The sequence below is a fragment of the Ochotona curzoniae genome, unplaced genomic scaffold, assembly GCF_017591425.1.
Source record: "Ochotona curzoniae isolate NIBS_2020 unplaced genomic scaffold, NIBS_Ocur_1.0 scaffold_3171, whole genome shotgun sequence".
Taxonomy (NCBI): Eukaryota; Metazoa; Chordata; class Mammalia; order Lagomorpha; family Ochotonidae; genus Ochotona; species Ochotona curzoniae.
Window position 1 is genome coordinate 3,832,650 of NW_024467104.1, and position 68,921 is coordinate 3,901,570.

Consider the following 68,921-nt stretch of genomic DNA (forward strand, 5'->3'; position numbering starts at 1 on the left):
TCAGATTTTCAATAGGTTGCCTGAGGTGCATCCACATTGAGAAGGACAACCTGGCTTAATCAGATGGCTGACTGAAATACTATTCTCACCAGACACACAGAGATACAGCCAGAATAATGTTTAATCAAATATTTAAACAAATGAATATACAAAGTTAATCATATACAGTTTATGTTTCTTATGTCAGGGTCATGGTCTGAGAAGGCCCTTTATTGAAATCACTTATGTGGGCCCTGCGGCGTGGCCTAGCGGCTAAAGTCCTCACCTTGAGTGCCCCAGGAACCCATATGGGCACCAGTTCTAATCCCGGCAGCTCCACTTCCCATCCAGCTCCCTGCTTGTGGCCTGGGAAATTAGCAAAGGATGGCCCAAAGCTTTGGGACCCTGCACCTCCATGGGAGACCCGGAAGAGGTTCCTGGTTCCGGGCCTCATCTTGGCTCAGCACCGGCCATTGCGGTCACTTGAGGAGTGAATCATCAGATGGAAGATCTTCCACTCTGTCTCTCCTCCTCTCTGTATATCTGACTTTGTAATAAAATAAATAAATCGTTATAAAAAAAAAGAAATCACTTATGTAGATCGTTTGGTAAAATACAGGTAAAAACCAGTAAATCTTCACTGAGATAACGCTAATAAGGACAAAAACGTTCATGTTCAAAAGATGGTGTTGATGGTATTGGGATCCTCTCTGAGAGATCACTGTGTCAATGAAACCCTTCTCATGTGCTTGTAATACTTAAAGGCATGCAGTTACATCACATTACTAATATGTTTATCTTACTAGTGGCAAATCACAGAAGGATGGAGTCCTGAGAAGGGTGTGGGTCTCTTCTCATCCGTTAGATCTTCCACCAAGTCATGATGTCTCCTTGGGGCGTTTGGCGACACACATGCTTATCTTTCTTTAGCTGTGGTTACTATGCCAGTTTTTAATCCTTTGAATCCTAACGGATACATACGTAGAATTGCTTATCACAGACAAGTATTTTAATGCCCTACTGGAAGTGAAATTAAGTACTCAAGGCAAAATAATGACGTATCAGCTACGTTGATGGGAGCAGAAGCTAAATCGGCAGGATTACAATTTTGATTCAGTGGTATCACCAACTGGACTTCACTGGAAAAGCTTCTAACAATCTCCAGGCCCACATCAGTTTCCTCATCTACAGAACAGAGTTTTTGTGAAAACTAGATAATGACTGCACAGATGGTATTTAAAAGAATATCTGGCAAAGTAGGAACAGGCTGACAGCACAGCGGCACATGGAGACCAATGGACACAGGAAAGCAATGGAGAAAGTGGTGTGATGTTACAGTGACCAGACACCCCAGTGGGAGTCAGTGAGTGGTGACCTCAACTCCACCAGAGGCCAGAACTACACCAGCAACCAGGTGGGAAGGGGAGTTCACCAGGAGCTCAGCAGGTGAACCCAGAAAAAGAACTGCCCATCCTGCTGGTTTGCTTGAAATGACCAGGATTAGAGAGCAGCAAAACCCAAACAGGCAGTGTGGGAACAGCTGACCTCTCACAGGAAACTCTACAGGCCAGAACAGAATGTAGCAACACATTCCAGATTGTAAAAGCAAAAATTGTCATAAAAAGAATAACTTACCCAGCAAAACTTTCCTTTGTCTTTGGAAAGGAAATAAAATTCTTTCACAGCAAAGAAACACTAAAAAGAATATGTCTCTTACAGACCTGTCCTACAAATGGTACTTAAAGATGTTCTCTTGACAGAGAAAAGGAATAGCATCCACCTAAGCCAAAGACAAATGTGAAGAACATCCCAGTAAAATGGCAACAGAAGACTAAATCAATGAACAACCCACTGCTAAAATGACAGGAACAAATTACCATGTATTTATATTATTCAAAGTATTCATTGTTGGCTTAAATTCATCAATGAAATTTCATAGGTTAGTGGACTGGATTTAAAAACAAAACCCATCTATTTGTTGCCTACAGGAGACACATATCACCAACAAAGATCAGTGGTAACTATATCTCTTGGATTTTTCATGCTTTTGTTTTTATTTTCATTCCTTCAAACATTTTTTTTCCTCATTAAATTTGTCACAGACTCATAGGTCATACAGTAGCACTGTTTTCTTCAAGAAGGTTCTAATTTTCCTTTTCTTCAGTGACATATTGTAGTATGTGCGTACTTTCAGGTCAAAATGGACTCCCAATGAAAATGTTAAATATATCTTAATAATAGGATGCTGGATTCTCTGCCATTGTCGATGCCTGCTATGATGGACTTACGACAGTTTATGAAGAACTATACTATTGTAATAATATAGAGGACCTCTTTGAGGAGGAGGAGATTTGGGAAGGGGGTAAGGGAAATGCCAGAGCCAATAGAATTGTATCATGAAATAATAACAACAAAAGGAAAAATTAAATTAAAAAATGAAACAAGAACAATTTCAGAGAAAAAAAAATTGTCAAAACTAACAAGCGACCAGAGACCGTTATCATAGCGTGTTCCAGACTAGCGGTCATGTCCTCTCTTCTCCAGTATGGGCCTTTGACTTATTAACCTTCAGGATTTTGATTCCCCTGGGGAATTCTATGACTCTGTGACTCTATGGTTCTGTAATTCCAAGGCAAAGCACAAAAATCGCCAACATTCCAGAGAGCCTTGGGACAGGAAAACAACATGGTCTAGACTGAAGAATTCATTTCCCTCCATTTCAGAATACCAACTACACCACCATGGCGTCAAGAGAGACACACAGTCCTGTGTTTCTGGTATTTCCTCCAGAGATCAATGTCCCGGATTATCAGCCAACAGGCATGACTGCTACATCTTATGAATCCCAAAGCACTCTGGAGAAACTACTAGTTGCAAAAATGAAAGTCTCAGGGGTAAGAATGACCACACTTGTGTCCTACCAAGAGAGAAAAGGATAGAAAAGAAATACATGATGACAGAAGTGTTTAAGGTAGTGAGGAATTCCAATTTCGATTCCCAGGCTATTCAAAGAGTACGGATTATGTTTCTATTCTAACTATGAATTAGCCAAGATTTACAAGCTCCTTCAAGTCATTCTCCCAAGAGATTATGACATTTTTCTAGATAGTTTCCAAGAAAAAAAGGAAAATGAAAACATAGTTGACAACAGTAAGTCATATACTAATATCCTGGGTTATTGTACATTATAATTTCTTATTCAAAAATAATTCACAGATTGACTATTTGTCAAATATGTTTATATTTACACATGGTCTTTTGCAGAGGCTCTTAAAATAGCATAAATATCCATCTTTTCATTCATTTATCTATTTACTCACATGTGCACAACAACTCAGATGATTTCATAGACCACTGTATACCAGATACAGGAATTCAGAAAGGGCTCAGGAGCACTGCTCCTTTCCTTATTTACAAAAAAAAGGGATTAACTGCCTTTTATCCAAAGTATCTTCTAAATGGAAGAAAAGCTACAATTTTGCTTCTGCCTCACCGTGACTTCTTCCTTTCTTTACAGACTCTCCAGATCCTGTTTGGAATTATGATCTTTTCATTTGGGATGATTTTCCATTTCTCCTTTGTAAATCCATATCCAAGGTTTCCCTTTATATTTATTTCAGGATATCCAGTCTGGGGTCCTATTTTTGTGAGTATAATGATTCAAGTTGAATTTGAAGCCAATGGGGATGTTATGACATAAGCTGGTTCACTTATATGAAATTCTTTGAAGAGGAGGAGGGATGTGGAATAAGCCCAAACATTACCACTTAATTCACCAGTTCTTTACATATTATCCCTGACCCTTGAAGTTCCTCCAGGATTATTCCTTCATGCCTTTAAGCTGTTGCTCTGTTCACCCACTCAGAATTGGTTACTATCTATGATAAGCCAGACATGGAAAGGAAGGCAACCAGAATCCAAAAGTTAACACAAGAGGCTTTCCTTCAGTGGGCTCCCATTTGAGCAAGGAAAGAAAAAAAAAGTGCAAATGCAGTGTGATAAACAACTGTCATGTATACACACTGAATGCGTGTGTAAGTAAAGCAAAAAATTCTTAGTCAGCGGGCCTCTCAAGCATACATTTTGATTTGCACAACGGGCATTTAGTTTAGAATATTTAATATCATTCAGTGAACATTAATTTAGCACCCAATTTAGTGCCAAAGAATAGGCAGGCTGTGGAGATTCATAAAAGGGCAGTCCTTCATCTTTCCACCACATGAGATGAGTAACAACAGACACAGAGACTTCCCTCTGCAGGAAAAGCATCTGCACAGAAAGGATGCTGATCAGAAGCATTTTCACTTTGACTGAGTTCTGAAGGGTGAGTCACCATAAGTCACCGGTGAGGACACACACAAAGGATGGGAGCAGGGAACTCTGGGTGTCAAAGATGAGGCTGCCAAAGGAGAATCGAGAACCATGAGTGAAAGAATGAAAGTATGGGAAAGTGTTTTCTTACTCAGCAAGCTATAAGGACTCAACACAAAGAGTAAGAGTAGGAGCGATGAGGTAGAGAAATATTACCACATTTAAACAGGGGTTACTGTAACTACATTTGAAGTTTCCACTGTGTAAGATGCTCCTGCATTTGCTCTACTTCCATTTGCCTTTCAGAATTACCAGCACATCAGTTCCACCTCCCCCTTATGTTCCTATCCACTAAGGACACATTATGTTATAAGACAGAATCAATCTTACTGACTATGAACTAATTGGACATCTTTCTGACACTGTCAGGGCTGAGTCAACAACAGCTGTTAAGAGGAAAATGGATAAGAGAACTAAAACTTAGTGGAGTTTTAAAACTTTACATGTTCAAATGAGTCATTTGATCTACAAATGATTTCTAATCCAATATTCTGTCCACTAATCATTTGTGAACAGTCATATCGTCTCACCGCCCTGAGAACCGTGAACTCAGGAGAAGGACACAGAAAGAAAATGTGTGGGGATCTATTCTGTAAACACTCTGTCACTTCAGCTAAAGATGTTCATCACTAAAATATTTGTTCTTTTTAACAGTTCATTAGTTCTGGAGCGTTGCTAATTTCACTAAAGAGAAAAATGACAAGACCTTTGGTGAGTTATATTTGTTAAAACTGCATGAATTTGAAATAATTTGCTCTAGCTTTGAAAATGAATCTGGAAAATCACTGGACCACTAGCAATCCTACAAGGTGCCAATGATATGCACCGATGGCATTTTCTTTCTATCTCGTTGTGTCAGAAAAACATTTGCTAAGTCATCCAGCTTAGAGGAACTCAGTGACTTATCCAGGTTTCCCAATCAATTAACAATAGAGTAGGGATGATTATTCTAAGAAGTCAATCATCAATTCTTAAAGTATTTGTGCTACCTAGTGCATACCAGACACTTTAATAGGCACTAGTTTGTCTTATATGAAAGACACACTATAGACAACCTAAGCATAATCAGGAAAGGATACATTGCCAGGTGGGCATTTGGCCTAGTAGTAGAGATGTCAGTGTCCCCCATGAGAGTACCTGGGTTGGTTACCTGGTTCTGGCTCCTGGCTCCATTGTTCTACCAGTGCAGACTCAGGGGCAGCAGTGATGGGTGACATAATTGGGCTCCTCTTCTCACCTGTGAGACCTGGACTGCACTCAAGTAGCATATGTTTATTTTCTCTCTCTGAAATAAAAGCATTAAATTTTTACAGGGTTAAACTTTAAATGAGTGTAAAATTGCAACTTGTACATAAATTACAATTATCTTTAATGATTAAAGGAGATCAATGTCAATAAATGATCTTTGGTAAAGAACATCTTCTGTAAGTTAAACGATAAACATAACAGGTCTTAAAACTGTAGATGGGTCATGAATTTTACCAGCGTATCAAAATATTATGCAATACAGCCACCCAATTAACTCCTTTGTTTTGTGTGATCCCATATATCCAACTAGTAGGAATTAATTTAGATATAGAATGGGAGTCCCGGAGGCATTGTTCAAGTTCACTGGATCCCCTTGTTCTGTGGACAAAGGTCTGAAGTTCAATGAAATGGAATGGATTGCGTATAATCACCCAGCTGGTCTGTGGCATGGCAAAGCGCGTAAATCCTGCGCTCCAGGCTCTCCGTTCACTGCTTCGTCTATAGTGAGTCACCGTGTTGTGCTCTTATTCTTTTTCAGATAAAGGCCGGCCAAATACTGAATTCTCTTAGTGCCCTGGGAGCAGCATCTGGAATCGTTCTCCTCATATTTGGCTTTCTTATAGACCAAAACTACATCTGTGGCTATGTTGCAAAAAACGATGAATGTGATGGTACTACTGTGCTATTCATTGTAAGTTTATCGTGTTTCTAGACCAAATAGCCGATGATATCTTCATATTTATTTGCACCACCTAAATCATGTTGTAGATGCACATGTATTTTTAAATTCATCACAATACGTGGAGTCTTTAATACTTGATAAATATTACACTAGGCATTGTGAAATTTTAAAAAGCCTACCTTGAGAATTCACATGTCAGCAAAAAGCATTAATTCATGGCACCTATTTTAAGTCAAAGAGGTAGTTGGTAATTCCCATGATTATCATTAAAAGGATAGTTTTGCAATATTGTACTCTAATTAAAAGAGATTGCCATAGTGAATTTTTCAATTGTGTTCTTTTTACAAGAGACATTTATACTAATAATAAGAAAGTAGACATGGAACAAATAGAATTACCACACATAGGACATAGGACTTTTATCGTGATAAAAGGGTCAGTTGACAAAAGAGAAAAAATTACCACAACTGATACAAAACAAGTTTTCTTCACACCATACTATAAGAACTGCACTGAATGACAACAAAAATAGCTTTTAAAATATCAAATTGAAGAAGGTGAGATAGAAATCCAAAATAGATCAAGGATAAAATAACAAAAACATTCATACCAACTAAATACAAATATTGAAAAAGATGGAAGACTAAAAATTAACTAAATATTGAATTTCAGAAATTATAAATTGAAATTAAATGAAAAGGAAATTGACAATAAGAAACATTAGAATTAAATCAAACAATATACAATATAAGACACACAATACAGACAATCAATAAAGCTAAAAGGTTAAGGTTTAAAATGAGTGATAAATTGCTAAAACCCTGGCAATTGATCAAGAAAAAGGCAGATTAACCAAATCAGAATCTAACAAAGGTGAATCACCGTAAACATTTTAGCTGTTCACATTAAAGGGATATTTTGGACAGTCTTACAAAAATAACGTGACACTTTAGGTGAAATTGACAAAAATTCCTTATAAAATTCATCTTTCAAAACTACGTCAATCCCCCTGCCAGAATATAGCGTAAAATAGAACGCTAATTACCCTTATGTGGAATAAGATGTAACATTTGTAATTTTTGAAGCTTTGCAAAAAGAAAGAAGCAGCCTAGACGCAGCTTAGTTCTTCAATATTGAGAAAAAATACCAAATTTAGTTTCAGAAAATTTTCAAAAATAACATTCTCAGTTCACCTTTGTGTGTGAAACTGTCACAGTGCTGATTCTAAAATATGATAAGCACATTATTAGAAAAATCGTAGCTAATTACAGCTTGTAAACTTTGTGTAGAAGTCTGGAAAAAAACAGTAGGAAATCAAATTTGACAGTATATAAGAGAATATATCATTACCAAATCAGCTGTTGTTGGAGGTTTAAAAACTGGAAAAGCGCTTTTAATGCAGACGACACAAAATTTCATGTTTCTATTCAGAGAATGCATATGACCAATAACAAATGGCACAATTTATAAAAAAAATAGTATGAGGAAGTAACTTAAAATGAAAAAAAAAAAAAAAAGCAAATCCAAATGCCAAACTTGGAAATACACACATTCATAGCAGGCAAATGTCAGTTAACAATAGACTAATAGTTACAATCACTTAACTGGCATAAAAAATTGAAAACTTTCAGACTTACCAACGTCAGGAACACGATGAAAAGAATGTGAAGAGGGTGTTATTATATTTGTACATATCAGTGGTAGAAATACAAAATGATATTTATATTTTAGAAAGCTGGCAGATTCAGAATTAAGTGAAAAACAAGCGTGCCTTCTAAACCAGGTTATATCTCCATAGAAACTAAATCATCCGAATACTAAATACATATGTATAATAATGATACTATCCAGAGTGGTCTGACAAACAAACAAGAAAACTCAAAAAGAGAAGGAGAAAGAAATAAATTAGTTTCTGTCACTGAAGAATCAATGAACGATGGCAAATCACCTCACCAATGTAACCATGAAGAACCATTTGGCTCTCAAATGAGCGCTTATTTAATCTGTGATTACACGATAGAAAACAATGACTATAGACAGAATGTTAATTATACTAACCCCTGCAATTTGATATAGAAAATATAAAATTTAAGACTCAGGATATTGGTGTTATGGTAAGGCTGGTGCCAGGTTTAGTCCCTGTTGTTCCACTTCTGACCCGCTCCCATCTAATGGGCATGAAAAGCATCAACACTCAGCCAAAATACTTGGGCCACTGCCACCCAAGTGAGAGCCAAAGAATCCCGGGCTTGTGGCTTCAGTCTGGCCTGGCACTAACCACTGAGAGCATTTGGAAAATGAACCAGGAGGAAGGAAGATAGCCCTCTGTACCTCTCCCTCCTTTGTAACTCTGTCGTTCCAATTAAATAAATAAACAAAACTTCTGAAAATTATCCCCCAGAATATTTTAAGACTTAACCAGCCTAGCACTAGTACACATTTTCTGGACTACTGACCGCAAGATGATAAAATACAAAATACTTCAAACCTCTTTGAAAATTACATATATATATAACATATATATATATATATATATATATATATATATATATATACAAGATGCTACCTGTAGCGCAGTTTTCTTTTCATGTCTTTCTTTCTGCATGTTCCTTTGTTGCTAGGCCTGTATAAACTTTCTTTTTTTTTCCTTTCTGTTTCTTTACTGTTCTGCTTTTGCCTCTTTTTCCATCACCTTCTTTTTCACACACCACTCTTTTCACATACATCACTTTGCATTATTTCTTTATTTATAAAATGAAAGTTCTCTTATACTGAATTTAGAAAATGTATCTTTATGTGACTTTTTATAAGAAAATAACACAATTTTCTGTGCCAGGCGAGGCCAGATTATACTGTCCTCCATTAATTTTACTCCTGAGCATCAGAAAAACTTGACAGACTTGCAGATTTTCCTTTGCCAATCTCATGACTCTTTGTATCTTTTATTCTCGTGTTATAGGGAATCTTGATTATGTTGATGATCTTCACCATTATTGAATTCTTCATTTCTCTGTCCTTCTCAATTTTGGTGTACCACCCAGATGATGAGTGTGACGAAACTTGTTGAACAGCATCGTGAGAATAAAGATGTGTTATAATCTTATTTAAAGGAACACAGAATCCTAAGGATGGCAACTCCCTGAGTAAAGGGGAGTAACTAAGACAGGCAGATCTGGGGACATTTTAGCTGATAAAACATGCTCTGTCATCTGGCTGCACCGTCTCCCCTCGTTCCCAGATGGAATCGTCCACTTGGTGTCATTGCTTCTGTTCGTAATGCCTCCTCACAGAGCGGCAATGTGGTGATCGTTCCTTACCAAGATCAACCCAAGGTCACGCGCACCTAATTTCTCTGGCTTACGGAATTACTGCTGACCTCCGATAAGAGACTAAATACAGGCCATAGCTGTGTCTATACTGTGTGGAGGCGTGAGTTTCTTGGGGGAAAATTTAGCTTACAGCTTTTATGTCATTGCTGTAAGATAACCAGGTCAACCAGAAGCACAACAATCATGAAAGCGAGGTGGTATTGGTGTGTTTCAGGCATCGCATTGAGTGTTGCATATGCTAATCATTTAGCCTTACAAAAATGCTAAGACATAAACTGCAGTCTTCTATCCACCTTACAGACAAGGAAGCGGAAGCACAGAGAAGGTTATTTGGACTCAAAGTTTGCAATGACAAGGGCATTGTGGTAATTGACCATCTGGCTCTGAAGACCAAGCTCTTAATCCCACTGCCAGCATTTCTTAAACCATTTTGTTCTTTGAATCCTTTCATGTCTTCGAAATTATTAGGACTCGTCATATGTTAATACGAACAACATTTTACTGAAATAATCATATTTTAGAAAAAATATTTAGTGTAGAGAATGGCATTGATTTGTATTTCCACAAATCTCTTAAATGCACTAGTTCCTAAAAATGACAGCATATGCAAATCATCTGAAGAAATTTTGCAAACCCCAGTGTAACACTGATTAAATCAGAATATAATGAGAGGCACGCTTTGGTAGTTTTTCAGAACTTTCCGATGATCCCAAAACTAACTTTGGGAGCCACTGGTTTACTCTAGCTTAATGGTAGACAACTGGGTTCTTTTGCGGTCTTTTGCTTTAAATCTTTTGTGCTATCTCCTGACCTGAAGTCTATGGAGTATACCCCTGTCACCTTGTAAAAAAAAAAAAAAAAAAAAAAAAGAGGAATGTACAGGAAAAGTATTACTGTGGGGAAAATAAAGTTCAAGTACTACAGGAAATCCATCCCTAAAAAGTTCAAGTACTACAGGAAATTCCCAGACCTGTAGTAATTTTAGCAAGTGCTGTCTTAGTTTGTCCTCCACTGACCGAGTTTCTGCTAGTTGTTAGAGATGTTACCGGTACCATCTCATTGACACCTCACCCTCTACAGGTCAAGGCTGCCTTTTTGTCACAGACAAGAATGCTGAACTTCAAAGTATGTAACTTTCTTGAGCCTACAAAGGAAGATGGAGCTAGAACCAAGAGATTAGGCAGAATTCGAATCAAGATCCCTAACTCCAAATCCCATGGCATGTTTCTGCTTTTAACTGAAAGAAATAAACTAATGCATTCAAAGAAGCAGACAGGTTTTCATCTCTGTAACAAGCTAGGAGGAGCTTGAGTCAGCACATGTGCCAATGTGAGCGAGAGCAGAAGAAAAACATGTGGATTCTTTATTTCTAACGAAGTAAGCTTCAGATGAAAAATATCTAGCAACTTACTAATGTTAAGATGTGTGAATTTTGAGATATTACTTAAGAGTTTGAATCTGTGATGTACAATTGTAAGGGGTTTTAAGGCATGCCTAGTAGGTTTAATCATCAAAGCTTTTAAGTAGCTGTAATTTATAATTATCATACATACATGAGCTTTTCTTTCTAAACATCACTTGCTTTGTCACTTATTAGCTGTGCAATTTGAGGTAAGCTTTCCCCGTTGCCTGAACTTAATTTACGCAATTAAAAAAATAGAATCAATGCTACATGTATTGCAATGTATTGCAAAGTTTTTACACAGAGCTTGACATACATAAAGGTAGATATTCAACAAATATTACTATCTTCACCTTTAAAAATCAGACAGATGAACTCAATTGTGTAATTCCTAAATACCTATGTTTGCATTTTCTTTCTTAGTGTTATGTATTTCTAAGTTTAAGTTGGGATCCTGTGATCAGTAACAAAATTTTATTTGCCCATTAGATACTCACTTTGACTCTGCATCTCCTTGCACAGTCTCTGAAATGAAAACCCTTCAACAGCAAATAATTCTGGGTGTCAGGGCCCTGCTGAGCTGTTGAAAACATGCCATAATATTATTTCCTAGTACAGACTAAGCTGGTGGTGATTACTCTGATGGGAGAAAGAACTAAAGTAGAATCATTATTTTTCATAACATAGTTGGCACAGAAATCTGAAAAGCCAGTCCTGATATCAAGTGGCACAGAGGCTGCCAAAGGCAGAATTTCGTGTGGACTTTTAAAATAGAGACTATCTTCTGCAAGCCAAATGACCACTACAGGCTAAGAGGCTTAATTTAAAGAGAAGTATTTCAAGTGTGCAATAGAGTTCATCAAATACTACTCAACTCATTAGGGGGAGGGGAAGGAATGATGGATCACAAGGTGCTATTGACAAATCTGATGTAATGACAGTTTCAACATGGTCAAGCACTGCAAGGACATCAGCCCAAGTCAACAAAGGCAACAAAAAAGTTGACTTGTCCATATTGATGGAACTCAGCTTTATTTACAAAAAAATTACAAATTGAGACATCTAGGTGATTTCATCAGCCACAAACACCAAAGCAGCCAACAGCCCATTACTAACTGGGGGGAAACGGGATAAAAGTAGTGGAAAAGAAGGAAAATATCAGGTTATGTAAGTCCCTGTCAGAGTCTCTTTGAGGCTACACAAGTGCCAAGTTCTGACTTTGCTCCCACACTCACTAGCAAGGACACACAGATCTGTAAAGCCTCAGCAGCCTGGATGCAAACAAGGCCTGACAATCAGATCTTGGGTGCTATGTAATCCTCAGTGCAGGAGTGTTGAAACGTAGGACCTTTAAGAGGTGATTGTGCATGGAGTGTTTAAAAGCTGTTACAGGAATAAGCCACTTACTCTAAGAGTGAATTCCCGATAAAAATACGAGTCCTGGTCCCTTCCCCAGTGTCTATAATACACACACATGCACGCAAATATCTTCCCTTCCCTTCCCAGCTTCCACCATGGATGGCACAGCTGGAAGGCCCTCTCCAGACACAGGAGCCCCTGGTTAAAGAGTTCGCAGCCTCCAGAACCCTTGTTATCAGCTACCTTTCTCATGTATTCTGTAGTAACACAAAAGGAGTAAATATACTACATGGAATGAAAGTCCCTGTCACGAATTATCCAGGCATTTTATCAGATATGAGTAGACCCACACTGAGAATCTTGAATGGATAATGGATCTAATGGCTTTATTTCCTTTCTCTTCGGAATTTCTAAGAAATAACTGCTTGGTTTTAACGCAGAATTCTTGAGGACAAAAGTTCATAGTAATGGGTAATGGCATATTTATGTTGTGTACAAATCAGTCTCCTCATTACTATGTCTGCTCACTAGGCCAAGTCCCATTGCTCCAAACCAGCATCAAGTGGCAGAGGTTAGCGAGAGAAAGCTATCTCCAATTAACAATGCTATCCTCATGTAATATTCCTGATTAAGTAGTAAAGATAGTAAAGCTGCCATATCTCAATCCTTTAGATTAAATACCGTCCAACAATAGACCTGTGTAAAGTAATGGACAAGGAATCTAAAAACTAAAAATGGATTTAAAATTTCTACATATGGACCAAAAGGTGTTGCCGATGGAAGGAGATGATGATGACAATATCTTTGGGCAATGTTTCTTTTACCTCCTTTATATTATCCTGGTGCCACCAACTCCTTCAATTTCCCAAATTTGGCTTAGCATTGTGTTTGATGGCCATGCAGTTCTAGCCTAGGCTGATTTAAAAAAAAAGAAAAACAGTAAAGGAACTAGACAACAGAAGAGGTTATTATTAGAAAAATGTGATTTCAGTTTATTTGGAGGATAACGCTTGCATTGAACTTCCGGGCACACATCAGGGGACATCAAAGTGCATTTGTAAATCTCTCCTGCTAAACCTGACACAGTCCATACAAGGCCCAAAAGAACCAAAGCATGAAAAAATTAAGATCATATTTAGGGATGGATAATCATGGCACTTTCAGGTGTACGGGCTCAGTGATGCTTGAGTCACTGCATGGATGCCTCGTGCCCACCTACTCACTCCTAAAAGTGAGGCAAGAAGAGAAAAGTCCGTCCTATCTCTGGAGAGTTTCTAGAGGTCCTTAGGGACCCACCATCCACACCTGCTTGCAGGGTGGGGGCTACAAAAGTTCTTCTAATTAAGGTAGCATGAAGGGCACCAGGCAGTCCCCTGGGATCTTTTAAAAGAAGTGAAACCGCCTGGTAAGACAGAAACTTTTTTGTATCTCCTTCGCTATGGTAAGATTACATCAAACCAAAGTAATTGGAGCAAAGACCACAGTAGCAGAAGCTACGATTTCCTGTCACCTGGTATCTAATCAGAAATCCCAGCTTCACACCTTACCTATCTCACTCACCCGCTCAGTGTGGTTGAGAAACCTGCAGCATTGAACGGAGCTCAACAGCCAGCACAGCAACGAAATCAACCTTTGAGATTGGAGACTCAGGTAAGAAATGATTTGCTTTCTTTTTGGTGGTTTTAAAAGTGTGATAAATAAGCTTAAGATGATCTTGAACACTGGAGGGTCTCGGTTTTAATTACAGGGCTTCCCCAGTCAGACTTTCCGATGCTGTCATGATTTGAAAAGGTGCAAGATCAAGGCTTCTTGCTTATCCACCCCCTTAACCACTCTTCCTCTCAAGAGCTACCCTTGGCAATCAATATTCAAGAAGGTTAGTAGATTGCAGCATGTAACTTAGAACATGGCTTCTAACTCACTGGATTCAAATTGGACCTGTGGCGTTGACAAGCCGTATGACTGGGCAAGTAACTAAACCTCAGTGAGCCTCAGATTGCTCACCTATAAAATGAGAGAAATAGTAGTAGCATCCCCATTGCAAAGACTAAATGAACTAAAATCTTGAAAGCCTTAGGACTTCTTTGTACCAAGTAAGAAAATAGTTACAGCCATAATGAAAATAACTCCATTCCTTGTGTTTTAAATATTCTTCTCTCTCCAAAGATGCTCTTGAATGTGTCTGTGTGTGCATATATAACTAGATAGCAGATTGAGCACAGAACCTGCCTCAGCACCAAAATGTAAGAAACAGTAAGAGTAGGCACTGGCAACATGAATGTTCTCACAAAGGCGACATAGATTACGTTTTAACCATGGAATATATTTTTCCTGAAACTTTCATGTATTTGTGTGTCATTCTCGTGTGTGTTGTGTGTGTGTGTGTGTGATTCCCTCTCAGCATTTCTCATAAAATGGATTAATCTCACTAATTAGGAGGTAAGCTGAAATGATCATCATTTAGGCTGGCATTCTGGGCATTTGTAAACTTGCTTTGAGGACGTAACAATTTAATATTCCCCTTAAGGCTTACAATTTGTGGGAAACAGGTTCCCAATATGACCTCATTGGGAATTGACACTTGGAACTGTTTGCACTGCATTTTAACCTGGAAAGTGGTTAGTGGCAAATGAGGAAGGTAAAGACATGAGATTTTGAGCAGAACACTCAGTGGTCAGGCAAGGAGAGTCAGACCAGCCCCAGGTGACGTAAGCGTCTAGCAATGAGTTTGAAAATGAGGAGCAAGGAAGAAACAGCATTTCAAAGCTAACAGGACTCAAAGTAGAAGGCAGAAGCTAAGTTCAGACCAGTGGTGCTAGAAGGGGACAGTAGGACACGAACTTTGAAAGTCCTGTCACCCAGACTTTCTCGTTCTCCAGGAGGCAATGACAGAGTAAGAGCTTACGCCTGGGAAGAGTATGAACTGAACAGAGATTTAGGGAATCTGGGTCAGCAGCCTTGTGGATGAGAGATTAGGGAGAGACAGATTGTGGGGTGGATACTAAGGATTTTTGTCCTACTAATCCAGGAAATGAACCCCATATTCACAGGGTAACACCAGATAGAAGAAAGATGTTCAAGAGGGAAACACAGCACAGAGGAAGGGGAGTATTCGGCCAGATGGATAGAAATGTGCCTTCAATTCTTAACGTAGAGGTGATTGAAATAAAGCTCCCTGAGGCATGATGCCTGAGGAAAAGCCCAGTCTCCACATAGTGTTTCCAGTTGAATGATTCTGACAGGAACTAATTGCAAAGTAGTGAGGACTGAGTGCATGTTGAGGAAGTGGGGGGAGAGCACAGAAGCCGTGAAGAAGCCGGGTAAAGGAACAGGGCTTCCGGGCAGTGGTTGAGGACATGGCCAGGTTAAGCAAAGTAGATTCTGGGACTGGGACACAGTGCGCATGAGCAAACAAACAAAAAAAAAAGTGGAACAGGGGGCAGTAATAATATCATCAATTATCTGATATTGTCAAAACAAGTTGCTGTGGGTGATGTAGATAACATCCCACCTTATACAGAGACCCAAGAGTAGCAACGCAACGGAACTGGGACGAATTCTCTCTGCTACCTAATAACACACACACGGAATAAAAGGCAGTAGATGCGAGGAGAGCCTGTTGGCAAGATCTAACATCTTCATATAAGGACATGGGCTGAAGAGCAGAGGGTGAGCGGAAGTGCGTTCTTCCTCAGAGAAAAGTGCGCAGGAGCAGGAAAGCATAAAAATGCAAAGCTTTTTAATCAGCAAAGGAGGAAGTTCACAACAGTCAAGAGTGTCTAAACTGCTCATTAGATGATGGGATTTTGGGGGCTTAAAAGTCATTATTCAAGCCAAAAATCAAAGTTATGAGCTCTTCCTCAGAGGATGGACACAGAACCGGCTGTGCCTTTAGAAGTCAAAATTCATTTACAGAAGTTGCTGTGTGCAATAAAATGGAGTGATGTGTGCTAAGCTGAAATAAAAATCCCATTATCATATCTTGAGTAAAACAGTAAATAACCTCGACCAATCTGCCAAGTGTTTTTTGAGTATAACTGTGTTACATAGTTTTAAGTCATTGAAAAAAAATTTTTTGATAACTGAGAAGGTAGGGCTTCAGAGACCTTTAATATTCATTTTTTGAAATATTTCCATGGGGTGAAGATATTTTTTATTACACAGTCAGCCTATAGTGACCTGGCATAAAAATCTACATATGCGCACTTTAGAAAAAAATGAAGAGTCATATAGAAACACATGGCTATACACTACTGTCTTATAGTAATATCCATTGTTGAAGAGTTCACTAAAATATAGTTGCCACTGTTGGGCATCTCTCACCACTGCCACCAACACCACGAACAGGATTATCATTGCCCTTGGTGACTACAGAAACAGCCAGAGTAGAATTCACTTGCATAAAAGCAATAATAATGCAGACAAAACCCAGATCAAGAAGTTGATAAGGGAGAAATTAAAACAACGATACTCCAATAATTTCTTTCCAGTATCACAACTAATGACCTTCGTGCTCTATCTTCAGTAAAATTACTACTCCGGAGAGTAGCTTCTAGAACATTCCATATTTGCCATTAGACACTGGTAAAACTAATTAGTCTCTTCTAACCTGATTTCCATATCATCCCAGAGGAAATGAAATGCCTGCTTAGTGAGAAAGCTGTTCAGAAAGTTTGAAAAATGACAGTGTCCCTGGAATACAGTGGGTGCTCAACTATACACCTTTCTCTGATCTCGACTAGCTGTGATGCAGAAAGACCATCAACATTCCAAATGTTGAAGACCGTCAAGCAGTTTGGCTCTGTTCCTAACTGTGAGGATTTTACCAAGCCATCTCCCCTACCCAAGTGTGGCTTCCACATTTGTGAAGTGAACGGCATGGTTTTTGAGGGTTTAGCAGCTCTAAAATTTCTTCCTGGTGACCAGGTCAATTTACAAGCTCCTTAGTGAGCTAAACGAATGCATTCTTATTGTCAGTGGTCTTTGGGAGGTTGTTTTGTGGCACAGAGAAATCACTAAGACTATTAAACAGGACAGCTGGTAATCTAGGGCAGCGGAAAAAGTCGAATGAGAAACACTTAGCCTCATCTCTTCCCTCTGGTCCATGTCCCAGACAGATGACCTGTTTTCGGTTGATTTGTGTTCATTTAAAAAATGAGATCTATTTGAAGAAGAGAGTTATTATGGGAAAGGCTGGATACATCTTCCCCATAGAAGACGCAAAGCACCCTGATACCATGGATAGTTCATTTGGTAGACCCAGTGCCTCATTCAACATCTTTAATAATGATGTAACTTTGATACATTCAGATATGATATAGCACACTGATTTCCTCCAAGAGAGTGTTATTATGGTTTTTACTCTATAGACTAACAAAATTGAAATGAATGCTCTGGCAAGAAAAAAACAAGAACAACAACATAATAAAATAATATTTAGACAGACGATTGGTTTGATTTTCTTCAATAATGCTTATTACAAAGTTACTTAGCCATTATTTTACATACTAAGAAAAATCACAAAAATCTCTGCTTTGGTGGAATTATCTGTGGAAACAGACAGAAGCAAACAAGTAAATAAGACAACTTCCCATAGTGGCAAGTGTCATGAAGCAAATATTCTCCTTAAGGACATTATGAGAGAAAATACAGCTGATATTTGAGCTACCCCTAAATGAAGTTATACCAGCCATGTGCAGACCATCGGCTCATTATATCCTGTAGTATTCTATACGATGCAAACTATTATTCCTTTACAGTTGAAGAATTTAAGGCACAGAGATTTTTAAAGCACTTACCCAAAGTCTCAGAGAAAACAGAAGACTCCCTGGTTAAACCCCAGGGCCCTAAGGGCCCATGGGCTCACATGACGTCAGAGAGCCTCCTCCACATGACTTGCAGCATTGGAGCAGGTAGAAGTCCAGAGCTCCTCCTTATGTGGAGGACAGTCCTTACCAAACTCTCCTGCTGCCACCTCAACAGTCAAGGACAAATCAGAAAAATATGTCCTCCAAAAAAGCATCAGGGACGAAAATCAACCAAAGCATGTGGACATATATGCACACATTATTTGTTTCACTTTTAGGATTGAGAGTGAAATGACAACACCCAGAAATTCAGTGAGTGCAAAGTGCCCATCGGGATCCATGAAGGGCCCAATTGGCCTGCAGCCTGTTCCAAAAGTATCCTTCAGGAAGTCGTCTCCAGTGGTGGGCCCCACACAAAGCTGCTTCTTGCGGGAATCGAAGGCTTTGGGGGTAAGTCACTTCCCTGTATTCCACAGCCTGGGGAGTCTGCAGCCTCCAAAGCTGATGGTATAAAGCTGTGTGCAGAATTCTATCCCTGATCCAGTGGGACAGCACAGGGAGGTATCAGAAAAGTTATCACCGGATTCATCTCACAAGGTGATTTTTTTAAAAGATTTATTTATTTGAGATACAGATTTCCAGAGAGTAGGAAAGGGCGAGGAGGCAGAGAGAGAGAGAGAGAGAGAGAGAACTGGTTCACTCCCCAAATGACCACAAAAACTAATTTGGCTGATTTGAAGCTAGGAGAGAGGAGCCAGGAGCTTTTTCCTATCTCCAATGTGGCCCAAGGTCTTGGGCCATCTTCTACTGCTTTTCTAGGCATATAAGCAAAGATTGGATCAGAAGGGAACAGCTGGATCTCAAATCGAGCCCATATGGTATGTCAGCATTGCAGCAGCAGCTTTACTTGCTATGCCGCAGTACCAGCCCCATTTTCTACAACATCGAACTTACTGGTTCCATAGCTTTATGCGAGTCTGTGAATCCTCAGAATTCAGCATATATAAAATCTTCTCACCTGAAAATACAATTTTACTGTCTCTCTTCTATTTTTAAAATATTTATTATCTATTTGTTTATTTGAAAGTCGGAATGAAAGAGGGAGGAAGGAGTGATTGCGCAAAGGAAGGAATGAGGGAGGTGGGAAGAAGTGAGGGAGAGAGCGAGAGAGAGACATCCATCTGTCTGTTCACTCCCTAAATGCTCACAATTCCTGGGACTTGATTAAGCTGAACTCAATCCAGGTTTCCTGCAATGGTGGTAAGGTCCCTGATAGCCAGGCCACATAGGCAGACAGCTGTATCGCAAGTGGAGCAGCAGAGATACACACGTGCTAATATATAATCCTGCACGACAGATGGCAGCTTTACCCACGACACCACAGCACCAACTGCTCACGGGGACCTTACCTTATAAAACATCTTTGGTTTGAAGGCTTGTATTTTTGGCATCTCTTAGTCCATTGTTAAAATCCTAGGCTTGCCTGTTCCTTGATAATGCCCTCAAGTGGTGGGATATGCAGAATTGTGTAACAAAAGAGCAAAATTCAGTTTAGCACCTTGTCTTCTTTCTTTACCCATTCTGAACAGACCCACATCAGCAGCCAGGGCTACCAGTCTTACCTTCACCTGCCATCAGTGGTTTCAGATCATCCATCAGCACCTGTGTTCTTTCCCCAGGCTGTCCAGATCATGAATGGACTCTTCCACATTGCCCTGGGGGGCCTCCTGATGATCCCCATCGGGGGTCTTCATGTACCCATCAGTGTGGCTGTGTGGTATCCTCTCTGGGGAGGCATTATGGTGAGTGGAAATGAAATAATTTTGGAATTCTTATGGTAACTAATTTAAAGCACAAATTATTTCTGCATTCAAGAAAATAGGTGGGTTGGAAGTCAGTTATCCAGTTGAAATAACTAGGTGGGAAGAAAGGCTGACTATAATTGTGAATCCCATGGTTGGCCATTGATGATCATGCTTTGTGTAAATTCAGAGCAGAGTGTCCGACGAGGATCTACCAAGAAAAGTAAGACTGCTCGAAGCAGGACCTTTCCGCCACAAACCTTGACGGGAAAGGCAGTGAACATCTGCACCATCCAGCACAGTGTTTGCGAAAGTGAAACAGAATAGATGTAGCACATCATTTCCCCCACCCCGATCTTTTCATTCCCTGCCATTCTTCTGCTGCTGTATCACCTGGTGAAATTAGCCTTATCCCAAATAAATCTTCCTTTGACTATCCACAGAGCAGCACCCACTTTTACTTGTTTCACGGGCATGTTCTCCTGCTTTGTTACTCTGCCCAGACATGGTATGGCTGAAGTATGTTTATCTCCAGCTGACTTTTCATGGCTTCCACTCTGAAAATGAATCCAGTTTCAAAATTTTTAGAATGAATATCCTCTGTGAACATTAAGGAAGAAGATGACAAATAACCATCATTTCCTAAAGCAGCCAACAGCTTAGTAGAGACTATCACATTCAGGCCAACTCCCTTCTGCTATACTGATTCATTCTTCATTGGTGTCAACATGACTTGAAGTGTCATGATCTCCAGAGATCATCTCCATAAATAAAGGGAAAAATTAAAGATAAAACTTTTAAATTGTGACTATGAATTGAGAGGGTGTGATTTCTGTCTTTGTTGTCTTATGTTCCTAGTACTGGATCCCCTAGATGATTGGATGACAGGGATTGGACATGGTTAAGGCTAAATAAAGAAAAGACACAACTGCTGTGAAGTGACTGGCCCTGATAGTGATGGAGTATTGTTTACTGAAAGGGGTAGAAGCACAGATAACTTCTTTACAATCAATTCTTAATATAAAAATGTAATCTGCCTCTGTCTCCACCTTTTCTCCTTCTCCCACCTTCCCCTGCTTCTCTTTTTACAGTATATTACTTCTGGATCACTCCTGGTGGCAGCAGAGAAAAGCCCCTGGAAGAGTCTGGCAAGTAATCCTATGTCTTTTTTTCCCACACATCAGAGAAATACCCATTCTCTCAGTTGAAAATAGGACCCTTAAGAAGCTTCAGAATCACAGATCCTCACTCCTTCAAAAAAAAAAAACCCACAAAAAATCAAAGGACCCTCTATAGTGGCCTGTGATTTTATTTATTTAAAACTTGGAAGAGAGATCCACCTGAACTACATCTGTGGAACCAGAACTAAAGGCAAAACAATGAAGCCTGCATTTACAGTACCATGAATGTTATATGCTGTGTGGAATTAATAGACCTTTTTAAGAGCTGTGTCATTCCTTCAAGACCACGAGTTAGGAAAATATTCAATGTAATTGATTCAAGGTCTAGTTAGAGCCTTAATTGGTAGCCTTGAGCATGCCAGGCTACTCCTGTGCACTTCTGAATTTTCACCTGTAAGATGGAGGTAAGAGTCCTTGCTGCCAGAGAAAATCAGCACGAGGATGAGAGAGTGATGTGTGTTTGACTCTAAAGAGCTGTGGGTGGTATCAGTCATGTAATTCCTGGGGACTTACTATATCCAGGAAGAGGATGTCAGCAAGTTTTCCCCCCAAGAAAAGCCTTTCCCATAACTCTTAGGTTTACTAAACTGTATTAGTTTTAAAGCCAGTGAGGGACTGAGTGTATTGAGATGGTTCTTTTAAGGAAGTGATCTAACAAACTTGGTGTTGGGTGGGAAAACTGCTCAGTAAAATCAAATTATTCAAATAGTTAAGACCTACTGTCTTCCCATCTGTAGAACACACGACTAGGCATGAAATAGGTGTCATAAAATGGTTATTAGCTCAAAACCCTTATAAGTACTTATCACAAGTATTTTTTCAACATTTTACCAGCACTGCAATGTAGAATATTCACTCCGACAGTCTCTGTGCTACCCAGAAACTTCAGTCCTTAGTGCACTTTGAAAGAGTGTAGAATGGAACTAATCATGACCAATGTATCTTCATGGAATGCAGGTGGTGGCATTGTTGCTGCTTTTTCCTCCAGTGTGATGGTACACATTTTCCCAATCTATTTTCATAGTACTATTCCACTAAGTAGAACGTAGAAACCCTTTTCTCTACTTTTTATATAGACAATAATTAAGTATTATTTATCTTAATTTATATAAGAAATATTTGATGAATACAATAGTGACCATGAATGATGTGTAAGAATACAAGATATAATTATTAAGGATGGCTACTAGAATTTTGGCTTGGCAAATGAATGGATGGTGGTTAGAATAGATGGGGGAGACAGGGAAGGAGAAAGGGACGCAAAAATTATGTATCCACACAAAGAGACTAAAAACCAAGGAAAGAACTCTAATACAGTTTAGGCTCAGTGACTATGACTGAGGCAATGGCATCTAGAATTTTCTCCTATCATATATTTTCCTAGTGGAAAATGAAACCTAACGAACAAATCATGTGTCTTAATTTCAGGTCAAAGGAAAAGTGATAATGAACTCACTGAGCCTCTTCACGGCAATTTCTGGAATAATTCTTTTGATAATGGACATAGTTAATATTAAAATCTCCCATTTTTTAAAAATGGAGAGTCTGAATCTTATTAGAACCCCCACACCACTTATTAACATATACAACTGTGAACCAGTGATCCCCTCTGAGAAAAACCCCCCATCCACACAGTACTGTTACAGCGTACAGTCTGTCTTCTTGGTAAGTGGGAATTTGTTTTCTCTAGGGAGGAATTGGGGAATTGTTACCGTGAGCATCAACTCTGGGTCCATTCTTACTCATTCTGCTCCTTTTGGCCTGTGTAGCTTTGGCTTGTGATTTAACCGCACTCTGCTCTAATTCATTCAGCTGTTAAATAGGTACGGCAACACTAATTATAGAGCTGGTTTCACAGATTGATGAATTTATATGTACAAAACACCAAGAACAGTGCCTGCTGCAGATGAAGTGCTATGTGCTTGCTTTAGTGTTACTTATTATTAATCAATAATCATGTTAATATTCATTGATTATCCTCAATGACTAAGATAAACATGAAATAAATGCCTAACAAATGCTTTTTCCCTCAAGAGTGTTTAGTATAGAGTTTGAGAGGCATGACATCACATCACCTATAGCTGGAAACAGTGTAATTTTTGATTTAGTAGCAACCATGTACTTTATGCTACTGCTGCATTTTTACCTTTATTCTTCATTTTTGTTTTTTTTCCAGGGCATTTTCTCTGTGATGCTGATCTTTGCCTTCTTCCAGCAACTTGTGACCGCTGGGATTGTTGAAAATGAGTGGAAAAGAATGTGCTCCAGACCCAAAGCTGTGAGTAGCAGTCACTATGTCTCTAACCCCTCCTCCAGAAAGTTCAGATCCACAAAGAAGAACATTTATGGGATAGTATCTCATGAGACTTAGAAGGCAGGAATTTCAGGATAAATGATCTTGGCATGTTTCTGGAAAAGCAGAAAATGCCAACAGTAAAGAAAAATGTCTCGAAATTGTAATTCCATAGTTAGATAGTGAGGAGGGTTACAGGTTTTATGCACTCTCTTAGTAATCATTTCTGCCATTCTGCTGCCATAATTCTGTTTTTAATGTGTAAAAGCGGAATGTTTGACGGTTGAATGAAGGCAGATCGCAGTCATCACTTCTATCATGTTATACCCGAGAAACATGTAATGGTTTTGAAATCCACTTAATTTTTCTTCTGTTCATGTCAACAACTTCTGTCCTCAGAGATATTTCCCAGGTTGTTAGGAGCATTCTTAATTCAGTAGTCCATGGCAGCACTTATGTTCATAAGTAACAGCTCTTGCTGCTTTAAATATTAATATGGAATGAAACTGACAGCCATTATATCTTGTCTAAAAAATTAACCTCTCCATGTCCGAGGGACCTGTTGCTACTTACACAACCATGGTTAAAATATCACATTGTTTCTTATGATTGAAATTAAAGATTATTTAAATAAATTTACATCTCTTGGATGGCAAAATATTTTACTTCACTGAATATTTGAAGTAGGCTTAATATACCTCAAAACCTACCAAACTTACAAAGCAGTGTTTTAGTTCTTTATCTATTTAGAGATTTCATGGATTTTGCCTATATAATTTTAAGCCCAAAATTAAACTTCTAACTTTCACTCCCTTTTTCTTCCTTTTTTCCCTTTTATTTTTATGATAACATCCTTTCAAGTTACTTTACACTGCCATGGTTAATCTTCCACTAAATAGAAGATTAAGCCAGAAGCAAATAAAAGTAACATTGTTTCACAGAGTGTAGGCAAGAACTATACACAGAAAGGGAACAAAGACACAACTGATTGGTCACATAATAATTATGTGTATATCCATGTGAACATGAGCACATGTAGTTCTAAATGAGAGTGTTAAACTGGAATGACTGGACACATATTAAATACCTTAGGTGCCTAAGGTACAGAGTAGAATGGGATTATGGACAAAGAACTTAAGAGAAATTAAGAGTTTGCAAGGGCTTATACAAAGTATCTCATTATGAAATGTGATTCCTTCACTTTTTTGCATATTTTATGTCAAAACGCAAACCCCTTATGCAGGGATGAGTGAAATTATTTTATATGTGACTGTATTGGAACATTGAAGATACTCTCATGTTTGAAAATAATAATAAAGCATTCTCCTGAGTCGTTTGCCCTGTAGGAACAGAAACTCCCTTTCCAAGAGTTATATCCACTGGGAAAATCACAACTAGTACCAAACCCCTCTGTAACTGCAATTTTCTTATCTCATTGTTGCATGTTCATTCCAGAAAAAAGTGGCAATGATCTGGAGCCCTTCAAGATTTACTCAGACTTGAGTTTGGATAAATGGGTTATCTGATCAGGACTTGAGCACTTGGGAATTCAGTCTCGATATGTGAAAGTAGTCAGTAAGTAACCAAGACAACAGATTAGCTAGGAAGAGTCTGATGAATATGCACAGGTTGTTGAGAAAGGTAGCAATGGCAAAAGTCAAGAAAGGTTTCATTTTGTGTTCTAGAATGTGGTTCTCCTGTCAGCTGAAGAAAAAAAGGAACAAACAATTCAGATGAAAGAAGAGGTAGAGCTCACTGAAGTATCTATCCAACCGAAGAATGAAGAAGACATTGAAATTATTCCTGTGCAAGAAGAGGAGGAGGAACCAGAAGTAACCTTAGCAGAACCTCTCCAGGATGAGGAATTCGCTCCAGTAGAAAATGATGATTCACCTTGAACCATTTCTTCTGCTTTCTGTTATTTTTCTTAGGTATCAGTGCTCAAGCTTCCATCAGATATAGTTGTCCACACTTTTTGAAGTACCCTGCACATCTGCTTCACATTTATAGCTGGTTCTTGCAAGGAGTGACTAATTTTCCTTTCTCTCACACTCAGAGAACATAACGATTATGGCAGACTGTGTTGTCATGTTTCGTGTTTGGGACGATGTTCTTATATTCAGAAAAGGAGTGATTACTGTGGAATGTGATCTCACACTAGCCTTTGCATTGCTTTCATTTTTCAGCAGCAGTAGTGGTAATATTATGTTTTTCATCACTTCTGTCAGCAACAGACTCCAAGCCTGATGGAAAAAATCAATAATTGCTTCATGCTGCTCCTAAACTACCTTCAGTTCCTTCCACATTTGTAGTTTTGTGGGGTCGTTTATGCATCACTGTTTTAAGAAAAATAAAAGGCGTGATAATGAGAAACAGTACGGAATCTACTCCACATATATTACTGTGGGGCAGACCCCAGCATATTCTTAGAGACTCCATAATCTGTTAGAAAGCCTTAAGCAGCCCTACCCAACCCTTTCTGTGCACCAACAGCATAATTAGGCATGTTTCATCTGCTTTAACCTTTCCAAATTCATGCTCTACGCTCATGGCCACATTGTCTTGAGGCAGAAGAATGACTTTTTAAAAGGCTATAATGAACACCCAAATCTCAAGTAATAATTGACACATTTACAGAATATTTCCAAGTGACAAAGTATTTTATGAAATAGTTTTATCTGCTCTTCTCAAAGCAAGAAAGAGCATTATTTTACAAGTGATTCGGAGAATGTATAAATAAAAGGTAACTTTTCAAAAGTTTCAAATTTCATAGTTATGAGAGACTTTTTCACACCCAAATCACCTTCTTCAAATCTTGTGATCTTTGAAATAATCAACTGTCCACCCAACACCTGCATAACCTACTAAGTTACAGTTAGCAGGTTTTATGATGGAATCACTTTCTGGGTCAGCGCTAAACGGGTATGAAGAGAAACGTAGATTCAAAAACCACAGTTTATCTTTTGGGAATAAAAAAAAAAGAGGCATTCAGAGTACTTGAAAACTCATGTCAGTTAGCTAGCAGACCGTATAAACAAAACACAACGTGCTGCAGATAGTCTCCGAAGGAAAGTCATGCTTGGCGATAACATCATTAAAATGCCAAGGCTAAGTCCACAGCCATCCTGTTTGTTTTGGTTCTTGTTCCTATTTATAGATACTAGCACCTTACCTACAAAGACCATTATCCTAGGAAGACATCATTAATAAACATTCCACCATCTGTGACCATCTGCTATACGTGTTGAGTGCTACAAAACAGGGGCAGGTGTAGAGAAAGTGCCGTACCCATTTTGACAGGGATGCTCAATGGAGGATATTCCATATAATTAGGGGGAAAGAGTTCTCCTGTAATTGGAGAAAAAAATCTTTTTCATCTATAAAATTCTAAAATTCAGCTCTAAAAAAATAAAACTTGGGCCCAGCAGCGTGGCCTAGTGGCTAAGGTCCTCGCCTTGAACGTGCCGGGATCCCATATGTTCGCTGGTTCTAATCCCGGCAGCTTCACTTCCTCTCTATCTCTCCTCCTCTCTGTATATCTGACTTTGTAATAAAAATAAAATAAATCTTTTTAAAAAAAACTATATGATTTCTAATCTGCAAAAAAATGAATTCATTCGTATTTTCGCATTTGTCTTTAGATTTTTAACATCAGATCATTGAAGGTTCCTCTAGCCTTGGGCTCATAGTCATAGAACCCTGATCTGGATGTGAGCTTGAGATGCCAGATCACTGAATAATAATTTCAGTGTGTTCTTACACATTCTCAAGGAGTGTCTTAGAGGAGTAGGCTATTGACAGCGTATTTCCCACTCTCAGGGCTCCAGAATGTAACTGAAATAGACAGCAAATGTTTCTGCCTTGAACTAGAGATGAAGAAAAGAGACTATGGCAATCGCAGTTGTAAGAGGAACAATTCAGAAACCCTTTAAAAACATTTTGTAATTTTCATTTCTGAACTTATACATAGACGATGTAATATATGCTCATTTCACATTTCGGGTGCATAACTAAAGCACCCACTGGAGGTAGGGATTCAAATACAAAACCTTCCCAGATCACATCTGCAGTCCTTAAAGAGCCTGCCTTCACTTCAGGCTTGGAGGGGTCCTAAGACAGACAACTAAGAAACAGGAAAGGAACATGGAAGAACTATATGGTGGCAAAAGAAAGGATTCTGCCACCCAGCCATCCTCTGATGACTTCATCTCTTCTCTACCAAAAGAGCAAAATCCCGAAGGAAAAACACAATCATTGAACAAAATCACTAGTTCACTCACCCCAGATATTTCTGTGTCCCAGTCTACTCTGAGTGCAAAGTGGGTGAACAAAAACTGGCAGACTGCCTCCTCTTGCATACTACTGTTTGGTCAGAGAAAGAGATTAGCAATAATGTTCAGGCATTCACAGGAGTAATGCTACCATTAAAAGCAGAAATACATATATATATATTATAAATATATATATTATAAATATAAATATACACACACACGTTTCACTGAAGGTGACCCAAAAAATAGTAATAATATATATTTTTAAAGATTAATTTATTTTTATTGGAAAGACAGATACATATAGCGAACAAAAGAGATAGAGAGAAACATCTCTGGTCCGATGATTCATTCCCCAAGTGACCACAACGGCCGGTGCTGAGCCGAGATGAAGCCAGGAGCCAGAAGTTCTTCTGGGTCCCCCACGACAGTGCAGGATCCCAAGGCTTTGGGCCGACCTCGACTGCTTTCCCAAGCCACGAGCAGGGAGCTGGATAGGAAGTGGGGCTGCCGGGATTAGAACCGGTAGCCATATAGGATCCCAGGTCATTCAAGGTAAGGACTTTAGCCACTAGGCCACAACACCGGGCCCTAATAATACATATTAAAAGATAACCAGTGAGTGTAAAAAACTGTCAATGGGAAAACATTCATTTCAGCAAATGAATGTAGGACAAACTGGATAACTACATATATATCCACTCACACAATATATTAAAAAGGAACTCAAAGTGGATCACAGGCCTTTTTACAGCAGGATAACACTATAAAACCCTTGAAACACAGATAAAAGCTGTGAGACTCTGGATTAGGCAATGATTTCTTGAATATAGAGCTAAAAGTATATGCAACTAAAGGGAAAATTTTCCATCATCAAAATGCAAATACAATCCTCGGAATGTGGGATCTATTTGCAAATCACGTATCTGTGAAGATTCAGTGTCCTGAATGTATACATTTAAAAGTTAACCTGATATGGGCCCGGCGCGATAGTGTAGTGGTTAAAGTCCTCGCCTTGCACACGCTGGGATCCCATATGGGCGCTGGTTCTAATCCCAGCAGCTCTGCTTCCCATCCAGCTCCCTGCCCGTGGCCTGGGAAAGCAGTTGAGGATGGCCCAAAGCCTTGGGACCCTGCACCCGTGAGGGACATTGCAGCCGCCTGGGGAATGAACCATTGGATAGAAGATCTTCCTCTCTGTATATCCACCTATCCAATAAAAATAAATAAATCTTTTTTTAAAAAAGTTAACCTAATATGAATATTTGCAAAGGATTTGAATATGTATTGATCCAAAGAAAATGCACAAATGGGCTGGCATTGTGACAAGGAGTGTTGAGCCACTGCTTGCAAGATCTACATCCTACTTTAGAGTGCTGGCTCAAGTCCTATCTGCTAACTTCTAATACAACTCCCTCCCAATGTGTCCGGTGAGACACCAGAAAATGGTCCACGTCCCTGGACCCCTGTCAACCCACACTGGAGATCCTGGATGGAGTTCCATCTTCCTGAGTCTTTGGTTTAACCTGGCCATTGGTATTGTGTCCATTTGGAGATTCTTCACACCATACCACCCCAACCACCAACACCATCAGTCCCTGTTTCATTTCTCTCTCTCAAATTATTTTTAAAGTAACAGATGCTGATGGGAATTTGGAAAAATTAGAACCCCCATTTAATTAAAGAAGGAATGTAATGTGATATAACTTCTCTGAACAATTGTCTGACAATTTCCCAAATGTGCGTTTACTACTGTTTGACCCAGAAAGTCCACTGCTCAGGATACACCCCAGAGTAGTGAAAACAAAGCAGCTCACAAGTGAATGTTCACAGTCATAATAAGAAAAAAAAAGTGCAAACTCAAGGACTCATCAGCTGATGAGTCAATATAGAAAAGAAAATGACACATCCATATAATGAAACATTTTCATCCATCAAAGGAGTAGAAAGCAGGTACATGTTGAAACACGAATGGACCTTGACAATATCAGGTTAAGTGCAAGAATCCAGGCATTAAAGGCCATATATATTCTTTGATTGTTTTTAATAAAATGTCCAAAATGGACAAATCCGTGGAGAAGAAGTAGAGCAGCAGTTCCCAGATGTTAGGGGTCCAGGAGGAGAGTGAGGATTTGAACTCATGCATTCAGGTCTCTTTGGGGAAGCGATCAAAATGCTTTGAAATTATTAGTGATGGTTGCACAGTTTTGTGAAGCTATCAACACTTCATGGGTTTGAATCACATCTTAATTTTTAAAAATTCTAAAACATAACCCATGACATACAAGAGAGAAAAGCAAACATATGTGAGAGAGAGATGCACTAGCCCTTGGCCCATAATAAATGCTTAATAACACAGGATAAGACAGAGTAAAGTCAATGAGGTTAGAATATCATGTACATTTAAAAAATGATGGAAAAGAAAAGTTTTGAGTTCCCTGTTGGTAACAGGGAGAAATTACATGGAGGGGAAAAAAGGATGAGTGTCCCAGGTAAGAGAAGCAATATCTACTCAGGATAAAAACAGAAGGTAGAACGCTGCACTTAGGGATGCTGATTGAATAACTAGGCTGACCTGTGACCAAATTACAGCATAGTCAGAATTCAAACAGTAGAGAAAAACTGCAGCTAGACCATTCAGGGTCTCAATGTTAAGAATTTTTATGTTTTTGTTCTTTTTGCTTATTCTAAATTTTCTAATCCTAACTACTAAAAGTCTTAAAATTTTCATGAAGTACCCAGAATATCTGGACTATGGCTAGTAATTATTTAAGAATCATTTGATGTGTCTGAGTATTTTGGAAAGTAACAAATCTCAAATAGCAGTCTAGAAAATAAATGAGACAGCAAGCGCAAGCAGACAATAGACTAAGCAAAGTGTAGATTTCAGGGATATTTAACACAAGTTTTAAATAACCTGGAGGAATCCATTAGATATGAAGGAGTGGAAGAGGAAGACATTCTCTCAACTGTGAATTGTGTGTAGGGGAAGGACAGAAAGAGGGTCAGACTGGTGATGACGCTGGTAAAGAAAAATGGAGAGTTGAAAAGGGAAGTGAATCGTGAGCTCAGATCGGACTGAGCTATTGGTTCTATCTATAGTTTTTCATTGTAGATGAGAGATTCATTATGAAAAACTGTGAATACTTAGATAATCAGGCTTTGAAATCAGATCAAGAACAAGACTGAAAAGGAAATTACATGAATTAGTCACTTAAAATTAATGGACTACTATAAAACTAGAGTTCCCTGGGGAAAGGTGACACTGCAACAGAAGTTCACATTTAGCTGTCAGACGAAGTCACACTAGAGAAGGTATAACTAAGGGTTTCAGGGACGGTCGGAGAGGGCCTTCAAAGGGTCTCTTGGAAGCCACCGAAGAGAGGCAGGAGAGCAGTGCTACAAACACTGAGAATTACATGAAGCTTACGGAACTGGCCATCGTGAGGTCGTTTGTCAGCACTCGGGGCAAAAATTTCAGGAAAGTGTTAAGCAGAGAAAACAGATGTGGTGTGATAGCATCCAGAGGGTGAGGACACATTCTGCTTTGGAGACATTTGGGTGCACGGAAAAGGGTAAGATGAGTACGTGGATGGCAAAGAATCAGGGCAATGGAAGGTAGACTAAATCCTGCAGACACAGATACAGATGAAATTATATCCACTTATTAAATTCAATCCCTACCTATTAAGCACCTGTCATGTGCTTGGTATACAGTGCTGGAGGTAGAGAAAAAAGTCCCTATCCTGATGCAGTTTACAGAATTCAGATGCATTAACCTGCATGGGACAACTGTGCAGTCAAGAGGATGGTACAATGTTTGGACATCGCTATGCATTTAGTGCTAAGGTATGACCACATCATGTACAACCGGATATTCTAATAAATGATAACTGCAGATTACCTTTCCAATGCTCTTGATTTTTTAAAATAATTTTTAATTTTTATTTGAAAACCAGATTTACAGAGGGAAGAAGGAAGAGAAAAAGGGAGGGGAAAAGAGAGAGCGAGAGAGAAAAGGAAGGAAGGAAGAAAGGAAGGAAGGTAATGAGGGAACCATCTGCTGGTTCACTTCCCAAATGGAAGCAAAGGCCAGGGTTGAGCCAATCCAAAGCCAGGAGCCAGGAACCAGGAGCTTCCTCCAGGTATCCAATGTGGCTACAAGTGCTCAAGAACTTGAGTCAGCCTCCTTTGCTTTTCTAGGCCATTGGCAGGGAGCTGAATCAGAAGTGGAACAGCCAGCCAGGACATGAACCAGCACCCATGTGGGATGCAGGTGTGCAGGCATAGGATTAGCCTGAAAAGCCCTCTCTCTCACACACACACACACACACACACTGTTCTTGATCTTAAAATCAACATTTCCTTGGCTTTAATAATAGAACCACGGCAATCAACTCAAGGGAAACAAGTTTGTGAGTGACAGCACCAATGAAAAGAAGACACCGTGGGCCTGGGAGGATCAAGGAAAAGAGCAGGTCCCAGGAAGCTCTGAGTCTGAAATTTCTCTGGCAACATTTTTTTTTCCTGTGGCTTTTATAGTAAGAGCTGCCCAGAGCAACTCTGGGCTCTTATCTTTATAGGAAATGAAACTTATTAAGTCTGCTTTTGCCTTTTGCAGGAAACAGATGCTACAGTGAATCTACGTTTATTACAGGAACAACATGTGCAACTGGATGACAAAAAAAAATTATTAAAATATACTAAATCAGGGACACAAATTTTTTTCTTTTGAATAAACTTGAGTTATTGTCAAATTGATAAGCAGAGCTCTACGATGTATGAAAAGGGCCTTTGTTTGCCAATGAGAAATCCTTTTAAACATTTTCTTTCTTGAGTCCTGTTAAAAATTTTTGTAAGCTAGGGAAGACTCTTAGACAAATTTAAAGGTTTTCATTGAATAGGAAAAAAGGAAGTACATCTAAACTAAATTATTATGCAGGCTATTTAATACCAAATAAGCTAGAGTGTGTGACATATTTTGAACTAGTTTTCCAGTACAGCTGTAGTTTGGAATCAGCTGGGAAGCTTTTAGAAACATTGATGTCCAAGTGCTATTCCAGAGTTTGAATAATCACATCTGGGATTATCCTGAACATAAGATTTTTTTTTAAATTCCCACATGACTCTAATGTGTATCAGTTTGAAAAACACTATTATAAATTCCATTAGTGGAATCCAAGCCACACCTGAAAACAAGACTGACTTTGAAACAAAATTTTCTCTTTTTATCTCCTTTCTTTTTCTTTCTTATCCTTCTCTACTTCCTCCTCTCTGCTACCTACCCTCTTCATTTCTCTCTTTAGGCTCTGTGGTTCCCTCCCTCCTTCTGGTGATGGAAGGTGTAATAGGAAAAAAATATCTCAGAGCGGGTGATATTCACCTGCGTTTCATAGCATTGTCCAGGAAGAAGACACTGCTCCTGGGGAGCATCCTTACAGAGCCAAACCCTCTCCAAGGTAGGTAAAAGATAGTTGTTCACTTGTACTTGTGCGTGGATAATTGAAGAGCATGTATGCGCACAAATTAGTCTGAGTAACTGGTCACTGAAGTCTGTTTCAAGTAGGATGACAAGAAGGAAGACAAAGGGAGAAAGAAGTATCAATACTAAAACTAAGATCTTTATAAGACTTCTCAATTTAGCCTAAACTTCTCAGGATAGAATAAAAAGAAATTGGTTTAAATTGATGCAAGAAATGCATTGGTTTAAAATAAGAGAAACTAATTTTTTGCTAAATATATACCAGGTGACAAGCATTAGGGTAGAAACATCGCATTCTATAAAGTCATTTACCCCTCAACCTTGACCCAACTGAGGTGGAAATGACTGAATTTTACAAAGGAACAAATACAGTCTAAAGAAAAGTTATTTCACAAGGTCAGACACGTGAATATGCCACTGGCAGTCCAATTACAGCCTAATTATAAAACCTTCACCCTTTCTCCACACAGGACTGAATCAGATGATACAGCATGAGCATTAAAATCCCTTCTCTTCTCCCCTCTGGGTGGACCAACAGAAGAGAGGGAAGTTTTGTTGTGCTCCACCTCAGAGCCATGAAGCCAGACAATGATAACTTTCTTGTGAAGGGCAAACACATGGAAAGCCGGATACTCAAGGTTCTTAGGTCACTGCCTAAACAGAAAAACTCCTCAAGCCCAAGAGTTGATCATTAGATAATCACAAGATGTGTGAGGTTTGGGCATCCAGGGAGGGTTGCTCCTGTGCAGGTGGGAATGAATCACTGATGGAGCTGTAGTTTGGGTGGCTGGTTTCATAATCACACCTGGCATAAGGCTTTAAGATCCAGAAGGTCAACGTGCTGACAATCTTTTGATCATAGCCATAGCTTCTGACACCACCAAATGATCAAAAATTTGACAGTCTGGTGCTGGAAGCCTTTCCTGGATGGCGAGGCAGTCTGGTAGTAGTTGAAGATTCTGAAGTGCCTTCTTTGACTCCATGAATCCCAAACAGGAGAGCAGTTTGACATAAGTCAATAAAAAAAAAAGAACTCCCATCCTTTCTGGCTTGTCTCGGTTCTGCTCCAGTTTCCAAGCTTCAAGTGTCATAGTAACTGAACCGAGACGGGTTTCCAGCCTCTTGAGAAGCAGGTGCTCATAGCAGATGCTCACTGGCATGTACTTGAGGCTTCTGGATTTCAATGTCCTACTCCAGTTAAACCTTCTGCTTCTCCCAAGCCTGTGACTGCACAGATATGACTGCTTCTGAGTTCCCTGAAGTCCATCCTTCAGGCTTTACCTCCTCACTCTCCACCTCCTGCTTTAACTGCTCCACATCTCCGATTTTTCTTCTATCTATGGGCCCCAAAGGTGCCAACCCATGCTGGAGATGCAACATACTCCATCCCTGGGTCTATGATGTAAACCCTTTCCATCTCATTGTCATCATGAAACAAGACTAGTGGTGATACCACATCAGGAATCAGGTCCACTTCTGAGAGCAAGCTGTCCATGGCAGAGTGACAGGCAGGCATATCAGAGAGAGGAGAGGAATCTAGAGACAGGGAAGGAAATGGGCTGGTAGGAGGAATGTGGTCAGGGGAGCTCAAGGAGGAAATATCTGTCAATTCTCCCTCCTCAAAAATCACATCCTTCTTGTTGCCTGGTTTATGAATCATACAGCAGTGGAGGATAGGCCGTTGTCCAGGAATCCACTCTCCTCTTTCTGGGCTCCTCTAATGTCTTTTTCATCCTGTTTATGACCGTTTGTCTTTCAATTCGATGGAAGATTCCATGGGATTCTGTTACTGGTTTTCTAAGAACCTGCATAGTAGGGACAGCATTGAAGATGGGTTTTGATGTTCCTACTTTCAAAATAGAGGCAGACCATGTCTCTCTTTTGAATTACACTGTTGGGGGATAGTTGTAAACAGGTTGCCACCATCCTGGCTCTTCAAACTCCTGAGCCCCTGAACTCAGGAGTTCCCACACTGAAGCAACCTGCTCCTGTGCCTCAGCAGGTCAGGCTTTTTCCTGTTTCCTAGTAAAAACATCCAGTGTGTCTCAATGAAAGCACAGATACCTTCTCTCCACCTGAAGTAACCTTGCTGTCCATGTCTGTTCAGAAACAAGTTAAACATCATTAACACAACACCCTACTGTCACATCAGCTTTGCCTCTTGCACTGCTCCTTGCAATTGCAATCCGTCTGCTGAGCAATTCAAGCATGTAAACCTTAAAAAGTACCTTCTTTAAGGTAACTGAACTGTTCCTTCAGCTGACTGGCCATTATGAATTTCTGGAACTTGTCACAGAAGTAGGATGGCTACTCCTCCATGCAAAATACACCTCCCTTGTTGCAGTTTACGGAATCCTCACTCCACTCAGGAGAAAATCCATAGTCTGATCTGATAACCATGAGAGTCTCCCCCTTAACTTCCTCTTCCTCCCAAGGTGGGCATCTCCATGGCCTCATCGTCATGTCCATTTCTCATACTGCTCACCTGGATGTCACCAGCTGTCCCTTCCTTTTCACACATTCTGAACACTGAATTTTCAGGGACCTCCACCAGACTTACAAGTGCCTGTCCCAGATGCTTCATTCAGACAGAATGAATCTTCATAGCAAGTTTTGTAGATTATAGGAACCATTGTCCCCTATTTGATAAATTCACAAGGACAAGGACCAAAAAAGTCATTAAGCAATTCACACACACATTCAGCACTGTCCATGTGATAGTCCATATTCATTTCAAATCACGTTTGTGGAAAATTCTTTTTCAATAAAATCTCTCTGTTTCAAGTTGCTCACTAAAAACAACCTGTTCTCCTAAAGGATGAATACTTTGTTTTTGATAATTTTGCCTGTCAATGTCTCAGAAAACTATGTCATGGGCTTCTGCTACTTCAATATACTGGTAACTATGGCTGCTGAGCAGTGCCTCTGAGCTCCCTCACATCCTCACACTGGTTCCCTAGGTCTCTGCCCACCTAAGGCACGGGGACTGCCATTGAGCTCACTCCAATTATCACTCAAGCTTGAGCTCTTACAATACCTTGGTTATGTGGCAGACCTTTTCATCTCTAGAGTTATACAATGGTACATCCTGCCAACAATGATGTGGTAGACACAATGAAATACTTAGACAATTGAGTGATCCTTAATGAAAGCTATGGCAAATACATTTTAAAAGTAGTATTTTAAAACAGTAGTTTAAATTTTGATATTCACTCTTAGATGAAAGACAAGGGCTCAGTGACTTCTTAGTGTAACTCTGTATCCTTCACATCTAGTTGATGAAGCCTCATTCTGAAATGTTCTACTTTCCAATATGTGGCCAAAAAAATTGTATTTCCATTGCATATCTGAAAATGTAAGAATGTAATATTATGTGTATATTATATAATGCCCCTATATTATATCATGTCCATAACCACAAAAAGAGACATCAATTAATAATACAAAAGCTAAAGGATGCTATAAAATTGGAACTGGATCAAGGAAGAGACAACATGACCCTCCAAAGGCTAGATCTATAATGCTGTAGCTACTTTACTTGATCCCCCAAAATCATGGGGCCATGAGGGAGTGAACAGAAGTGCATCTACTGATGACAACTGGGGCTGGTCTTGTGTTCCCAAGTCCCCTCTGTTCCCTAATATGGCAATAGGTTCAGGCTCCATTTTCCTCTCTCAACCACTAGGAACAATACAAATAGTGACCACCAAGCAAGACCAAGGCTGTTATCCTTCATAATAAGTAAATCCTGGACTAAGAAAGAGCTCAAAAGTAAAAGGGGAGACACCATCAATGCCCATTGTATATGTCAAAATTAAATTCTCACAGCCCTGCTATGAAACCAAAGACTACCTCCTTGCCCCAGAGGACCCATGGACCTACCTCTCCATCTTATAGACGTTCTACAAAACAGCAAGTCCCAGGCTTTCCCCATCAAGCAATTAGTGGTTAGTATGGACTGGTTGGATATCAACCCAGAAATTCACTAGTCTAAGTATGATTAAGATGCAAGCCTCTTAAGGTAAAACATTTTGTGGTTTTTTTTTCTTTTCTTTTCTACCTGCCTTAACATTTCAGCACCTGCTCAATCAGTATTTTGTTAATAACAGTGTTGGCTAATTCTTAAACAATCTGTTGTACTGATCTCTAGCATGGTCCCACTATCTTCTCCATGAATTCAAATTAGAACAAAAGTAATACCCACATTTACTTTCCTTCAAATGAGAAATATGTGACGTGATAAATATACGAACTACCTTCAGTTAATCACTCCACGGGCATGGAAATATCAAAACACCACATGGCACGCTATAAAAAAAGTATGTCAATTTGTCAATTCTTATAGAGCTCAGTACTAAGGACTTACGTGTTTTACTCCCTTGGTTCAAACTTTTTGAGAGGGAATGGCAGTTAAAGTCAAACTTACACCTAATATTCTTCTCCATATCTTTCTAATTCCTGGTCCTAAAACACAAAGAGGCAAGTAAGCCTGCTGTTTAAGATGCATTCCACCCAAAACCATTATATATCCTGAGCAGTGACCTCTCTTCTCCCTCCCCATGGTCATCCCATCATGTACTCTTAGGGGATCCTCCACTGCCCTTGCTCCCTATAGCCAATTCAAATAGAGTGTTTTTTTTTTTAAAAGCTTTATTTATTTTTATTTGAAAGGTAAATATACAGGAGCAGAGACAGACAGGAAAATCTTACACCTGATGGTTCACTCTCCAAGCAGCCACAATGGCTCCTGGAGCTGAGCCAGGAGCTTCTTCAGTCTCCCATGTGTGTACAGGGTACCAAGGCTTTGGGCCATTTTCAACTGCTTTCCCAAACCACAGCAGGGAGCTGGATGGGAAGCTGCTGCTGGGATTAGAAGCAGGGCCCATGGGGATACCAGCGCATTCAAGAAAAGAACTTTAACCACTACACTATTGTTCTGGGACTTCAAATCAAGGCTTAAAGATTCTTCCTCCATATTTTCAGGGACAGACGTGTTGGAACCATGACTTCTGCCTCCTAAGACACATCAACAAGAAGCTGGATCAGAAGCAGAGTCAGGACCTGAGCCCTTAGCAGCAGTGAGGGTTAACGGCCATTCTGATCATAAAATTCATTCCCCAGAGGCAGCTAATGGTACTGATCAGCATCAGGCCCCTTTCTTCTTACAATAATTAATAAATGTTTATGAAATGAATGATTAAGTATATAGCATATTAGAAATGAATTCTCACTGGTAGCAAAGTATAGATATTAACATGTCAGAGATATCTCTTCTCCTCACAGGAATAAAACTATCTAACAAACCATAGCCACTACTTTCAGGCCCTAAACTTAAACTCTATCTTCGGTCCACCCATGAACTTGATGACTCTGATGGGAGGCTCTCATCAGAGACTACCTGGTTTGTTTGGGGTAAAACAATGTGAAAGGAATACTCAGAGCATTCTGATCCCAGGAGGACAATAAGCAGCCCTGTCCCTTATCAGAGGTGAGTACACTTTCTGACAGACAGCTGGCCATCACTCCCTATTTGGTGAAATTTAAAAGGTGCTTTATTCTGTCACAGCTTCATAACACCATCTACAGTCAAAGTCTATTAACCTCAAAGTAGTAGAGTTCTAGTTTTTAGTGGACAAATATTTCCTTTAATTACAAAATTCTTAATACAAACAGGCATGCTGAGTGAGCACTGTTAGAAGATCACAACCATTGCTCACTTTCTGGTGTTGCATGGTGGCAAGAAAGAAGCAAAGAGACTCATTTTCCTTCCTCTCTGAGGTTCCAGGAAAACTTCTTCATGTCTCAGGGCAGGCAGAAGGAGAGGGTGGGAAGCAATACAATTGTCCAAAATGAAATTTTTAAATGACAATATTAATCAAGAAGGACACCTAGTGGCAAAATCTATAGCATCATGTCACAGTTGCTCCTTTGCACCACAATTACCACTGCAGGTGGGGATTCTGGCTGGGATACCCACAAACACAGACTTTCACGACCTCTGGAGAGTCATGCTGTGGACGGAACCTGCACTCTCTCATGTTTAGAGCAGTTTATACCACCTGAGTCCCACCCTGCTCTCTTTCACCATCTCTTGTTCACCTACAGGCTCAGAGTGGCCCTAATCTCTAGGTGTCATGTTTTCATAAAAACCATATAAGGTTTACAGTCATGGCAAAGCTGGACATCAACCTTCTATTGCTTATGAACACTGTGACATTTTTTGCATTGCTCACCACATTGAGATTCAGTTTCTCTATAAAGTGGTGATCATGATCTCCCATAGGATTGTTGTGAGAATTTGGGGCGTCTTACATAGATCTAGTGTCCAAAAAATTGAACATGGCTATTTCCTAACCACTTCTAATTTGATATTCAATATACTATCCTTTACACATCAGTGACTGAGATTTAACATTGTTTTATTTTCATGGATGAAATGATGTTACTGTATGACCTCTGAGACAGAGAAGTTATTTTGAATAGATGAAAATAAAAATAAAAATATGCAAATCCATGAGTTACAATACAAACAATATTGAAAGGGTAGTTATTTTTATTTTGCATGAAGGTTGTCTTATATCAGAGAGAACATATGATTTCTGTCCTTTTGAGACTGAATTATTCACTAAGCATATTGGTCTCTAGTTGGGACCATTTGTTTGCAAATGGTAGAATTTCAGTCTTTTTAATGGCTGAGTAGTATTCAATTGAGTACATGTAACAGTTTCTTTATCCTTTTCTCTTTTGATACACATCAGGGTTGTTTCCATGTTTTGCTATTTTAGACTGTACTACTGTACTACTGTAATACAAAACGACAAATCCCTTTCTCATATGCAGATCTCATGTCCTTTGGATATATTCCCAGTAGCTGGATAGCGGTCATATGGAAGGTTTTTTCCCAGTTCTCTTAGCACTCTCTGCACTGACTTCTATGGTGGTTGTCCTAGCCTACACTCCCACCAACAGTGAATGAGGGTACCTTTCTTCCCACATCTAGCCCACAGGTATTGTTAGTACACTTCTGAATGGAGGCAAATCTCACTGCATTTAGGTGGAATTTCAATGTGGTTTTCATTTGTCTCACTGACAGCTTGGGAACCAGAGCATTTTTTTTCAAATGTGTATTAGTGATTTTTATTTGATCTTTTGAAAAATATCTGTTCATTTCCTTTGCCCATTTATTAACAAGGGTGTTTGGTGTTTCTTTTACTGTCACTGAGCTTATCAAGCTTTGGTAAATCCTGGTTAGTCCTATATCAGTGTATATTATAGAAAGATTTTCCTCCCCATTCTATGGTTACTTCTTCACTCTGATGATTGTTTCCTCGGCTGTATAGGAGCTTCTTCGTTTGATGCAGTCCCATTTGTTTATTTTGTCTTTGACTACCAGTACATTTGGTGCTTTTTCTACAAAGTCTTTCCCCATTCCAATACCGTGGAGAGTGTTTCCTGTGTATTAAAAAGTTTTTAGTTTTGTTTTAATTTTTTTTCAGAATACTTTCATTGGTCATTCAGCAACACGCTATCTAACTTTATGAGCTTGTAAATTCTCCAACTTTGTTGTAAATTTTGATTTATGGCTTTTCATTTACAGGGATGTATAGTAATTATGTAGAGCAGACTATCACATACAAATGTAAAGATACAATGCAGTATGCATCTCTACTTCCAATCAAAGATGGACTCCCAATGAAACTTAAATATATCTTGACAACAGGATGCTGGACTCTCTATACCCACAATATCAGGAAACACTTAAATAGCAGAATGATGGAATTTTGACTGCATATGAAGGACTATATTATTACAATAACATGGGGGAACTCAGTGAGGTGGATGGAATTTGAGGACGGGATAAGGGAAATCCCAGAGCCAGTGGATTTGTATCATTAAAAATATTTGATTTTCATACACACTCTAGGAGCCCTAAGCATCTTGCCTCTCTATTCTGATACAATTTATTGAACTCTGGCTTCTTCTCTGAATGCTTCATGCTGAATGATTTAGCACTTACTCTTCTTCGTACAAGACCAGATTCCCAGGAACTCCAACTGCAGGATAGAGACTGTGATGCAAATATGACCAAAGTTGGAATGCATGCCTCTCAAATTCTCAGTCTCTCACCCTATCCTTTCCTTTTTCTCAATTCATGAAAATATAAATATGGAAAGTTGATTCAATGCATTTACTAACTTCTATCTCCTTTGCACAGGGCTAAGACTATTAGAATATTTTCAAATTTGCATTTAAAATGGTGTAACCTTCATATCAAACTTTCTAGGACGCTCTTACAATATGGAGTATGCTAAAAATAGAGTTGCAAACAGCATCTTCCCCAAAAGTAAAAGAGATTAAGAAGATGTAAGTATTCTTCATAACTTATTATCCAATGGGAAAATTCTATTGAAAATCTTTGAGATATGGAAAGAACCGTTTGTAATTTTTCAAGATAACACACCAGAATGATCTCAACTTTTCAAAGGTCTGACTGTCCAACTGTACTTATTTGTATGATATCCCCAATAATTTAGTGATTACAATTATTTTATGCAAAGGAGGAATCCAAAAATTTTATAATGACAGGTAAGAACCAAGGAGCAAAAACAAATATTAGCTTAGGAAATGCTTAGAGATAACAATAGCAGATACAGTATAGTGAACATTACCCCAATAGACCAGAACACATTCGCCTTATGAATTTATGAATTCTATACTTAGTCAATAATTTAAAAATTACTCACTCTGAACGCTGGTTTTAATCAAAAGAAACTTATTATTTATCCAATACCTTGTCAGAACTTCTTTCTCAAAACTGACCACTAACTGAACGAAGATGTCTTATGAAAACACATTATTATTAGTTGGTTTTTCAGCGAAGTTTTATATTAATATCTGAGTCTATGAAATTATTCTAAACTTTTTCTCTTTCTTTGAGCATACCTCTATAAGACTGATTTCTCTATAATGAGTTATATTTTTCAAACAGAAATAACTCGCAAGTACAGTGATATCTAAATGCAGCATTATTATCCACTCATTACAGAATAAACAAATTAAAAGGCAAGAAGTAGAATCATTTAAATGGTGGAACTTTAAACAGTGACATTTATGTTTGTGCAAGCATGTATATAGACTTTTGACATAGGATATAACAATTCCCTTGACAATTTTCTGTTTAGTTACAACTTTGGATGGCTAAAAAGCTATATGTAACAGTAACTACAACTGTAATAATGTGGAATTTTTAGAATAGTGATTATATATTTGCCCACCAATATGCTCAGGTTTGGAATTTTATAATGCTTACATAATATACACATGATTATAACATCAATTACATCTATTGACCCTAATTTTTTAAAACCTCAAACAGTTGTCTTTGTATTTTATTTTCCTTGTAATTCATTTTGGCATGCTTTATAAAGCTACCAGCAATATCTCTCACTCTCTCCCCCTCCACTCACCTTTATCCCTCTTTTTCTGCTCTCCTCTGTTTTTCAAATAGACAAAATGAATTTGAAAACTTCAATTTACTAGGACCCTTGACCTCTGGCCCACCTTGGCAGAACCCAGAGCACAATGCTGTCACATAGGAGAAGTAAAGCTGGAAGCCGCCCCCAGCATCATGTCCAAGTTGTCAGATCAACCATAGGACCTCTTGTCAGAAAAACATCATGATACTGGGCTCATTCTAACATAACAGTGACATCTTGTTCCTGTACTTATCTTCAAACTTTGAGAAATACTGAAAAATATAAGATTGAAATGATCACTTTCTTAATCTCATAGCATTAATAGATCATCATCACTTTTTGTATTTTAGAAGAATACATAAATTAATGATTAGGAGAGGTGAGAAGAATACAAGGAGCTTAGATTACAGAAACAGAAGCTTGGTGAGGGTTATTATTTTTCACAAACATACAAATATAGCATATTCATAAAAGACAAAGTGGGATGAGGGTGACAGGAAGTCTATATTACTACCTCACAATTTTTGCTTTATAAACTTGAAATTATTCTGAAATAAAGTGTTACAAAACTTAAAACCACAAGAGAAAGAAAACTTTGAATACAAGGAAAAAAAAGAATCTATATCCTTTTCTCTAACTCATTGAAAAAGCATTTTATGAGTTATATCATATGACTTTTGCCACATGGAAATCCTGTGTGAAGTTATACATATGCACTGTGAGATAGGACTGAAATAATAAAATACTTGTTTTAATATAAAATTACATTATTAAAATTTTTTAAATCATTCTAAAACTGATTTTTAAAAAATAATTAAACTATAACAATAAATAAAATAGATCATTTCCAAAAAGTTAAATAGTGTGACACTATTAAGAATTACAGTGGGAATGGCCATTTGGTGCAGTGATTAAGACACCACTTGGGACGTTCATATCACATACTGGAAGGCCTGGGGTCAAGTTCCAGCTCTGTTTCTGAATCCAGTTTCTTCTAATGAGGACCCTGGTGGGCAGTCATTATGGCTCACGTAGTTAGATCTCCACCACCAACATGGGATGCCTAAATTGAGTTCATTGCTGCTGCCCAGGCCTGTTCCAGACCTGGTTACAGTGAGTAATTTGCAGATTAAAGAAGAGGATGAAAGATCTCTATTTCTTTCTCTGTTTCTATTTCTCTCTCATTCATTCACTCCACTCTCTTTGTTCTACCTTAATAAGGAAATAAATAATAATTACAATACATATTTATTGACACTGAAAGGTATTTATAAGACATTAAGTTGAAAAGCTCATTACAAAGCACAAGTAAAATATAATCTTAATTTGATGATTTTTTATGAAATCAATTGTGTCCATATAAAATGCATAATTACATGCAAAATTTATATATCTAAAACAATGCTATCATTAATTATGTCTGGGTGGTTGGATTTATGGGTTATTCTGTCACTGAAATATTCTTTCTGTTTATCAAAAATGCAAGCTGGCATTACATTGATGAGCATCAAAAAGTACAAGAGAAGCTGAAGAAAACCAGAAAGGTTGGGTGTGTCAAAGCAGGTTTCCCAGTACAAATGAGTATTCATGTGCTCGAAAATTTACAAAGGGCCAATGTAGTCACTTAGGCTGACATAGGGTCAACAATAAAAGGACTTTGGAATTATAAAAAAAGGTGAGGGATGGGTGGGTTTGAAGTAAGGAAGTGAAAGATGCTTATAAAATGCAGGTGAGCATCTGAGACAGGCACAGAGCCTTCAACTGAGAAAGAGAAAGCACACCGGTGTCAAGGAAACCAAGTAAGTCCATGGACACATCTCTTCCTTTGTCTACACTCGCATTGATGGGCATAACGGGGGTGGATACAGCTCTCTGTGTTCTGTGCTGTGTTTCAATCACTAGGCTGGAAAGGTGGAAGACAATTCTTTATGCCGAGATCAGTAGATGAATAAGGGAAAATGGAATGATGAGGTTAAGGAGACAAGAGATGAATGAAAAAGTCAAGTGCTATAGCATGGGTAAAAAGCAAGGAGAAAATATGAAGAACTAGATCTTGAAAAAAGATGACATGTGAATAGAAGGTTCAAATGTGTGCCATTCCATCAACATTAATCAACAAACAACAGGCATTCCCTACTGCGAACATTCAGTGGCAATGTGGTTGCTATAAGACTACACAGCAGAGAAGAAACATAGTAGCACTTGGTGTTGGAAGAATTTTAATTAGGATGCTTCTTTCTGGAAAAAAAAAAAAAACTGGAAGGATCAGTTTGGTAGGCCAGGAGCTTTATTTGTGGAAGGCTGCAGGTGCTAGGTCTTCCATGGAAAGGACTCAGTATTATATTTTACTATATGCTGCAATGTATTCTCAGAGATGGTAATTGTCTTCACTCTGTTAAAAAGTCCAGCCAATGTGAAGGTGGGAATAAGGAATTCACACACAAAAAATAAATATTTCCGGTTTTGATTTTAAATAATCTAATTCAAGACTGAAGTAGCAAACTTTTCTCTGGTTAATATAGGCTTGCACTTTTGTTCTCATAAGACTTTCCTTTTTTTATGCCTTTACTGTGCTTAAAAATAATTCCAAGTGTTTTAATTTTTAGATAAAAAAAGGACAACCAGTAGTAAAAATGTCACACTACCAAGAAGAAGAAATATGTTATATCATTAGGTGGAGTCTGTGAAATGAGTCTTGTCACTATTTGCACTTTTTCTGTATCATTCACAGGATGCCTCTCATTTCATTTGGGAAATCAGTTATTCGCCCCTAAGCATTTTAGCTGTTTGTGTATTTGGCCATGTTGCTATAAGTTAAAGGGCTGGTTTGCTTAAAAACTGAACTTGACTCTATGAAATGGCAATGGGGATAAGCCATCATCTTTATGAAGAAAACTATTAATAGTTTCACACAATAGATGCAATTTATGGACATTGGTCCAGAAATTAAACAGCAGACATAAGTCTTGTTTCTCACACCAAGTTTCTCAAAGAAACTAAAACCATGCAATTATCAACAGTAAAGGAGGTCATGAGATCACACGCATGTGGACATAGGGCACAATATACAACTTAATGGGATGATTTGAAACTGCAGCTACCTGTGTGCTTACTTAATGCTCAGGAAAATTCTTACTCTGGTCACTCTACCCTGGTCTGTCTCCTGCCTTCTTATTCATGGCACTGACATTTTGAAGGTCAATGAGTTTTTGGTAAATTTTTCATACGATTTCATTCTATTACATTTCTCTTTATACGGTTACATTCTCTGTACCAAGCACTGACAAGTAGAATGATTTCATATTTATAACAACTCCTACTATGACTATCATCTATCATTTTAAAGTTGACACGAACTGAGAATGATTTAGGTAAGTTGCTAAAGGCACAGAGTTAGCAAAGTAGCTAGTGGGAGAACTAAAAAAATGTCTGGCCAATATTTGGCCAAAGAAAACAGACCTACTGGGTGTATAATCTCATGTTCCATGCATTATTTGACAGCGACAGAGAGCCACTGCAAGAGTCACAGATAACAGAACTGGAATTATTGTATAGCATAAACTGTTTAGGATTAAAATGTGTTTCCATTTGAAACAGTAGTCCCTTTATAATATGCTATTTCAGAAATATGATTTGGGGCAGGCATTGTGGTATATTAGGGTAAAGGTACTGCCTGTGACTCAGGCATTCCTGAACGGACACCAGTTTGAGACCTGGCTGCACCACATCCAGCTCAGCTCCCTGCTAAAGTTCCTAGGAAAGCATCAGAAGATGGCTCATGTGCTTGGATCCCTCAAACTAGATGGGAGACAGACCCGGAAGAAAGCCCAGGCTCTCCTGACTTTGGTCTGACCCAACACCAGCCATTGTGTCTGTGAAGTGAATCAGCAGATGAAACATCTCCCTCTCTTTCGCTCTATTTCTCTCTCTACACATATATAGAGATATGTACATGCACACATCTATATAACATCTACATATACACATATACATAAATATATATATATATTTCACATTTGCCTTCTCACTCTGTGTAATTCTACCTTTAAATTAATACCTAAATAATTCTGAAAATAGCTTCTATAAGAAATATGTTTTCTCACTTTCCTTTGAGCTTTCAAAATCAGTTGTATATAGCACCCGAAGAACCTAGAGTAAGAAATTTCAGTTCTATATTCAAGAACAACGTTCTAATAATATTACTAAATGTCTAATGGGGTTAAGCAAAGAGTCAGAGAATGAATCTCACATACTTAACACAGCAGTGACAATAGAATCAGCTCCTGAAGTTGCAAAGACACAATTCTTGGAAATTCCTTGGGATAATTGTTTAATATTCAAACTGAGCATATCAGGGAGTTATTTGGATTAGCTCCACTTCATAGACAAAAAACAAAGGCAAAGAGAAGTTAACAAACTTGTCCAAGAAGCAGAACCACTATCAGAAGCAGGATTCTAACCTAAGATCCTGACAAACAGGCTCTACTTTGCAAACAGTACGTGCTCAATATGTCAACTCTCCAGACAGTTTATCTGAGACCTGAGGAGGCCAGGCCTTACAAATGTATTTACTCATTGACTAAAAAGGTCAGTCTGGCTTCTAAAGTCTTCCCCATTTTCAGAAGGTAGGAACACTGCTGTGTTGTTGTGGGAGAGGCTCTGTGAGTTGTCCAGAGTGAAGCCAAACCGAATGGGGAACTCTGGTCAGTTGGGAACTCCATTTTCATGTCTAGAATTTGTTACACGTGTTCTCTATAATCTTGATCAGGTCATTTAGTTTATATCAGCTTTAATTTTTTCCCTGTACAAAAAAGGGGGACAAGACAGAATACTTGGGAAGATTAATTCCTACTTTGAAATCCAGAATTCAAAGAATGAATGGTCTGAATAAGCGTTTGCCTATCAGAATACCAGTGACACAATGCACTTATGGTTTTTTATATCATGCATACTTCCCACAAGATGAAAATAATCACTCCATCTAACTCAATACTCATGAATTATAATAAAATGGTTAGGAGGAAAGATCTTACAAAAGACAATCTAAGGATGCTAAAGGTAAATTTTTTAAAGATTTGTTTTATTTATTTTTATTGGAAAGTCAGACATACGTAGGGGAGGATAGACAAAGAGGAAGATCATCCGCCCGATGATTCACTCCCCGAGTGATTGCAACAGCCAGAGCTGAGACGATCCAAAGCCACTCCAGGAGATTCTTCCGGGTATCGCACACAGGTGGAGGTTCCCAAGGTTTTGGGCCGTCCTTGACTGCTTTCCCACAAGTAGGGAACTGGAAGGAAGCAGGGCTGCCAGGATTAGAACTGGCTCAAATATGGGATCCTGAGTTGTTCAAGGGGAGGACTTTAGCTGCTGGGCTACCATCTCGAGCCCTAAATGCAAAATTTGTTGAAGGCCATGATGTTTATAGCAGATTAATAGTAATTATGTCACATAGGTAGTATGTTGGTTTATTTCAAATAAAATTTCCCTTAAGTACATATAGCCTTCTGAAGGATAGAAATGAATGAGATTCATTACAGCATTAATCTATGGCCAGAGGTAGGTTAAGCCTCCACCTGCAGTGCAGACACCCTACATAGGCACTGATTTGTGTCCTGGATGCTCTACCTTCTTTCTGGCTTGCTGCTAATGGTCTGGGAAAGCAGCAGAGGGTGGCTCAAGTGCTTGGACCCATGGATGCAGGTAGGGGCCCCAGAAGAAGCTCCCGGTTCCCAGCTTTCCAGTCATGGTGGCCATGTGGGTAGTGAACTAGCGGGGGGAAGATCTAGGTCTTTCCTCACAGCTGTAACTCTGTCTTCCAAATAACAATAAAGAAATATTTTAAAAGATAAAGTATTTTTCTTAAAGAAGACAGAATTGACATAGTTGGCCATATGATTTACCTAACTTTGAAGTAACGGATTAATAATTCTGGTTGTGGACTACCATCCTTGACACTTATTTGTGTCTTGTTGCGCTAACAAACAAATTACTGCAAAATTTAGTCTTCAAACAACACAGCTTTTTTTCTGACACGTCTGTAGGTGACCAGAACCTTGCGGAGCTTGGTGCTACTGTGGGCTGCTTCTCACTCATCCACTAAGGCTTCACAGGCCATGCCAGCAGCAGAGTCTCTTCCTGGGTTTACTTACATCTCTTCTCCCACCTCCCTCTTCATTTCTAAGGCCTCCTGTGATGACATCAGACCCACCAGATAACCCAGGACAATCTTCCTATTCTGTGCCCAGATGATTAGCAGCTTTAAATTCATCTGCAAATTCAATTTTCCTCCATATTATATTCTAGTGAACTCACAAGTGCTCTGATTAACACACAGGCAACTTTGGGAAGGGCATTTTTCCTCCTGTCATGGTCCCTTCCCTCTTTCTCTGTCCTACAAATAGGCAGAAATCAGGGAATATACACTCATGGATGAACAGATGCATACAGGTATACACAGGCTTTACAAAACCAAACAAAAACTGAAAAATACCTATGTCCATTTTCCTTCTCTATCACCTCCTTCAAGTCATAGAATATATCTAGGATTCCACAATTGAATGACAGTTGCATGTATATATTTGCCCTTGTGTTTGCTCTCTTGTTCTCTTCTTTTTGCAGACATTTGACATGATGTTCCTTCATTGCTTTTGTGAATAAATCAGTAACTTGAACTGCTTTGTAATACTTAGGGCACGATGATATCATCCAACCCTGGAGCAAGTGAAACCACGCCCAATCCATACCCACAAAACAGCTATACAGTTCCCGGGTCTCCAGGATTGATAAACCCCCAAGATCCGGGAGGCCAAGTTCCATTCATCACAACTCCAGGAATCGTGGCTGCCAATCAGCAGGGTCAAGGAAACACACAAGCGATAAACCCAGCAGCAGCACAAGGAACAAAAAAGTTTAAAGAAGAAGCAAAAGTACTGGGGGTAAGTCATTTCTTTGTGGAATTTTAATCTTGCATTTGAAAGCTTCTTCTGGGTGCCCCACATGCATGCAGGGCAAGGCCATTAGCAGGAAACTGGATCAGAAGTGTTACAGCTGGGGCTCAATCAGGTGCCCATGTGGTGATGCCAGCACCACAGAGGAAGACCAGCATACTAAGCCATTGTGCTGGCAGCAAAATTTGCTTTATAAAAACTCCAGTTGGCAAACAGTAGTTCTTTACCCTGAAGATTGTACATCTATGCTACTGGTAACTCCAGGGCACCACAGTCCATGGGCCACAAGTGTTAGAAGGTGGAGCCACAGTACTATTCAACCTAGAACTTTAACTTCTTCTGTGACCCAACTTCAGAACACTAATGAATATTTCATATTTTGTGAAATTGTAATTTTAAAAATCTGTTTTAATCCCCCCCAAAATTAAGCTGTCCAAATAAATTCAAAGAGATTAAAACATTTTCAGAAAATCTAATTTCTGAAAAAAACACCTGAAACTACACATGGATTTATACAATTTTTTTAGCACCATAATATTTTATTTTTCAACAAATCCCTTTCAAGTACCCTTATTGTGTCCTTGTTTTATGTCTGTCCTATAAGCAATTTTGAATAATAATTGGTACAGCCGTGGATGTGTCAGAAGGAGAAAAGCTAAAATTAATATGAAAACAAGGATCAGGTTAACAATTTAGCAGCTAAATGACTAAATTTCTATAATTAGAAAATAGCTAGCAAATACGTGCAAATTCTAATGCAATATTTCCTCAATTGAACTGTATTATTAGCTAACAAAGAATTATTATTACAATTCTAAAGTAGAGGCAAGATGTGTTTGCAGATGTGCAAGAATAATTTTTCAGAGACAAAGGTTCTAGATTTTTTTTCTCAAAAAATTACAATTTTTAATCAAAAATATTATCACCCAGCATTACTTCAGAGGATTTTTCAAACTTAACTCAATTTAGTTAAATTTAGTCATTATTTGTTGAATAAATTATTCCTTTCTGAACTCCTGCTAAAAAGATATGGGACTATGATGGAAAGAAGTTTAGCATAAATTTATAATTGATTTTCAAACTAGGTTTACAATTGTTATATATTTCTTAGAAATGGAGAATTAATCAGAGACAGCTCAATGTTTCTAGTCTTAAGCCTCCACTTAAAGCACTAGCATCCTGCATGGGCATCACTTGTGTTCTGGCTGCTCCACTTCCAATCCAGCATCCCACCTATGGCCTGGGAGAGCAGCAGAGGATGCCCCAAGTCCTTGGCACCCTTGCACTCATGTGAGAAGCTCAGAAAAAACTACTGGCTCCTGCCTTCAGATCAGCTCATCCATAGACATTGCGACCATTAGGGGAGTGCACCTGTGGATGGAAGGACTTTCTCTCTATATATATAAATTGGCCTTTCAAATAAAAATAAACAAATCTTTTTTAAAAGAAAATTTCAAATGATCAAGGCTGAAAAAAGTTAAAAGGTACAAAAAGTAAAAGTAATCGCTACCTTTGGGAATGTATTTCTTCGCTCAAAAAAGAAGAAATGATGACACACAGCAAGTTAAAAAAAAAAAGAACTACAATAGGAGTGAGTAAAGGGTCAAGTTTTATTTCCATAATATGCAACCAGAATTCAGGAAAAGAGAGGAAACAGAAAGAAGAAAGGAGTAGAGCCAAGCCGAGCCTGAGTACCAAATAGTTGAGATGGGAACCCCTCCCAGATCTCCCTGAGCGATCACGCAGCCTTAGACACGTCATTTGTGTTATTTTCTTGTGTCTCCACCTGTTGTTGGAAAGATTACACTCAACAATAAATGTAAAGTGTTTAGAACATTAACATCCACCAAATCATTTTATCTTCACTGTTTCCTTTACGTTTGTCTGGGATTACTCAGGCCAAGAATCAACCCATTTTGAGATGACAGTCACTGAAATCATAATAAAAGGATTTTGTTTATAAGAGTTTTCCGTAGATTGTCGGTGGACATTCATGCATACTTAAGAAGTTGGTTTTCTGAAGAATTCTGATGGAACTTCCCCGAGAAAACTCCCTTGAATTATTTCATTTAGGGCCTTTCACGAAGCCCTTGTCCCGAGGTTGTGTAGCATACAGTAAAATCCTCATGGCCCACACCCTGCTTTAATGTCCATGGTTACAAGTAAGGAAAGCAAGAAACACAGCAACAGTAATGTTTTATGGGCCTGAAATTGTAAAAGCAATTTTTGTTAAAATTCCTGTTTTCTTTTTCCAGGCAATCCAGATCCTGATTGGAATTATACATATTGGTTTTGGAATCATCCTGGGATTGCTGAGCTACTCAGAGACAAACCAGTGGGGTTATGCCTCTATTACTTTCATTAGTTTTTATCCATTCTGGGGTGGACTCTGTGTAAGTATACCTGTAAAAGCCATTCTCCTCAGTTTACACCATCTTGTTGTCTCCAGTCTTCGAGCCCCAATCTTGACAAGTCCTGCATTGAGGACTACAAAGTTTCAAGAAATAACAACTTCAAATGGCATAAGAAGAAACAAATTTTACTCTCCATTCTTAACTTGAAGGCCAACCTCACATGGGTAATAGCAAGCCAACAATCTGTTTGGACAGAACTCATTGCAGTGTATGCTTTCTTCATTTTGATGATTCCTGAGCTTACAGGAAAGGCTGCTCCATCTTAAAAGTTCACTATGGTGTAGCAATAGGCAAGCCAAAGTTCTATTTCTTCATCAGGTTTTAGACAAAAATGTGAGTATTGAATATGAAGTGGCTAAAGGAGGAGAGTGTGTCAGGACCAGAAACATGTAGGGACAGGCATGTGGCCTAGAAGCTAAGATGGCATTTTAAGAGGACTGCATCCCATATTGGAGTACCCTGGGTTCAGTTCCTGGCATCATTCTTGATTCATGCTGCCTGATAAGCAGCTAAGTGATGACTTAAGCAGTTCATTTCTTGTCACCTGTGTGAGAGACCTGGACTGGGTTCCCAGATCCTGGTTTTGGCTGACAAAACAATAACTGCTGTAGACATTTCAGGAAAAAATCACTGAATGAGAGAGATCTCGCTCTGCCTCTCAAATTCGTATTTAGAAATTTTTTCAACTTAAGCAATCAGTAATGAAAAGATTTTAACTAAGAATCTCAAGAATCATCAAAACAGGGAAAGATCACTCTAGACAGAATTCTTTATATACCAGAAGCTAGGGGGTGGAGGTAGATGGGAAAGGATGACAAGAATTCCCTGTGAACTGTTCTAAAAAAAAACCTTGGAAATATTAGCAGAAGCAGAGAAACTGATGATAGAAAAACATTCTTTTAAAGAGAATTCCAGACACAGTGAGAGGAATCTGGAGAGGTGGCTTAACAAAGTAATCTTCCTCCTGTGGCAACAGATCGCTCTTCACTCTCTGTAATTCCATCAAGTAAAGACAAATAAATCTTTAAGACAAAGAGTGAGAGAAACTGATTGTTTCACAAATAAATCTTATTCCTACAGTTCATAATCTCTGGCTCGCTCTCTGTATCAGCATCCAAGGAACTTTCCAGTTGTCTGGTAGGTTTAAAAGTTTCTTTTCTTATCTGATCAAATGTTATTTTCTTTTTTTTTTTAAATCCCTAACATTGTATTATGCGACACAGTTCCATAGATACTGGTATTCTTCCCACCCTTCCCTAACCCTCCCCCAATGGTGGGTTCTTCCACCTTGTTGTGTAACCACAGTTCAAGTTCAGTTGAGATTCCTTCATTATAAGCATATACCAAGCATAGAGTCCAACATTTTATCACCCAGATAAGTTAAGCGGTTTCTTGGTGAGATCTTCTCTGGTCTGAAGGCAGAACCAACAAAGTAAAATGCTGATCAATCCAAAGCCCCAACATAACACCAGCAACAGTATACAATGTTATGGTACTAATTGACATAATATTGAGTAACCTTGTTGGGGTGGGAGTGTGGAATGCAGGTTGTTTGTGAAGGCAGATTTTTTAAATGTTATTACGAGTGCTTTCCCAAAAGTCTTTGTTGTTTGTTCCCTGTGATGTGTCCTGGAATAGGGGAACAGTCCACCAAATTAGACTTTCGGCTTAGGCAATACTCCACATGCTGACTCAAGCTCACAAGGCAGAATGTAGTAAACGTGAGGGCTGGTTAGGCTTTCACTAGCTCAGTCAGGTCACAAAGCAACAGCGGAAATCGTAAGAAGACATGCAGCAAACTAGAGCAGAGGTGGTTTCAAGATTGTATGTGATTTTGCCCAAGAGGAAAGAAGGAAACAATAGAAATATAAGTCATGGTGCTTTTCCAGAGAAACAAAATAATAAAACTAAACGAAAAGCACTCCAGTACTGATTAAGTACCCATTGTAACTCAAAAACAAAACACATCTCCGTTCACGGCATCTTTTAGGGGTCCCTCCCTCTAATCAAATTGTACAAGTACAGACTCTGTCCTTTTGGGAAGAAAACCACTAGGCCTTTCACATGGCAATTTTCTTACAACATTGAACCTTGGAAAAGATTCTAATTTCTAATTGTGTCTGCAATCAGCTCAAAGCTGAATCAAATTATTTTGCCGTATGCCCAATATTATCGTAGACACTACAGAAAATTTTATTTTGCTAATATGACTCTACCAAGCAAGCCCACAGCTTCTCCTCTAAACACGTAGTTTTCATGTAAGCAATACAAAGAGCAAAGCAAAGTCAGTTCAACTTGGAAAACTTTCAGAATGTCAAAGATTCAGAATTATTATGTTTGATTTATACTCAATTAATTTCCTTTAGACTCTATGTAACCCATTTTTATTGTTGTCTCCATTAGCTGAAAGGCACCCTGGGGATGAACATTGTCAGTGCTATCTTTGCCATCCCTGGAGTGATTATGCTGCTGATAGATGTGTTCATCAATGGTATGCCTGAACAAACCTACTGGGCATTGGTAAGTACCTCGTAATCTACCACACACCTTCTATCTTTTACTCTCACGTAGATCTACTTTAGCTTGCATTACTACATAGATTTTGTTTGATAAAATTTTTATTCCAGACCTATTTCTTTTTTTAAGATTCATTTCATTTTTATTGGAAAGAGGTAGAGAGACAGAGGAAGATTTTCCATCCAATGATTCACTCCCCAAGTGACGGCAACAGCTGGAGCTGAGCCAATCTCAAGTCAGGAGCCTGGAGCCTCTTCTGGGTCTCCCGCACAGGTGCAGGATCACAAGGTTTTGGGACATCCTCAACTGCTTTCCCAGGCCACAAGATGGATGGAAAGCAGGGCTGCTGGGATTAGAACCAGTGCCCAATGGGATCCTGGCCCATGGCAGGCATGGACTTTAACCACTAGGCTGCTGTTTGGGGGCCCTCCAGTACTATTTCTATAGCCAGAATTTATCAACCAGTTATTTGAATTTAAAAAAAGAAGAGGAAATAAGCACTTTGGTGTTCAGTGTGTTTTAAAGCATAAGAATGGGTACAAGGAAAATGTCAGTGACTAGGACATCTGATTTTTGCTACAGATAGCCAAAAGAATGAAGCAACTGAAAAATGTGGCACACGCCTCTGCATATGCTAGAAGTAGAGTCAGAATCAACCATGGATGATCATGTGGGGGGCCAGCAATGGACTCCATCTGAGGAGGAAATGGCTGATCTCGGGGCAAGCCTCTGAAGGAATGGAGGAACTATACAGTACAGGTTCAAGTAGGCTCACAAGCTGTCATCTTGCCTTCACAGCAGGGACTTTTGTCTTCATTATAAGAATGGAAAGCAACATAAAAATATTCTTGTCGTTTTGGTTTCTTAGTAGTTAGTTTCTTTAAATATACCAAGAGCAGCAGATATTAAATGGATTTTTAACTATATATATCATGATAAAGAGCATTTAATGCAAAAAATAGAACATTCAAACTACATCAGCAATTCTTTAAACTTGTAATTACATTAACATTTCCTATGTGAGTTCATTTAGCACAGTTGAGTATTCAGTCCACTCCCCTCTGGTTCTTGGAATGCTTTACAACATCTTATAAAGCCATTCTTCTCACTAAGGGTTTGGGCATTCTGGCTCCCACCCAAGTATGATTTGAAAGATGTCTAAACCACGTTAACAAAGCAAATAGCCAAGAGTTTGTTTTTTAAATTGCTAACATCCTGAAGTGGCTTACACAGTCCTTTACCTCTGGGGAATTTCTAGATAACTCTTCCTTGTTAAGGCACAGAAGGGCTTGAAGAAGAAAAGAACAAGAATCACTTTTGAGTTCTGAAAACACTGCTCTGTTTTTCAGTGTATAGAAAACATAAGGAGGCAAGAATTGATAATCCACATTCTTAGTCTATTTCCTGTTATACACAAGCACTTGAGGTTGTAGACTTTTTGTTTAATAAATAAACAGGTTTGTGTAGCTCATGGTTTTGTGAGTATAAGAGCACAGCACTGGCAACAGCTTCAGGCTGAAGACTCACTACACAAAACATTGCAAAGAGGGAGCATATGCAAGAGAGGGAAGTGGGGGGCACAAAAAGAGAGAGAAATCTGGTGTCACTCAATGGCAAGAGAAGAAGTAAGAGTCAGGAAAGACCAGGTTCATTCTTTCATAACAGCCTACTCCTGTTGGGACTAATTTATTCCAGGAGGTTTTTTTCATAACATCATCATCTATCATAAAGCCCTGCTTGCTCTTTACAGCCCTAACTTTTTCAATATCATTACATTGGGAACCAAGTTGCTAGTGCACAAACTCCTGGGGGACAAACCACACCCAAGGCACAGCAAAGACATTGTGATGAGTAAGATAAATTGAAGCAAGAACACAAAGTTCCTCCTGTACTATGTTAAATGAAAAGAACAAAATGACTCAGTAAATAGCTTACAAACCTGAATCCAAGAAAACAAACTATTCTGATGTGACTAGGTATGGCAGGGGATAACACCTCGGCTTTATTGTTCAGAAAGAGAACCAAGAAAAGAAAGGAGGGGAGAGAGAGAGATAAAGCCTTACTAAACTTCTGCAATGTGAGGTGGAAACCAATGTGTTAAGAAAGGATACAGCAAATGCTACAGACTAAAGCCCTTATGTAGCCAGGACCCTAAGAGAAATAGGATCAAAGCCCAAACTTAACACCTTTTAGTTCTAATGGAGAACTGATAAGAAATTGACAGTACCAGTAAATTCCTATAGCCTTAGAAGCAGGCTTCCATATCAGGTAGTTAAAGAACATTCAGAAGACAGGAAAAGAGTTTATATTACTTAGGAAGAATTGTCCTAGAATCAATAAAGCTATTTTTCACAGTGTAACAACTAAACAATGAACATTCATAAGAATTTACATGAAAAACAAAGACCTCGAATCATACCTGGAAATAAAAAAGAAAAATTAGACCAAGATGATGCAAACCAAGAAAAATAAATTTGCATTGCATCTGCATACATTAAAGGACTATACAGGGCTGCTCATTTTAAGAAGAAGTAGTTAAACTTTCATGCAGGAAAATTTATTAAAGATATTAGAATGATTAAAGAAGTGAAGATAAAGAAAAAGGCAAAAGACACAAAACGAAAATCTAAGATTCCTTTGTAGTAGAGGGTTGGCAGAAACACCAAGATAATTATTAAACATTTTGAGTAAAGATACAAAGCAATTAGTCACAATACAAACACATCAAGTAATAAAATGGATGCCGATCTGTGTGCCCTCATTCTTCTCATAGTTGTACATCGAGTTGATTAAAGTTGTGAATCACATAAATCAGAAACATATCGAGTTTTCTCATTTACATAGTTTAAACCCTTACTCTCCTGAGGAGTCATATCTGAAATTTTGGTCCAAATTCCTACCCAATGTCCAATGAAACCACTCTGTGGTTACAACATGACCAAGGTCCATCTAGCCTCTTGCTTCCCAGGTATTGTTATAAGGATTTGGAACTGTAAACTGTAAACTTTGCCTGTTAAATTGCAAAAGGGGAATTTTCACGGAGAATATCAACACACCCTACCACAGCATTATAGTGCACAAATAAAAATCCAATGTGAAGGAAAGCAGTCCCCAGTTTTCCACAGAAGGCTCTAACGCATTTTATGTTATTGAAAATCTTAAAATCTTAAAATCAATAAAATGACAGAATGAAATAAAAACAACATTATGAAGCCAAAGAAGTCAATGAAAAACAAAAATCACTTATGGCATACTTCATAAACAAATACTATCCAGCAAGATACACATTGCACTCTGTAAAAAGATTAAAGAGAAAAGGCATAATCAGAATGCTTCAGAGCAGGGATAAAGCATGTCTGCGCCAGAGGCTATGAAGGCCCACAAAATCATTTGGTTTGATCTTGCCAAGGAAAACACAGGCACAACACAAAATTCTGTGTAAGTTCATATCAGCCAAAATTTTAAATGGATAATTTTGTATGGTCCACTAATGATGTTGCAAGATCCAAATGACACTTGGAAGAGTAAAAATGTCACACTGTTGTTACAGAATAAAACCAAACACAGTAAAACAATTACACATAGTATAAACATGAAAGAACCAACCTACTTTTATCCAACCAAATGCAATATGTTCTTGCTAAGTTAGAGAATCCAACAAATGGTATAGGAAATAGATTTGCAGAAACACTGGAAAAAGATCTTTGAAATAACAAGTGAGTTTGGATAATGGAAGAAAATAATCTTAGGAGGAAAGGTGGAAATTTTTACATATCAGTTAACTGGTGTCTTAACTCTTTAAAGCGTAATTTACAAAAAAATACAATTTTTCAAACTTATAGGCAGAAAGAAACAAATTATTAATAGGCAGGGAAGAACCCAGCTTGGCTCAGTCTCCAATAGAGCACCATGAAATGTGGAAAGACACTATTGTTTGTAAGGTTTTGACAGCAACTAACTCAAAAACTACATATTGAATCAAATTCTTGTAGAGGCTTAAAGGCAACAAAGAGTCTAAGTAAAACAGAAACATGTGGGCACTTGAGCTAAAATATTAACAATGCAACATTAATACAGGGTTTCCACTAAGTGAGCAGATTCGAAAGGTAAGGGAGAAGCTACGTAAAGAGGTTAAAGGAAGCCACTAAAAGATTTGAAAATCAATCAAGACTGTAAAAGCTAGGAAATGACAGTTAAGGGAATTGAATTAAAGTGTTTTGGTATTTAACACCAAACACAATGAAAAGATGATATAATCAGAAATAATCAGATCAAAACAGGAAAGAAAAGAATGAGATAAAGGAGGAAAACTAATCATTTTCATTTTGCATAATTAATAATTGTTTAATTTTATTTTTAGTTGTTATTCTTCAATTTAAAAATGACTTCAAGCTCTTGGATTTCACTTTTCTTTTAATTTAGTGGACTTAGTTACTTTTCTTTTAAGGTCAAATTATGCTAGTACTTTCATATCAAAACAAAAAGTATAATACCCACTTGACACCATTTTCTGGCAGGATTTTACCTTCTCTTGCTCACTCTCTCTCATTCCCTCACTTGCTTATCATTTTTCCTTCCTCTAGTGTCTCTCCGTGCATCCAGTATTCTTTTGCCTACAAATACAGAGATAATGATATTCATCAATGTTAATTTTGGTTATTGTAGGCAGCAGCATTTGGGATGATAGGTTGATTTTCTGATTGCTTGATATCTTTAATAAAAAGAAGCAACCATTACAAAGGCAATAATCTAACACTTTCTAATTTTTTGAGTGAAATAGTCTACCTGTCAAAGGTAAAATCTTTCAGTTATTAAAAATAAATAAATTCACATTTCCCTGAGCTAAGCACTTGGCAACCTGCAAACTCGGTGAAGGTCACTTGAATCTAAAAAATAGAACATTTGATGATTCGATAAGATTTTGAACTTTGTGTGAGGTCAAAATCTCAGTGTGTTTATTTCTGATTTCAGATCTCTGGGAAGGGAATTTCAAGCATACTGATAATTCTCTCCCTCTTGGTGTTCTGCATAAATTGTGCCACAGCCCACTTTGCCTCAACAGCAAACAGTGCCACCAGAAGGGTGAGTAGGGCCTCTTCTTGGTGAAATAGTTAGAATACATCCAGAAGAAATAGAACCTCAGCGCCCTGACAGATGCCACTGTGGGCTGACTAGAGGTTCATTGTCCCAGTCTCGGAGGGAGCAGGGAACACAGACTAGGACTGCAGTAGTTGTACTGCTTTTATATTTGTTTTTTTGTTGTTTTTGGTTTTGTTTGTTTGTTTCAGCCTGTCATGATTGTTCCAGCTGTATATGCAGTCAACTTTATGGCACCAGGGTCTTCCTCAGCTCCTCCCAGAACTGACGGCTACCCAGCTTACTCCAATAACTATTAACAACGGAGGGGCACCAATCCATCCTCCAAATTCAACGAGTAAACTGCTCTTGGAGGGATCTTCAGAAGCCAGCTTTCATTGTCCATGGTGATTTCTAACCTTAAAAATACTTAGGCCCATCTCTCTCAATGTCTCTTCCCAAGAGAAGACTAATAAAATGAATCAGAAACTCTGAAATTCTCTTGTTCATGTTACCTCTTTCCCAATAAAACATCATAAGGAATAGAGCCTCCTTTGTTATTTTTAAAATTTTAATTTGCATTGATCAGGTTTAGATCAGTCTGAGGAAACACTTGAAGGCAGACTGATAAAGTTTCTTGATGACTATCTGAGAGTATCCGAGTTACTGGCATTCTTCTACTCATCCCTCTTTCTCTTCAGAAGGCAAATGCCCATTTGCCCTTCTGGGACCACAATATCCTGCACATTAATTCCATCAAGTATTTTGGATATCTTTTGCTTTGCTATTTATAAAGCATTTTATGTACATTAAACTCCTTTATAATGAAGCAAATTTCAAAACAAGGATGTTGAATTTAAAGTTTCTGATTTTGGTCTTGGATGTTTGTTTTTAAATTGTGATAAATGTGCATAAGTTTGAAGAGTCAATGGGGATAATCCATTAATTAATTCAACACATAAAAGATTCATTTCTCAAAACATCCCCATGACTAAGAACTGCATGACTGTATTTTCATTCTGTATTTTAGTTCAGTGAGCATTTATTGGCTTGTTTAAAATGTAATTTGCAATGATTTAGTGACTTAATACGGTGACAGATCCATTGTGTAAAACTGTGGTTCCACAGATTTTTTATTTCACTTGAAAAAAAAAACATAATGAGATAGAGTAGATTCTACCTAAGTATCATTTGTCGTGCACAAGTAAAGCTGGATTAGAGTACAAACACTTTGCCCAAAAATACGATTTAGCTACAACATAGATGTATTGCGAGATTTTGTATATCAGTGTTTTTCTAAAACTACTTTAGTTTGCCTTTCTTGATTCTTGTGTTTAAATCAAACAAAAGCTTCCTCTCTCCAATTTACTCTCTGCAAGAAAATTTATCTTTGTTAATTACCTGTTGGTTCTTTTCTGTACACTTCTATTCCCTGGCTTAACTCTTAAAATCAAACAGAGTTAAAATAAACTCTGCCAATTTTTTTCCCACAATGTTCCCATGCTTTCTCTAGCTAGTTTTCTTTCTTTCTTTTTTTTTTTTCTGTTGTGGCTGGTTATTTGTACTTTAAAGAATTCCTTATTTGAAAATCAGAGTTGGAGATAGGCAAAGATAGGTATCTTTCATCCATTGATTCACTTCTCAAATGATCACACCAAGAAGTGAACCAGTTCACACACAGGATGCCACGACTGCAAGACGTGGCTTTCCCTGTGGCACCACAACACGGGGCCTGTCTCTTTTCACTTATAATTTAACTTTATATCCCGCTACTCCTCCCTCTCTGCAGAATACACTTCTAGGTCAGAGGTTACTTTATGTAATCATACAATGCCACATTGCCTATAGCAATAAAGATCACAATATTCCCGGAAGAAAATGAAGACAAAGGGTACTGCTGAGCAGTACACACAGCCAGAAATTACCCCAAAGAAGGATCCCTAAACTTCACAACTTCAACAGTATCTTTACACAATCCAATCAAAATCACAATGTGAAGTATTTCTTATAGGAAACTGAAGAGAAAAAGAATGGGATTAGAATTCCACAGACTGTAGACAATGCATAGTTTACCTTGAATTACACTGCTGGAAGAAAAGCAGCCATTACCTGGCAGGCATACTGTACCTGGTTATTGACAAATGTGTGTTAACTAATCCATCAGTATGTCCCATAACTGCTTTTTTCTCTTCCCAAAGTGAGGCAGGTGGGGACCTCTGGGCCAGGACACACCACCTGGTCCACAGGGGTTGGAGCTACAGGCTGCACAGGAATGCACTTCTGGGGACATACTGGAGTGGGAGAGCTGAGGGCTTGTTTGGCAGAAGAGGAACGACTTCTGGGAAGGAAGTTTAAACCAAGTGGTTAGAGGGAAAGTCGTAGGGTGTGTCTGAGTAAGAACAAGGCACAGCTCCATGTGGAGAACCTGGCCTGGACTAAACGGCACAGGCTTCTGCCTGCTGGCACTAGCAAACATTGGGGGCTGGAAGGCACACCTGGCTGGGCTAGGCCACAGTACCTGTCCACCAGTGTCAGAGCAAGGAGTGAGCCAAGTTAAGCTGGGTTGCATGACTCACCAGAACACAAAAGAATTATATCTAGGAGCAGATTCTCTAGGGACTTGTTGTCTCATCTCTGTAAAATTGTACCACCCATCAGTTTTTTTTTCCTGCCAAATATTACATATATTTCTGAATCTTTCGATCTCATTCTAGGTTGTTTGTTTGTTTGTTTATTACATTGAATTATGTGACACAGTTTTATAGATACTGGGATTCCCCCCACCCCTCTGATAACCTTACCCCCATGGTGGATTCCTCCACTTTGTTGCATTACCACAGTTCAAGTTCACTTGAGATTGTTTCATTGCAAGCATATACCAAGCATAGTGTCCAGTATCTTATTGTCCAGATAAGTTCAACGGCTTCTTGAGGAGACCATCTCTGGTCTGAAGGTAGAACCGGCAGAGTATCATCCCGATCAGTTAAAAACCCCAACATAACATCAGCCACTATTTATAACGTTATGGAATTAATTGACATAGTATTGAGTAACCAATATTTTTTTTTAAAAAATTGCAAGTTCTTAACCACATCCTGTGACTTCTGCATTGACATTTCGATTTTTATATACAACCAGGTTCTTTTAGCGCCTTAAAATGGCTATAGATTACTATTCAGTTGTCTCATGTCTATTTTCATTGTAGTCTTTAGCTTTTTATAGCGTTGAAGTGTAATTTTGGTGAACCTGGCTGGCTTTTTTTGGGGGGGGGAAGTCTGGACTGGCTTATAACTCTAACAAGACATATGTCAACAATTTAGGTGCAGAGTAGTTTTATGGAGCGGTGCGCAGAGAAATCTTCAATGCCCTTGTGAGGAGAAACTAATCTTTTTGTCCCACCTAGTAAAATATAAGTGAGTCCACGCTGACCAATTCCTGTCTGATTCTAGGCTTTCCTTGTTGTTCTCTATCTATCTATTCTAGATTTTTTTTGTTTGTTTGGTTAGTTGGTTATTTGTTTTGAGGGGTTTCCAGAGTGATCCTGATGGTCTTTGCCAGAGAGGGTGTGGACCCAAAGTTGGAACCAAGTGAGGACCAGAGAGAGCTCCCCTCCTGAGTCCCAAAGGGAGTTTACTGTTTTTCTGTTTCTGCTCAGGGCTCTTGGCTGTTGTTCTGATGTTTACGATCTACATCAAAGAACTCTAAAACCTAATATACTTTTAATACCATATGTTATTCCATAATGGAGTGGGAGAGCACAGAAATCTTCCATCTCCCTAGAATGTGTGAGGAAGACGTGAAATACAACCTACCAGGATCAGAAGCACCCATCAGTTTACGTAGAGAGCTGGGGCAGTGACAGGCTGAGTCAGGCTGGACCACAGACTCACCTGACAGGAGCCCACCTGACACTCAGGGGAACTTGGGTTGGGAGAAGGCAAGGCAGGGCCAGACTGTAGCACCTGCCAGCACATACAAGGGCCAGGACCGAAGTAACACCATGCCAATCAGGGCCACTGCCTATGGCATGTGTGACATGCAGGGCTGAGAGCAGGACTGATAGGAAAACTTGGCGGAATTTCCCTACTGAGCCAAGCTCCTACATTGTAGTACAATAACTATGGCCATCAAGTGTGAAGAACTCATCAGCAATTATGTGGGCTGGTTCTGGAAGCAGACATGGCTGGGTCAGACCTTAGCAGCAAGTGGCACACATGTTAGCCAACAATCAGAATGGGTTTGGAATACGACAGGCTAGGCTGCAGCACCTGTCAGGTCTCATAAGAGCCAGGTTCTGGAGGTGACTCAGGCTAGGCCAGGCCACAGCACCCACTAGTGAGAACAGGGATGGATGCAGGACAGACTGGCCAGGCCACAGTACTCACTAGTAAGAATCATGACTGAGGCCCAGCCATGTCACTCTGGGTGGCAGCACCCAAAAGCATGTGAGAGCTACTGATGGAAGCAGGCTTGGTAAGAATAACATGGAGAATTCCATGCTAGGCATAGCTCCAGCAGGTGAGCACAAAAACCAGGACTTGGGGCAGGTTGGGCCAGGCTGGGATACAGTACCCAGCCACTAGCAGACATGTGAGCCAGGCCTGGGAGTCAGGTGGGTAGGGTCAGTACACATCACACCCTGGCAGGAGAGCCAGGATAGGGTGCAGGCCATGCCAGGCTGGATCACAACACCCGCCAGTTCACATGAGAGTTGGGAGTAGACCAGGCTGGGCTAGGTTGCTGCACCTGCCAGTGAGGGCTGGGACTGGCGGTGGGCTGGACAAGCCAAGCCATACCACTTACTGGCAAATGCCAAGACTAGGAACAGACCATCTCAGACTGGGCTGCAGCACCTGACAACACACACAAGATCCAGTGCTGGGAGCAAGCTTAATAGGAAAACTGGGGACTCCCTAACTGGTCTGCTGCTCCCACTGGTGAGCATGACAGTTGGTGACGGGCTGTCCTGGTCTGGGGGTGGCAGAGCCTGGGTAGGTTGATGTACCTGAAGGCATGCACAAGAGCCAGAATGGATGAGGGCCAGCCACACTAGGATGCAACACCAGCTGGCAAGTGCTGGGACTGGCTGTGAGTCCTGTCAGGCTAAACCATAGTACTCTCTGGCAGGTGCAAGATCTGGGGCTGGGAACATGCTTGCAGAGGAACTGTGTATACTCCCCTGCTAGGGTGGACTTAGCCAGGAAACCTTTCAGGGATTGTCTCAACCCTGTAGCAACACTGTAGCATCTCAGAACTCTCAAGATCACTCAGGTAGCACCTCAGAGTGCTGTACTCAACACCAGGATCTCTGGGGCATTGTCACATGGCCATTCCCCATCCACAGGTGCTGATGTGGTTTGACAGCAAGGAGCTGCCCTGCAAGGAGGTGCTCTCTCCTCTACCTTCCCTGTGAACACTGGAGAAAAAAAAAAACCTTGAACATGTGTCTCAACTGCCCATCTTCCCAACCTAATCAAAGCCCCACATGGGCTTGCATACCTCTCAATTAAAAAATATTAAAAAGAATAGAATTTTTTTAAAAAAACTAGGGTTAGAAATACAGATTCTCATGTTCCATTCAAATCAGTCATCAGGACCTCAAGAGCAGTGTTTATAACCTATGTGAACATCAACAACACAAGCTCCCTACATAGCTAGGATGGAAATTACAGTGCAAATACATTATACATATATATAATCATATTATATATAATAAAATTAAACATGTGTACATAAACAGTAACATATGTGTACATACATATACACGCATGCATATGCACACATTATACATACTGTGAATACATTAAAGGCAGGCTGAGAAGCTCACACAAAAGAAGCAACACAAAATAAGCTTTCGCCTACTGTGTAGAAAATGCAAAAATTAAAAGGGAAATAATTTTAAAATTACTAACTAGCATCGAATTAAACAATACTAGTGAAAAGACATGATCACTAGATGAAAACACATTCTATACATGTGTCCAAGAGTATCTCAAAAGGCCCAGGAAAATAGAAATAAAAGATTGGCTCACATTGGTATAAAAACAAGCATTTATGGGTTGAAAACCTTTCCCCCAAATACACTTACCTTTTACTTCCACTTTCCACCTTCTCTTGGATAGACCCCCATACACATACATTATTACCACACTCAACCCAATCACGTAGCTTTCACCAGGCTTCCCAGAGATCCATGGTTCCTACTAGAATATGCAGGTGTTTATACAGAGCCAGCATCTGTTTTCTCCCAATTCCTAAGTAAAATGAAACTCATTATGGCAATTTGAACTTAGAATTATGCCAGGGCTTATACTCAAAAAACTCCTAATCACTTTTTTACCAAATGACGTTAACAACATTGTACCAGGCATGATGTTTCCAGCACATTTTCTTTTAATGTGTTTCATATTCTGGGACCCAAGTCAAGAGAAATTAGCAGGATGACCCACATAGATAAATACTTGAAATGGCTAAGAACAATAATAAAAAATAAAAAAAAAAAAACTAATATCAGGCCCGATGTGATAGCATAGCAGTTAAAGCCCTTGCATTGCACACACCAGGTTCCCATTTGGGCACAATTTCTAATCCTGGCAGCCCACATGAAACAACAACAATGGGTTGCAGTCAAGCCTAATTCTTCTACACAACACACACTTGGCCCTCACACAAACCAGTGTGAGCTGCTGCCTAATTGGAGCTAACCACAATAACCTCCACAGGTCCACCCCGCCCTGGTTCCCGTGCTTGCCAGTATGTACCACAGACTTGTACAGTCTGTCCCACATCCCATTCAGCTCTCCCACATATCAATGGGCATTGAAGCCTATTTCAACCCAACCAGTCCCCACATCCAACCCACGCACATGCTGGCAGATGCCGTTCTGTCTAGCCACTGCTGCCCCAGTCCTATGGGAGTGGTAACCCAAGAGGAAGGTGCCCACTCTTTTTCCACTGGGCACATTGCGACTCCCGAAATGCACTCTTCAGGTGGTTCTGCAGCTTAACTTGACAGAATTAGCCCCAGTGCCAGGCTCTGCCAACTGATGCTGCGGCAAAGTCCAATCAGCTTGCACCAGCACTGATCAGGATCACATGAAACCCACAGATGTTGCAGCCCTGCCTGGTCTGGTCTGCCCCTGACCCAGCTCACACGTTCCAATGGGAATAGCAATTTAGCAGGGAGCTCTCCACTTTCCCTCTACCAGCTTTGTCATGACCCCTGGTCCTCACACGTGCTGGTTGGGCACTGCGGCCCAGTCTGGCATGGCCACCTCAGCATTTGTCAGTGAGTGATGCAGCTTGGTCTTGCATGGCCTGCCCCTAATTCCAGCTAATGCTAGCGGAGGTTACAGACTAGTCCAGCCCAACAGGCACCTTGTCCTAGCTGTAACGTGTACTTGTATGCGTTGCAACCAAACCTGGCCTGACCTACACTGTTCTACACTGTTCTGGCTCTCATTCACCAGCTTGTGATATGAACTGGAACAATCTGGTCTACCCCCAAAACTATGCCTTATGTATGACAGTGGGTATGTATCCTGACCTGGTCTGGGATGTCCTTATTGTGGTTCTAGAAGGGACCATGTACTGCGGGGACTGCATCCTGAGAGAGGAGTTGTTCGAGCTCCTCCATCAGAACCTCTTCCAATGCCAGATCTTGCATATAACGGTGAGTTCATGGGCCAGCCCTATTTAGTCCACCTCCTGTCCTGGCAGCAACAGTGGCCTTCCCTGACTGGTCTTCAACCCATTCTGGTTCTTACTGTTGGATGTTTCAGCCCACTCAAGGCTCATCCATACCCAGACACAGCTTGCACATGACTCAGCAAGGGCAGAGACCTAGCCTAGTCTACCTTACATCTACCCTGGTCCTCCAGAGCACCAGATGGTGATGGAGACTAGACCAGCTTGATGCATCCATTCCTTGTCCACACTTGTGCCTAGGGAGACTGCAGCCATATCCAGACCAGAACCCAGCTCCCAGCTCCCAGCTCCCACTCCAGGCCCCTGAACACCAGTGGGAACACCAACCCAGCAACGGTGTCCTCTTAGTTTCCCAATTGGGCCTGTCCCCAGCCATAGATCGCGCACATGCCAGTGGTTGCTCTGACCCAACTTTGAATAGCCCCACAACCTGTCTTAGCCTTTGCCTTAAATAGGTGGCCTAGCATCCATGGCTCATGCAGAGTAGTCAGTGTAAGAGCCTAGCTCGGCATGACCTGTGCTCCATCCTGATTCTCTTCTTCCTTGGGAGTTAAGGTTTGTTCATCCTACCTGGTCCACTCCCTTCCGTAACCAACCCACACATTAGAGAGCCATTGAGTTACTTTTCCCAGATTGGCCTACTTCCAGTTCTGGACCATGTGATCATCAGTGAGAGTTGTAACCCACTAGGGGAGTTTCCCAAATTCCCCCACTTGACCCACTCCCAGACCCACTTCTCATACATGCCAATGGGGTTAGGCCATTGCGCAGCAGCATAGTCTGGCCTTCCATATTGGCCTTGTATGAGCTGGTGAACGTTGCAATCATTCCCACGCCACACCCCACACCCTGTTTTAGGATGCACGTTTGGGTTCTGCTGCCTTGACCAACCCAGACTGTTGTTGATTCCTTTACCTATGAGTGAAGGCAGGTTCCATGTTCACACATAGCTCAGCCCTTCACCACACCAATGCGTAAGCTAACCAGTGGGACTAGTATTTCCACAGGGTTTGGCCCACACACACCCCTCAGAATCTACCCCTGGAAATGGTTCTCTCGTGTGCTGGTTATGTCCTGGCCTTGCATGATGCGCTCTGTCTCCTATCCCACTTTCTGTCAGGTACTAGGATCTAACCCTGCATGCCAAACCCCAGCCTTAGCTTTCACATGGACTGGTGTGTGGTGGTCAGACTGTTCTTTGATAACAAGTTCTACACAGGACATATAAGCAAGCGGGTATATCTCACTGACTCAAACAGGTAGTCGGATCTCTCTTCTCCAAACCACCAGGTCTCAGTACCCTCACTTACATTCAAGGAAAAGTTACTGTATTGTTAGGTGTCCTTCAGATTTGATTTGCAACCCACAAGCAGAGGGGTCTCAAAATGAACATATCTAGGTAGCAATTCCACAACCCCAAGACCTCTGAGCTTCCGCTTGGTGGCCAGCAGGTGGCGCCTGGCACCAAATGGTGCACTGGCTGCCCAGACCCAGCTCACCACATGCCAGTGGGGCTGGAGAATGGTCCCAGAGCATGTAGGATCTAGCTGCAATATGACCATGTCTGGGACCTCC

General features: G+C 39.4%; 3 protein-coding genes across 3 annotated transcripts; all 3 read left to right on the forward strand.

Annotated features, from left to right (window-relative positions):
- The first annotated feature begins 2,635 nt into the window (after nt 1–2,635).
- On the forward strand, nt 2,636–9,692 carry LOC121172335 (membrane-spanning 4-domains subfamily A member 5-like). Its single transcript, XM_041004194.1, has 5 exons — nt 2,636–2,873; nt 3,497–3,625; nt 5,005–5,061; nt 6,137–6,289; nt 9,240–9,692. Exons 1-5 carry the CDS (start codon nt 2,721–2,723, stop codon nt 9,345–9,347), a joined length of 600 nt encoding a protein of 199 aa, XP_040860128.1. The 5' UTR covers nt 2,636–2,720; the 3' UTR covers nt 9,348–9,692.
- A 4,169-nt stretch (nt 9,693–13,861) lies between these two features.
- MS4A1 (membrane spanning 4-domains A1) lies at nt 13,862–26,679 on the forward strand. The gene is made up of 7 exons (XM_041004033.1): nt 13,862–14,020; nt 18,456–18,627; nt 19,857–19,979; nt 21,071–21,127; nt 22,589–22,825; nt 23,337–23,438; nt 25,139–26,679. The coding sequence occupies exons 2-7, from the start codon at nt 18,469–18,471 to the stop codon at nt 25,349–25,351; spliced, it is 891 nt and encodes a 296-aa protein (XP_040859967.1). The 5' UTR covers nt 13,862–14,020; nt 18,456–18,468; the 3' UTR covers nt 25,352–26,679.
- A 22,701-nt stretch (nt 26,680–49,380) lies between these two features.
- On the forward strand, nt 49,381–59,959 carry LOC121172303 (membrane-spanning 4-domains subfamily A member 12-like). The gene is made up of 5 exons (XM_041004154.1): nt 49,381–49,620; nt 53,127–53,183; nt 54,450–54,566; nt 59,535–59,645; nt 59,852–59,959. The coding sequence occupies exons 1-5, from the start codon at nt 49,381–49,383 to the stop codon at nt 59,957–59,959; spliced, it is 633 nt and encodes a 210-aa protein (XP_040860088.1).
- Nucleotides 59,960–68,921: the final 8,962 nt, after the last annotated feature.

Excerpts from the sequence above, each read along its gene's own strand:
- LOC121172335 (XM_041004194.1), top strand. The coding sequence starts at position 2,721 with ATGGCGTCAAGAGAGACACACAGTCCTGTGTTTCTGGTATTTCCTCCA. Across the intron at positions 5,062-6,136 it reads GAAAAATGACAAGACCTTTG|ATAAAGGCCGGCCAAATACT; the intron begins GTGAGTTATATT and ends ATTCTTTTTCAG. Across the intron at positions 6,290-9,239 it reads GTACTACTGTGCTATTCATT|GGAATCTTGATTATGTTGAT; the intron begins GTAAGTTTATCG and ends CTCGTGTTATAG.
- MS4A1 (XM_041004033.1), top strand. The coding sequence starts at position 18,469 with ATGACAACACCCAGAAATTCAGTGAGTGCAAAGTGCCCATCGGGATCC. Across the intron at positions 18,628-19,856 it reads GGGAATCGAAGGCTTTGGGG|GCTGTCCAGATCATGAATGG; the intron begins GTAAGTCACTTC and ends TTCTTTCCCCAG. Across the intron at positions 22,826-23,336 it reads GCGTACAGTCTGTCTTCTTG|GGCATTTTCTCTGTGATGCT; the intron begins GTAAGTGGGAAT and ends TTTTTTTTCCAG.
- LOC121172303 (XM_041004154.1), top strand. The coding sequence starts at position 49,381 with ATGATATCATCCAACCCTGGAGCAAGTGAAACCACGCCCAATCCATAC. Across the intron at positions 49,621-53,126 it reads AAGAAGCAAAAGTACTGGGG|TTCATAATCTCTGGCTCGCT; the intron begins GTAAGTCATTTC and ends TTATTCCTACAG. Across the intron at positions 53,184-54,449 it reads AGGAACTTTCCAGTTGTCTG|CTGAAAGGCACCCTGGGGAT; the intron begins GTAGGTTTAAAA and ends TGTCTCCATTAG.